Source organism: Pteropus medius, unplaced genomic scaffold (assembly GCF_902729225.1).
Source record: "Pteropus medius unplaced genomic scaffold, Ma_sr-lr_union100, whole genome shotgun sequence".
Classification (NCBI taxonomy): domain Eukaryota; kingdom Metazoa; phylum Chordata; class Mammalia; order Chiroptera; family Pteropodidae; genus Pteropus; species Pteropus medius.
The window spans coordinates 7301425-7373513 of record NW_024354499.1 but is presented as its reverse complement, the minus strand read 5'-3'; the positions used below and the strand labels follow the sequence as shown (position 1 = coordinate 7373513).

At 33.3% G+C, this 72089-nt stretch overlaps 1 pseudogene; it reads right to left on the bottom strand.

Annotated features, from left to right (window-relative positions):
- Window positions 1-51151: 51151 nt before the first annotated feature.
- On the bottom strand, window positions 51152-51270 carry LOC120594695 (uncharacterized; annotated as a pseudogene).
- Between the last annotated feature and the right edge of the window lie 20819 nt (window positions 51271-72089).

Genomic DNA, 72089 nt, shown 5'->3' with positions numbered 1-72089 from the left:
ACAGGATGAGTATAGACTGGCATAGAGTCAAAGATTCTTGAAGGTCAATATTTACCTTCATGATTCTCTCCAGATTGTAACAGGAAACAGCTAAAAAAGATTCTTTTCAGGCTTAGACAGGGATCGAGAAAAAGTTACCACTGAGAAATACTATGATACGAGGGATTTTTCACAACAATGCCTATGTTCTAAGGGAAAAGACTTTATGAGAGTTTTATCCTACCCCGGGGAGGAGTATTTGCCTTACTCAGACTTCCACTAGCTTTTCTGTTTTACCAAAGGAAAGAGAAAAGAAGCAAAGGAACACTTGTGAAATTCACAGCCTGAGAACAGTTCCACTGAAAGTGAAACTTACAGTGCAGAGAAACAGGCCCACTAAAAGACTGAGAATTAATCATAAGATTATAGAAATTCCCCTCCCACATATGCCAACAGGCTCCAGGATGATAACAGTGGATTACATCTGAAAGAGATACAGAAATAGACTCTATCTATAGAGTACTTAAGGAAGTCGGATACAGCAGAGAAGAGACAAGTAAGGACACGAGCGTAGTTTGAAGTCTCTGACACCCACAGCTACAGGCAAACAAACACAACCTAACTCCTAGCCAGATTAACATAAAAACACACTATCTTTTACCTCAGTTCCTATCACCCAATACATAATGTGCAGCTTTTAAAGAAAATTAAAAGGCAAGTGAAAAAACATAGTCTGAAAAGACAAAGCAAATATTGCAACCAGACTCACTCATATCAGATATTTAGGAATTATCAGGCAGAGAGTTTAAAATAAGTATTATTAATATGTTAAGGGTTCTAGCAGGAAATCATAGACAATATGCAAGAACGGGGTGGGTAACCCAAGCAGAGAGATGGAAACTAAGCAAAAATTAAAAGAAACACTAGAACTCAAAAACACTGTTGAGAAAATGAAGGATGCCTTTGATTGACACAATTGACTGGACAAAGCCAAAGAAAGAACCCCTGAGCTTAAAGTGATGGCAACAGAAACTTCCGAAATGGAATTGAAAAAGAAACAAATGAGAAAAAAGAGAAAAGTGTAATATAGGTGTAATGAGAATATCAAAAAGAAAAAGAAGATAAAATGGAGAAGATGAAATATTTGAAATAATATTTGCAGAGAATTTAACTACATGACAGCAAAAAAAAAAAAGAAAGAAAGAAAAAACAGATTTAGGGTGTTCAGAGAACACTAAGCAGACTAAATGTCAGAAGATCAAAAAGACAACTGACCTACACCTAGGCACATCATATTCAAACTGCAGAAAAATAAGGAAAAAGGGATAAAAAGGGAAATTTTTAAAAGAAGCTACAGGAGAAAAAGACTTTAGCTATATAGGAGGAAAAGAATGACAGACTTCTTGTCAAAAACATGCAGACAAGAAAAGAATGGAGTAAAATATTTAAAGTGTTGAAAGAATAAAATTTTCAACCTAGAATTCTATTTTCAGTGAAATGGAAGTAAATAATTCTCAGATAAAATGGGAACTAAGATACTAATTTTAAGTATATCTGCACTGCAAAAAAAAAATATGTTGTTTTATTCTCTAGCTTTATTGAGACTTAACTGACATAAACATTATGTAAACTTAGGGTATACAATGTGATTATTTGATACACTTATATATTGTTAACTGATTACCACAGTAGGGTTTGTTAACACTCACCACATCACATAATTACCATTTTTTTCTTGTGGTAAGAACATTTAAGACTTTAGCAACTTTCAGGTGTATAGTAGAGAATTATTAACTGTAGTCACCATGTTATTCAGTAGATGCCCAGAACTTATTCATCTTTTAACTGGAAGTTTGTACCCTTTGACTGATAGCTTCCTATTCCCTCCTTCCAATCCCTGGCATATAAATGATATCATTCAATATTTGTCTTTCTCTGTCTGGCATATTTCATTTAACATAATTCTCTCCAAACTCACTTATGTTGTTGCAAACCAAAGCATACCCTTCTTTCTAATGGTTAAATAATATTCATATATATATTAGACACACACATATACACACACACACATATATAGAGTATATTCTTTTTGTTAAATTATTTTTTTAATTTTTCAATTACAGTTGACATACTGTATTATATTAGTTTCAGGTGTACAACACAGTGATATCACATATTCTTTATCCATTTGTCTACCAATGAACACTTAGGTTGTTTCCATACCATGACTATTGTTAATAACGTTGCTTTGAACATGAAAGTATATATAATTCTTTAAGAAAAAGGTTTCATTACCTTTAGATATATACCCAGAAGTGAAATTCCTGGATCATACAGCATTTCTTTTTTTAATTAATTGAGAAACATTTCATACTGTTTTCCATAGTGATGGTATCAGTTTGCATTCCTACTAAAACAAAGAATATAAAATTTCTAAAATAAAATAGGAGAAAATCTAGGTGATCTTGAATTTGCTGATCAGTTTTTAAGATATAACATCAAAAGCACAATCTTTGAAATAAGAAAATGATAAATTAGACTTTATTAAAATTAAGAACATCTGTTCTGGGAATAATACTGTTAATAGGCTGGGAGAAATTATTTGTAAAACACATATCTGTCAAAAGATTTGTATCCAAAATATGCAAAGAACTCTTAAAGCTCAACAATGAGGAAACATATAATCCAATATAAAAATGGTCAAAAGATCTAAATGGATACCTCATCTAAAAAAGATACACAGATAGAAAATAGCATACAAAATGATGCTCAACAGCTTTTATCATTAGGATATTGTAAATTAAAACAGATATTAGATTGCTATAATCTAAAAAACTTACAATACTAGTTGTTGATGATATAGAGCATTCATTGCTGGTGGAAATGCAAAATGGCACTACCATTTTGGAAGATATTTGGCAGTTTTTTTATAAAAGTGAACATAATTTTATCATATAATCCATTGATGGTAATTTTAGATTTTTAACCAACGGATTTGAAAACTGTCTACACAAAATCTGCATGCAGGTATTTAGCAGTTATTCATAAGTACACCAAACTACAAGAAATTGAGATGTAATTCATTCAGTGACTGGGATAAATAAAGCGTGGTTCATCCATACAATGGCATATTGTTCAATGATAAAAAGAAGTGATTTATCAAGCTATGAAACTACATAGATGAAACTTAAATGCGTTTTGCTAAGTACAAGAAGCCAATCTGAAAATGTTATATGATATAGATAAAGATATATAAATATATAATACATCTGAGTATATTGTATATAGTGTATACTATAATGAGTATTGTATGTGTAATATGATATTATCATATGTCAAGTTATATGATATTCTTGAAAAGCATATCTACAGAGACAGTAGAAATAGTAATGATTGCCAGGAGTTTAAGAGGGAGGAGGTTCAGGGTTAAATAAGTGACACACAGAATTTTTAGGGTTGTGAAACTTCTCTGTGATACTATAATTGTAAATATATGATGCTATTCTTTGCCAACCCCCCGCCCCAGATGTATAGTACAAAAAATAAAACTTAATATACACTAATTTAATAAAAAGACATTTAGATGGTCATGGAATTCCCAGGATGGAATGCAGAATGTGACAAAGTAATATAGCTATATTACAAATATATGAAACAATCTCACCAGAAGGGGACCAGGAAAAAGGTGCTGACCTAAATAACTTTGTAAATGAGTCTATAAAATGAAAGACAAAACAAACTGATCATTAACACTGTGTTCTAGCTGATTAAGTTAATTCCCATGGAGATATAAGTTAACAATTATTAGGTTGCTATGCATATGTATCATAGTTGAACAATTAAGTAAATGGATGACAAATAGTGGGAGCTAAGGTTGGAGTAGAAACTTATAGATAAGGGAAGAGGGCAAGAATAGTACATGTGCTAACACATTGGAATTGGAGACATCAGTGTAAATTTACGTTTAGTTTAATATAGACAAATTGTTACATATTAGAAATATTTATAGATATGTGTGTATATATAAGAGTTGGAATACACTCATATATATCCTTGCTCTGCCAGCTGAGAGCCTAGAAACAATCACACCGCAGGAGCAATGAGCACACATAGTATCTAGATCTTGTTTTTAATATTATTCTCTGATTCAAAAGGAATCAGTTCTCTTTAGAGAAATGGCTGATTTCAGGACAGGGACATGAAACATTCAACATGAGCCTGGAGAAAGAAAAGTGCTTTAAAAAAAAACAACCCATGATGATGGTGAATGTCAAAGGGATACAAGAGTCAACTGAAAGAGTTCACAATGGCCACAGCTGGAACAATTTGAGCAAACAAAATTAAGTAGCATTGGATCACAATTGAAATTATAAGATAAATATCCATGAGGCCACACTGATATAAATAAATTGGGGAGTATGGACAAATCTCCCATACAGAACAATTCCAAATTATTTATATAGATCCTTTGTTCTCAAGGAGATGGAGCATAACAGCCTACTCCTAAATGTAGGTTGTGTACAGTGCCTTTTTTCCCCGAAGAACACAAGCCGGAAAGGAGAAATAAGAGTAACTTTATAATGGAGAAATTTGACAAGCACTGCTGTGGCTTGTTGATCAAGATTAATATCAACAGCTGATGTTATCCTATCAAAATAAGTCATGTTGATAGTATACCCTTGATACAATGTGATGAAAATGGCACTTTACCTCTGTGGTCATTTACCCCAATCCCATAATCTTTATCATGAGAAAAACATCAGATAAATCTCAATAGAGAAACATTCTACAAAGTATCTGATGAGTACTCCACAAAACTCTCAAGATCAATAAAAAATAAGAAAAGCCTAAGAAATTACCACAGTCAGGAGAAATCAATAATGGTTCATTAATTGTAACAAATAACCACACTAATGTAAGATGTAAGTAATAGAGGAAACTGGGTACAGGGTACATGGAAACTCTCTGTGCTATCTTTGTAATTTTTATGTAAATCTGAAACTGTTCTAAAATAAAATTTATTTTTAAAAATTTAAGCATAATTGCTCTATTCCAACAGAAGTAACAACTTCATTTAACTCCAGAATTTTTGGCAGCTCCTGAAAGTGAAAGGATATTATGGTATAGGTTTGCCTTAAAATGAAAGAAGGGCTCAACACTCTCTGAAGTATCTTATATTTGAGATGGGAACAGATATCTTATCCACTTCCTCTTCATTCCAATTTTTACCTCAGGTCTTTCTGATAGGGAAAGGTGGAAGAAGCGAGTCAAGATTAATAGTGATCATAGCAATAGCTGAGCAAGAGAGATTTAACATCATTACTCTCTTTTCATCCTTTTTTTGTCCTTCCATCTTAGAACTCTTTATATTGCCTCTTTGTATGGATACAAGAGAAAAAAAATCTATACATAAACTTATATAACTACCAGGTTTTTTACTTACAGACTCTACTAATAGGTATAAAACCCGGATCTGAAGAGCATCTAAATAAAGTAGTGGCATCTTGAAAGAGTATTTGAAGGCATGAAAATTGCATCTTTGAAGGAAACTGTTAGCTGCCACCCAATATCTAGTCTCTCTTCTTCCTTTGTATCCAATCTTAATTTTATTCTGGGTGGCCATGTGCCTAGTCTTAAGCAATTGTTCATTCAGCCTTCCTTTGCAGCTAATAGTTATCTTTTTAAATATTTTCCAATTTTTATTCCTTTTTAAAATTTATATTAGTTTTAGATATACAGTACAATGGATAGACATTTATATAATTTATGAAGTGATCTCCCCAATTACTCTAGCACCCATCTGGCACTACACACGGCTATTACAATAATATTGAATATATTCCCTGTGCTGTACTCTACATCCTCATGACTGTTTTGTAACTACTAATTTATACTTCTTCATCCCTTTGTCTTTTTCAACCAGCTCCTCAGCCCCAGCTAATGGTTGTCTTATGGCAAAGTCACAGTTCTATCCAATGAAATGTAAACAATACGGCAGTGTTTTAAAAGAGAATCAAACTGAGCTGGGATGGGCCATTTCCCTCACACCATTTCCCCTTTCTCTTTCCTGGATCTGGCCTTTAGAGCCAGCAGTGAGGAGAAGAACAGGAGTGGAGAAGAGGGGGTCCTTGTGATTAAAGCATGTGATTAGAGCACCTTTTCTAGTGACTTTTAGCAAAACCACATAGGTATACCAACAGTAGTTATATTTTGGAGTTGATGTTTTATTTTCTGTTAATCCATTTTCTTTCTGAATGGCTGGAAGAATCTGGGTAAATATCGATTACCTAAGACAGTGCTAATGACATTGTTTCTCCTCAAAATCATCCTTGGCAGATAAGTAATAAAGCCTTTTTTCTTAATGAGCTTTCCAAGCTGCATCAATTTTTTTCAATTTTTTTCTTCTCTCTCCAAAACTTCCCTTCTCTTTATTTTTATAACATAAAAAAGAAAATGTCAGTGACTAAAGGCTTATTGTAAGAGTATCATAAAGGCACATAAGTATTGACCTTCAAGGCTATGCAAGTTGGTTAATGACAACTATATAGAGAAAAAAGGTTTCTGTTTGCTTATTCACTATTCCACTCCCCAAATAGCTGACAGGTTGTTTTTTTTTTTTCCTTAATATAACTTGAGTATCATAATTAATGACAAAACGAATAAAAGCATTGAACACAGGTTTTCCACCCTGGCTCTGAGTTCCCCACTCTCTGGTATTAGGTAATTGATCAAATCAGTGTTATTTAAGAAGAAACGAATTATTGGCCAAAGTGGGAGAGTATAGGTATGGTTATTGCTTACATCATGGCTCAACAAAGAAGGATGAGAATTGCTATGAGGAATGAATGTTAATTCAGTCTGCTATGATTATATCAGTTCTGATAAAGATAATATAAACAATTCATTTATATGCTCCCTAAACTATTAGAAAGATAATCGACAGCTCCTTTATCATATATTAGGGCAAATATCTTAGCTGTATAGCTAAATTAAAGTCCAACAAAATCTAACAAGCTCTAAGCCTTTCTGATATTCACTCCACTTCTTTTTTCCCCAAGAAAATGTAGAATTTCATTTTAATGCTATTATCAAGAAATAGCTCACTGCATTTACAGAAGGCATAATTTGACCCATAGTGTTACAATATCAGAGGCATAATAAATTTTCCTCAATAATATTCATAATCCCTAGAATTTGCCTTTAGTGACTACTTTTTTATAGCTGTAAAAGTGTTTCAAATCCTTTATTCTGTTTCTCGAAACAGTTTTAAGGGTTGACCATTTCACTTTTATATTTAATTGACAGAGAATCAAAGGACAACTAGGCAAACAAGATGACAGACCAGAGGTCATCAAGGATATAAACAGGCATTTAGTTGTCTTTTTATCCTGTTCAAAGCATGAATCTCAGCAACTTTCTTTTTGCCTTCCTTTTTTCCTTTCATCATTAAGTATACTGACTGTTCAAAAGTTATAAGGCCTATGACTATATCTTCTGTTGATGACTTCTGAATCTAAATCCTTTGTCACCATCTTGCATTCAAATTAAAATCCAATATTTCCAGCATCTCATTAGACATTTTTTGGAGTTAATCTGTCACCTCAAAATCAAAATGTAAAAGATTGAGTTCCCCCAAACTGGTTCTCTCTCCATCACCCTCTGTCTGCCAAAAACACCACAATTTTCAAAGTTGTCTGGGTTTGAAAACCATAAATTTCCTTAAAGTATTTAAAGTGGAAGTATCTTACTTCCTTCAAACATTATAGCCTATAAATCTTAAAGCAGATTTTTGTTTGGGGGTCTTGGGGCAACTATTTCCTCACAATCCCTTTCATATTAATTGCTTTCCTTTCAACCCCACTGGTACCACTTTACAGTAAAACAGAGGCCAGCAAATTTTTTCTGTAAAGAATCTTAGAGCAAATATTTTAATCTTTGCAGCCTATTTGGTCTCTGTTACAAGACTCATCATAGCACAAAAACAGTCATAGAAAATATGTAACAAATGGGTATGGCCGTGTCCAATAAAACTTTATTTACAAAAATGAACGGCTGGTAGGTTTTTGCCCACGGGCTGTAGTTTGCCAGCTTCTGCACTATCCTTGCCAACACAATTGGATCACCAGACATCTTCTCACCGCCTTGCCTGAAAAATATTCTTTCTCATACATATCTGTCTACAAACAGCTGTTTGAGTGATGTTCTTTAAGGATTGTTCATCTCTATGATATTGTTCATTTACTAATTTTTTTCTAGTGGTCCTTGAACAGAGGCTGGCATAACCCTGGGGCATGGAGATGGAGTAGGCATAGTAAAGGACAAGAAAACATAGTGCATATTTCTGAAATATTTTTATTCAAAGGCTTGAGAGCAATAACTATTCTTACAACAAAACTAGAACAGATCATTTCTGAGGTAGAATGTAAATATCACATACAATTTTAAGATAAAACAGAAGACCATGGAAATTGGGGGGTTATCATTATCCCTCCAGGTTTTGTCCTGGGACTACAGAAGCTGGCTGCTTCCCTCTGTCAATAGAAATGCTTCACAGAAAACTTTGCAGAGGCACTCTCAACATGTCAAATATATAATCCTGGTTTTTTGGTCCTTTGATTTCTTGCAAACTTTTTACCTCATCAGACCTACTATTAATTCTTCTCAGATCTAGGAAACATTGTTTCATCATCTTGTGAAAGTATATCTTCTTTACCCTCTCACAGTCTTTCTCCTCAGTTTCAATCCATTTATTGCCCAGTTCAACATCCATTTTTCTCACGAACATTTCTGACTATAAAACTGGACCATTTTTGATTCAACAAGTAATTGATCTTTAATTTTATACTCAACACAGCACATAGTTGCAGAGAAAAAACAAAAACAAAAACAAAAATAGTTCTTGCCTTAAAGTTCAATGACTAACCCAAGTTGAAAAGTCTTCTTAGTGTCAAGTTAAGGTCAAGTTAAGGCTTCTTGTCTCTCATTTCAATTCTCTTTCAACTACAACACACTGCCTAATCCTTTAAGTCCTCAAAGTTTGTGCTCTATATGATGGAATACCACATATGAATGTACATGTTAATATACATGTAAATATTAAATATTCAAATGTATTTCCTATATATTCATAAACACATATGTTATTGCTTTGTGGCTTTGCTGTTATTTTATGTGAATTAGTAGTCTCCCTAACCCTTTCACCTTATCTGAGTATCATTGTGTTATATCCTGCCATCAAAAGAATCTTTAAATCTTATAAAACACCCCAATCAGATACTCTGTCAAGGAGGTGGTCTCCCTTACTACGATAGACTTAATATAACTTGACTTTGCTAATCAATAGTTTATTCCAATGGCTTTTTCAGGAGTTGCCAGCCAGCAACTCTGTCCTCTAAATAATGTTGTCCAAGCCTGAAGATTCCATTAATTGACTGATGGTAGATTGTATTTTCTCTCAGCTTCTTTATTCTTCTATTCTACACCTAAAAAGATGCAATTTTTTTCTCCCATACATTAGGCATATCCTGAATTTCTGAGCCACTTGATCCCTAATTTAACTAGACCATTAATTACAAACCTAGGTTTTTAGAAAATAGTGTTTTATTATGTTTAAGATACTGTTGAAATGTTTTATAAATTTAGAAATTTAAAAGATAAGCGCCAAAGCACTGAGAACATTTATTTGCCAATCTGTGGGTGAAAGGGAGAGGCAAAAAAAAAAAGAAAGAAAGAAAGAAAGAAAGAAAGAAAAGAAAAGAAAGAGAAAGAAAGAAAGAAAGAAAGAAAGAAAGAAAGAAAGAAAAAGAAACAAACAAAAAAAAGCTTTATTTAGTGCCTACAATGAACCGGACTGTGTGAGGCATTTTCATATACAGTCTATTGATCTAATCCTCACTACACCAGAGAATAGGGTCATTATACCCGATTTACAGTGAAGAGTTTGTGGCTTTTTATTCAACCTTTCTTATTAACATGCAAAATCCTTTCCTTTTATTGAGTACCTACTCTGTATCGGCACTGTGATCAACACTTTACACGAGAACAGTGCAAGATAGATATTTTTATCTCTTGTTTACAGTGGAGAAACTAACTTTCCAGGTAAGTAAAGTGATGGGTCTTATGAACAATCTAATGGATTCTAAAGCCTTTTCTTAATCTGCTCCCTTGCCATTCTTGGCATATTATTTAAAAGCTTCTTCCTTCAATTTCATTCTATCTGATTAAAAGAACCAAAACATCTCATATTGTTTGACCATCTTCAGTACAAGAGCTCAAAAAATTCTGCTTCTCCAGCATCTATTTTCCAGTTTACAGTAGTCCTCCCTTATCCAAAGGGGGATACGTCCCAGTGGATGTCAGACTCACAGTGGATGTCTGAAACCCCAGATAGTACTGAACCCTATGTTTCCATGTTTTTTCCTAGACTATCTAGCATGTTTTTTCCTGTACACATATACCTATGATAAATTTTAATTTATTAATTAGGCACCAGAAGGGATTAACAACAACTAATAGTAAAATAGAACAAATTATAACAATAGACTGTAATATAAGTTACGTGAATATGGTCTCTCTTTCTCTCTCTGTCTTTCTGATAACCAATCCGATAACTTAAAAAGCTACTAAGTGACTAAGGAACAGAGAGAGTTTATAGCTTGGACACTTCGGACAAAGGGATGATTCACACCCCAGACAAGACAGAGCATGATAAGATTTTATCATGCTACTCAGAACAGCCCACAATTTAAAAGTTGTCAATTATTTATTTCCGGAATTTTTTATTTAATATTTTCGGACCACAGTTGACCCACGGGTAACTGAAACCTTGGAAAGTGAAACCATGGATAAGGGAGGACTACCTCATAACTCAAGAGTTTTTTTGTTTTGTTTGCAACCCTTATTTTTTTCTTTTTTCCATTAAAGAGCTAAATCTATTTCTCTACCCTGAGATTTAACTTTAAACTCTGGCTCTGTTTGTCCCCCAAGTATGAAATAGGAAGTAATGACGATGTATAAACTTAGTCACTTAGAGAAATTATCTTATATTTTCAAAGCTTGGACTATTTTGAAATACATCTTACTTATTAGGAGCAACAAAAATAAGAGTGAAAAAGACACAAAAAGAAAGCAAATGACATCAGTTGCTTCAATGCCTTTAGTCACTGACCATCTAAAACTCACCTTCATCTGTGATCATAATATAAGAACATTGAATTGGCTGCACAGTCAGTAATTGAAATTCACCCATGTGTGATGATAATACTTTCAGAAGATTTGGGAGTTCTTGTACAAACGTTGACAATGTTCCCATTAAAATGTGACTAATACTTACAGAGGAATGAGGTCATTTTTCAGTACTAAGCAAGAAAACTTGTTCAGTCAAAGGGGCACATTTCTACACTTAGGGAACAATAAATACAAAAATACAAATCAATAAAACACATGGACGTCTTCACATTAAAGAAAAAATAACATTTTTGGAAACTCTCACTTGAGAAAACATCTCATTTTTTAAAAAAGCATTGCTAACAAGTGACCCCTGTCTATCACCATCACATTTTGCAAATTTTAAAGATTTATTCAACTCAATTCATTAAGATGAGACTGGAGATCGTTTAATATATTTTAAGTGAGGTTTATCAGAACAATTCAGACCACAATGAACTGTCTCTTCTCTAAACCCACAATTTTACTGTCTGCATGACTTAGTTGGCTATCAGCTACCATTGGGACATCTAGTGCATCATTATCTTGTCTTTTTTTTTTTAATGTTTTCAGGGTGTTTATTCTTCTCTCACCTACCAATATGAATTCTTTTATACCTTTGAGATAGTAATGTTAATGCCCAAGGAAAAGATATTTTTTATTTTTATAATTTTCAATATTAAAATTGAATTATATAAAGTTATAAATTTAAAAACAGAATTTTTCCTTAAGCTGTTAAAGTATCTTCTAAACATCTTATTCTTTTTATAAATTTACTAAATTTTGAAAATCACTTTTTAGAGGGCTTTAAACTTAGTTAAATAATTCCTTCAAATATTTTCAATTAAATTTATAAGTATAATCAACCTTTTTTGTTAGGTACTTCTCTTTCCTATCTAACAAACAAAACGTTCCCCAAATACTTAAATAATTTTTATAAATATCACTAATTAAACATAAATATAATGATTTCATTCCTCTTCACTCATCAACATTATTGACATTAGTAAAAGTGCCTATATATTTTAATTTAAAATTGACTAAGGTGGGTGGCTCCATAGTGTAGTGGTTAGCACATCTGCTTTACACGCAGAAGGTCCTGGGTTTGTGTCCCAGGTGGAGCTATGAACCAGGCCTGGGGTGTGCCGGGCCCGGGTGCATGCTGCGAGCGTATGGGAGAAGAAGCCCCACTTTCAGAGATCCAGTTCTTAAGGGGAAACGGCAACATCCATATGTCAAGGGTGGAAGTGGGGGAGGGGGAAATTAAAGAGGAGAAAAATAAATAAATAAAAATAAAATAAAATTGACTAAGTCAACCACTCAAGTATACATTTTAGATTGGTGTCAAAAGATAGTTTTGTAGGTAGTGTGGTATACAAAAATTTTCTCAATCATTAAATTTTAAGCACTGAATATATACCAATTATCCCTAAAGTTAAGAGAAAATATTAATATGAAGTGTTTTATTACCATCACTATTTCTATACTTAATTACAATGATCTCAAGGTTAAAAGCATTTATCCACTGATCCATCATACCTCGTAATCTGAGGTAACCTTCTCAATGCTCAAAGTCTGCAGATCTGAAGAATGTTTTTTTCTGAGTCCCCAAGAGGATGTTTCAGCACTTTATGTAGTTGCTTTGACCACAAAGACACCATGCAGTCCTTATGGGTTTACCTAATCTTCCATTTACTCACAGCATGAGTACAAAAATCAACAAAATACAAAGGAAGACAACAAGAGAGGAAAAGACAGACAAAAGAACTACAAAACTAACAGAAAACAACTTCCAAAATAACAATAGTAAAGTCTTCTCTTTCAATAATTACTTTAAATATAAATGAATTAAATGTAATATAATTAATTAAATGTAAATGAATTAAATTCCTCAATCAAAAGACATCACTAACCATCAGGGAAATGCAAATCAAACCACAAGATATCACTTCACACCATTAGGATGGTTATTTTCAAAAACACAAGAGATAAGTTGGCAAGATGTGGAGGAACTAGAACAATTTTATACTATATGTGGGAATAAAAATGGTACCACTCCTATGAAAACAGTATGAAGGTTACTCAAAATTAAAAACAGAACTACTAAATGATTCAGCAATTCCACTTCTGAGTATATATCCAAAGGAATTGAAATCAGGTTCCAAAGAGATATCACCACTACCACATTTATTGCAGCACTATTCAAATTAGCCAAGGTGTAGAAACAACATAAATATCTATCAATGAATGAACGGATTAAGAAAACGTGGCATATACATATAATGGAATACTATTTAGCAGTAAAAAAGAAGAAAATTCTACAACTAGCAACGACACAGATGAACCTTGAGGATATCATGCTAAATGAAATAATCTAGTCACAAAAAGGCCAAAGCTACATGATACTACTTACATGAGCCATTTAGAATATTCAGATTCATAGAATCAAAGAGTGGAATGGTGGTTGACAGGGGCTGGGAGGAGAAAGAAATGAGGAATTACTAAACAATAGGCATAAAATGTTAGTTAAGATAAATAAATTCCAGGACTCTGCTGTACAGATAATACTGTATTTTACACTTACAATTATGTAAGGAGAGTAGATCTCATGTTAAGTGAGATCATGTTAAGTGAGTTCTTCTCACAATAACATTTTAAAAAATTGGATGAAATGACAGATATATGGCTTCTTATGTCTTTTTAGTTACTTTTTGCCTATTTATCAAAATTTAGAAGTGGGGCTAGAAACAACCTTCCCCAGCTTTCAATGGTGACTTTGTCAAATTTCAGACATTATTTTTTTATTTATAGATTTTAAAAATCATCTAAAAGGAAATAACTTATATGAACCTTAGGTGATAGCATAATTTCAGAGCTTTTCAGTATTAATGTTTATTTTTCAGAATTTTATTTTCTAATTTGTTTTTAGCCAAAAGGGCCTGTTCTGCTTATTTAACCACATTATATGTATAAAGATTTCTCTGATGACACAATTTTTCTGAAGTTGAATTGGTCAAAAATAAATATTTAAACCATTAACTTCCTTATTGATAATCTTTTGGCATCATAGATTGATTTTACAACTTATTACTTGCATCTTAAAACAATTTTCTCTAATGAATTATTTTTCTTAGAAAAAATAAATGTATTTTAGTGATTTTTATTTTAACTTTACAAAGCTAGACATTAAAGTCTCAAAGTAAATGTAAAACATATCTTCACCCCCAAATTCTTCTAATGCTTCCTGGCTCAGCTTGGAAGGGATCCTCAGTAATTTACTTAGTGGTAATTTCCTTTTGAGTCTATCTTCTACCAGGAATACTACATTTTTGGAACCTTTGCTCTTAAAATATTTCAATACAAATTTCTTCTTTCACATTTCCAAAGTTTCTACAATGTCAACCTCAGCATAGCATATCTTTCCCACATCTTCATCAATTTTTCTAAAACATGTAAATGTCCCATTGCCATGTTAGAATGGCTGAATAAATGTATAATCTGCTCTAGCATTAGAAATGAATCCCAATCTTTGCCTCTACCAATTCCTAGTCACTTCACAAGAGATGTTTTCAACTAGACTTGCAGCCTCATTTGTAATTCAAAGTTCTGGGTACACCTGTCCTGGCTCTTATAATAAAACCAACCCCCCGCTAATACCAGATTTCTTCTCTCACAACCACAATTTGAGAGCTATGCCAACTTGTGAAATTTTGGAGCACGTAAGCCAGATGCTCCCACAGAAGTTGCTGAATAAGCTGGCTTTCTCTGTAGAAAGGAAATGTATCTGCATTAATATGATATCCTGCTGACAAAATAGGACCTAGTTAAGCGGTCCTACAGTTGCACTTGCAGTTAGAATATAACTACTAGAGGCTTACCCTGTAACCGGGGTCCTGCTCGCCCCATCCCTTTCCATTCGTGTGTGTGTGTGTGTGTATCTAAGTTTTGGTATGCCAAACATATCAAAATTTGACTCTTTCTCAAGTGAAAAGAGACTTAAAGATGGCTAAAATCCAAGATCTCTAAAATTCAGACTCCATTCTACCCCCACCCCCATCCTCTGCAAGTTTCCCAAGTTCCTACTAGAGACTTATGTGCAAGACCAATAAATACCTCGTATTTTCCCCAAATGCTAATGTAATATCTCAGTTAATGTGATCATACATTCCAAGTTACCTGGGACTGTCTCTATCTTGGGGAATTAGAAAACCTGTACTTTTGATGTTATATTACATGACTCCCCTTCTCTTCATAGGTGTGGTGGTCCACGTTGGGATGTAATGTCAACTTGGCCTGGTACAGAAACCTATGGGTCATATATACATACCCTAAGCTTCCCCATTGGCCACTTTCTCTCTTGGCCACACCCAAATCATTATGGAAGCTAATAAGGTGAACGCAAGGGGAAGTACTTCCACTTTGGTAGTTTAGTGATGGGTTGGGAAATAGAGATGCCTTTCCAGGATAAAAGAGTAGTAAGTAGTTCAATGGGTAGAAATAACGCTCTTACTTAATATTTACTCAGCAATCAGCCAGTTCATTAACCAGATTTGTCAGCATAATTGGCAAAAGAAAGAAAATGAACAAACAGTTCATATACAAATTTCTCTTCTAAATTTCTTCTTGGTCTATAATATATGTCTTTCCACTGAATTGATCGCAATATAACTCTATGAAATAATTAACATATGAACTAGAAATAAAGGTATATCGTTCTGCAGGCTTGTGTATATTCCATGGATACTTTCTTGGTATATATTTCACAGGATACTTTCATACTTTTCTAATAGCTAATGCCATAGCTTGCTTAGTTAGTGATAATGCTTTGCCATTGTCCTTTTCTGGCAACTAAGTTGCATGCTTAATAGATGAGCGGCTGGCCCTGGACTAAAAAAATCTATAGCCATTCTTCTCTTGACATCACATGGAATGGCATCCAAAGTTCTGTAAATAAAAATTCATATAAATTAGAACTAAATTCCAGACTAATTCTTTGGTAATATCGTATCACAGTTGCCAGCCCTCAATTAGCTAAAAAACTAAGCAGCCAATCCCCCAACATTTAGCAAATCATTTGTATTTTTCTGCAATATGACCTCAATGTGATTATTATATTTTACCTTGATTTAAGATGACAACTTTTGCATTCCCTAAACATTAATTATGGCAGGATTTTCCTCTTCTCTGCAGTAGCAAATAGGTAATTAGATGATCAGTTCCAGCATCCTGCCACTTATCTCATTGGAGGCATTTAAAACAATTAGCTCATCTATTTGTTCCCTTTAAAGAATACCAAGCATGGCTCCCTGTGTCTTTTTGGAGGAATTATCACTTTAAGTGCCAAATGTGGAAAATAAAGTGCAGTGTAGCACATAATGGGGTATAATTCACAGCCAACAAAATGTTAGATTTGAGGAAATCCCCAAACGAGTTCAAACATTTTGTCCAAAATCTCCCTCACAGGTGCAGGATTCAGGGAGACTGAAGAGATACAGAATGATACAGGTAAATTTCTTCAGTAACTTGCCATTGATCTTTGTTTAGCATTTAAGGCTACAATTTTTTTCTATAGAGTTTTGGCAAGATAATGAAATGAACATGTGTGTTGCAAAAAACTAAGAACTTTTATAATAAATCAAAATATAAAAATTAAATTTAAAAAATTACAAGATTTGAGTGGAGGGGTCCAAGATGGCATTACAAGAAGACTCTGAACTCACCTCCTCCCATGGGCACACCAATAACACACCTACATATACAGCAATTCCTTCTGAAGAAGAACTCAAAGCTGATTAAACAGCTTTTGCACTACAAACAACAGAGAGATCACATAGAGAAGGGTAGGAGAGATGAAGACACAGTAACATTGGGAACCCCATCTCAATGCCCCGACCTGGAGTAGTAAGAGATATCACTGAAGAACCCATGTAGATTTACCCACCCTGAGGCACTGCAATAAAACAGTGGTTTAAAGGGAATCTAGACTACATGTGAAGGAAATTTACTTAATAACCCTAGAGTGTCTGCCAAACAGGCAGAAAACTGCTGTAACTCTGAGCTTAAACACACTGGCAAGTGCCATTTTTCTGATTCTCTATTCCATCTTCATAGCGTGGGCAAGAGCATGGTCCAGGCATACCAGCCAGCCTGCCAAAGCAGCCCAGCACAATAACCTAGGCCCCTGGCCCACACCAGCTCCAGCCACTTTCCAAAGGCAGCCACCACCCATACCTGCCCCCACTTCATCCACTTCACAAAGTGGCCCCAGCACAACACAACCAGTTCAGCTCCAGGTGTCCCACCAAGGTGGCACTGGAGCAGAAAACCCCAGGACCCACAGCCTGTACCTGCTTCAGCTGTACCACCAGGATGACCCTGGAAAACCTAGCCCACACTCACTTTATCTCTAGCCAGCCTGCCAAAGCCACTCAGCGCACTTAGTATACACAGGGGTTGCTCCTACACAAGGCCAATCCATGTCTTCAGGAAGCATAGACAGTTCCAAACAAGAGGAACCCAAAGAGATCCACACCTAGACATATTGCAATTAAAATGGCAAAAGTTAAAGAGAGACTCTTGAAGGTAGCAAGAAAAATACAACTAATTACATACAAGGGAAACTCTCATAAGGCTATTGGCTGATTTCTCAATAGAAATCTTATAGTCCAGAGGAAGGGACAAGATATATTTAAAGCGCTGAAAGGAAGGAACTGACCATTCAGAATACTCTACCAGCAAGATTGTCATTTAAATTGAAGGAGAGACAGATAATTGAAGGAGTTTCCCAAATAAGCAAAAACTGAAGATCATCGCCATTAAATCAGCTTTACAAAAAATGTTAAAGTTTCTTTTTCAATTAAATAAATAAATAAATAAATAAATAAATAAATAAATAAAAGGCCATAACCAGAAATTATAAAATCTATGAGAGAAAAGATCTCATAGGTAAAAGCAAATGTATAGTTGACCCTTGAACAATGCAGGGGTTAGGAGCATCAATCTCCCATTCAGCCAAAAATCTACTTATAACTCAAGTTGGCCCTCCACATACTTGGATTTCCAACTGCCAGTTGACCCTTCTGCAATGTGGATTGTAACTGTATGGGTCAATGTGGATTGTAACTGTATGGGTCAATTAAACTGTGTGGATGCATTGAAAAAATTTACATATAAATGGACTGACACAGTTCAATCTCTCATTGTTCAAGGGTCAACTGTATAGTAAAGGCAGTGGATCAGCCAGTTAAAAAGCTAGTACAAAATTAAAAGACAAAAGTAAGAAAATCATATATAAATACAATAAGTAGCTAGATATTTAACAAAATCTAAATTACAACATCAAAAACATAGAGTGTTGGAGAGGGGAGTAAAAGTGCAATATTTTTAGAATGTATTCGAATTTAAATTCATGTCATCTTAAAATAAAATACTATACATGTAGGTTTATATACATGAAACTCATGGTAACCACGAACAAAACGTCTACAAAAGACACACAAAAAAATTAAAGAGAAAGGAGCCCTAAAATAACACAAAAGAAAACTAGCAAACCACGAAGAAAGTAGTCAAAAAAAAAAAAAAGAAAAGAAAAAGAAAAAAACCAAAGGAACTATAAAACCAACTAAAAACAATTAACAAAATAACAATAAGTACATATCTGTCAATAATTATTTTGAATGTAAATAGACTAAATGTTCCAATCAAAAAACAGGTAGCTGCATGAATAAAAAAATAAGACCCATCTATATGCTGCCACCAAGAGACTCATTTAGGTTGAGAGACACATGCAGAATAAATGTGACAGGGTGGAGAAAGATATTCCATGCAAATATAAATGAAAAGAAATTTCAGTTAACAATACTCATATCAGACAAACTAGACTTTAAAACAAAGTCTGTAAAAAGAGACTAAGAATTACATTATGTAATGATGAAGGAGTCAATCCAAGAAGATGATATAATATTCATAAACATAAGCGCATATAAATAACCACCTTGAGAAAAATAAAAATGTTTTAAAATCTATAAGATGCAGCAAAATCAGTGCTAAGAGGGAAGTTCACAGTGATAATGGTTTATATCAAGAAATGAAAAAAACACCAAGTAAACAATTTATCTTTACACCTAAAGGAACTAGAAAAAGAAAAACAAGCTCAGTTAGTAGAAAAAAGGACATAATAAAGATTGGAGCAAAAATAAATAAAATAAAGACTAAAAATCAATAGAAAAGATCAATTAAACTAAAAGCTGGTTCTTTGAAAAGATACACGACATTGATAGAAATTTATCCTGACTAATCAAAGACAGAGAGAGAGACAAAGAAAGAGACAGAAAGACAGAGAGACAGAGAGATAGAGAGACAAAATAAATAAAACCAGAAATGAAAAAGACATTACAACTGCCACAGAAATTCAAAAGATTATTAGAGGATACTACAAATGATTATATTCCAACAAATTGGAGAGTCTAGAAGAAATGTATAGATTTCTAGAAACGCACAATCTTTCAAGACACACATTTCAAGACACACATCCTTCTAAGAACCATGAAGAGATAGAAAACCTGAATAGACAGGTTAAAAGCAATGAAATTAAATTAATAAATTTTAAAACTCCCAAGAAAGAAAAGCCCAGAACTAGAGGAAAATTCTAATAAATATTTAATGAAAAGTTAATACCTACCTTTCTCAATTTATTTTAAAAAATTGAAAAGAAAGGAATACTTTCAAACTCGTTCTACAAGGTCAGCATTACCCTGATATCAAAACCAGAAATACCACAAAGACAATTACAGACTAATCTCTGATAAATATGAATTTAAAAATCCTCAACAAAATACAAGCAAACAATTCAACAATATATTAAAAGGGTAATGCACAATGATCAAATGAAATTTATTTTGAGAATGGAAAAATGGTTCAAATTCCACAAAAAAATCAGCATAATACACCATGTTAAGAAAATGAAGGACTAAAATTATATAATCATCTCAATAGATGTGAAAAACACATTTGACAAAATTCAACATCCTTTTATGATAAAAATTCTCAACAAAGTGGGTGTAACAGTAATGTTTCTCAACATAATAAAGGCAATATATGACAAACCCACAGCTAACTCACTCAATGGTGAAAAACTGGAAGATTTTCCCTTAAAATCATAAATAAGACAAGGAAGCCCTTTCTCACCATTTCAGTTAATCATAGTATTAAAAGTCCTAGCCACTGCAATTAGGCAAGAAAAAGAAATAAAAGGCATCCACATTGAAAAAGAAGTAAAATTGTCACAGATGGTCTGATACAATATATAGACAACTTTAAAAACTCCAGCAAAAAACTATTAAAACTAATAAATGAATTCAATAAAGTCACCGCATAACAAATTAAAATACAGAAATCAATAGACTAAGAATAGACTTCAATAGACTAACAATGAGCTATCAGAAAGAGAACTTAAGAAACCAATCCCATTTACAACTGCATCAAAAGAATAAAATACCTAAGAATAAACTTAACCAAGACTTGTACTCTGAAAACCATAAGACACAAATGAAAGAAATTAAAGATGATACTAATAAAGGAAAGATATACTGTACTCATGGATTGGAAGGATTAATATTGTTAAAATGTCTGACTACCCAAAGCAATATACAGATTCAACATAATCCCAATTGAAATACCAATGGCATTTTTCACAGAACTACAGGAAATGAACTTAAAGTTTATATGGAACACCAAAGACCCCAACTAGCCAAAGCAATCTTGAGAAAGAAGAACAAAGCTGGAGATATCATGCTCCCCACTTTCAAACTATACTACAAAGCTATAGTAATCAAATCAGTATGACACTAGAACAAAACAGGCACAAAGATTAGTGGAATAAAACAGAGATAAGTTCAAACATATATGGTAAATCAATCTATGATAAAGAAGCTAAGAATATGCAATGGGGAAAAGACAGTCTTTTCAATAAATGGTATTGAGAAAACTTGAGAGCTAAATGCAAAAGAATGAAACTGGACCACTATCTCTTGCCATATACGAAAATAAACTCAAACTAGATTAAATACTTAAATGTGAGACCTGAAATCATAAAACTCCTAGAACAAACATAGGCAGTAAGTTCTTTGACACTGGACTTAGCAACATTTTTTTTAGGACCAGTCTCCTCAGGCAAGGGCAACAAAAGCAAAAATAAATAAATGGATAATATCAAACTGAAATGCTTTTGCCCAACAAAGGAAGCCATCAACAAAAGACAACTTGTTGAATGGGAGAAGATATTTGCAAATCACACATTCAATAAAGGATTAATATCTAAAATATATAAAGAATTTATGCGACAATATTTAAAAAAAGAAAGAAAATAAACAATCCATTTTAAAAATGTGCAGAGGACTTGAATACTTTTTTCCACTGAAGAAATACAGATAGCCAAACAAGCACATGAAAAGATGTTCAACATCACTAATCATTAGAGAATGCAAATCAAAACCACAATAAGATATCATCTCAGATCCGTCAGATTAGCTATATCAAAAACGCAAAAAAATAACAAGTGTTAGCAAGGATGTGGAGAAAAAGATAACCTTTGCACACTATTGGGGGAAATGTACAATCTCGCAGCCACTATGGTAAACACAGTATGGAAATTTCTCAAAAAATTAAAAACAGAACACATCATCCAGCAATTCCATTCTGGGTATTTACCCAAAGAACATAAAAACACTAATTTGAAGAAATGTATGTATTCCTATGTTCACTGCAACATTATTTACAATAGCTAAGATATGGAAATAACCTAAGTAAGAGTCCATTAATAGATAAATGGAAAAGAAGAAGTAGAATATTACTCAGGCATAGAAAGAGGATATAATCTTGCCAATTGGGACAACATGGATGAACCTAGAAGATATTATGCTAAGGGATGTAAGTCAGACAGAGAAATAAATACTGTATGATTTCACTTATGTATAGAATCTAAAAAATAAAACAAACAAAGGACAAAATGAAACAGACTCATAGATACAGGAAACGAACTGGTGATTACTGGAGGAGAGAGAGTTGGGGGCAGACAAAATAGGTGAGGGGAAAAAAAGGTACAGACTTCCATTTATAAAATAGATATGTCATTGGGATGTAATGTATAGCATAGGGATTATAGTCAATAATATTGTAATAGCTTTATATAGTAACAAATGATAATTAAACTTATTGTGGTGATTATTTCATAATGTATATAAATATCAAATCACTATGGTATACACCTGAAACTAACAGAATATTATATGCCAACCATATGTCAATAAAAAAATATAGAATCTGTCTCTATCCCATTCATATTTATTCCAAACAAAGATTATAAATAAATAATCTAGTCATTCAGAAAGAAGAAACCACTGACAATGGGGGACAAATATTCTGGGTGAAGGCTTCAGTATTTTGAAATTTTGCTTTTGTTGCTGCCTCTTTATGAAGCTGGACTATCTGCAAGGGTTTTTATGGTGTGGAATTTCATGAGATATAGGTGGAGAGAAAGTAACTTCTTTTTTAAAAGTGGCTTTCTTTGGCTATCCTTTAATTACTAAGGGACTTATATAGAAACTGTCTTGCTTGAAAAACCTTTCATTTTTCTAGTTTCAGTGATGTAGAAGTTAAAAGCTCTACTTCTTCTCCTGGGTCAGCACATCAGCTGAAAATGCATTGAAAGAGAACATAGACACAACAATTCATATTTTAAAGTTGTAGAGAGAATGTGCTTTGGGAAAACACACACTCACAAGGTTTAAAAGATGTTCAAGGATGGAAAAGAGATACCTTGTATACAGTCTAAGAACTGAGTCAATGTTGTATTTATCCAGCTGATGTTATGTTACTTAAGGAATTCTGGAAATACTTCTCTGCCTCAAAACATTTCTTCCTCGTAAGCCAGGACCTCTCTACCTTGGGCTTCCTCCTTTGGAGTCTTGAACGATTTAAGAGTTGCTATATTTTGTAAAGTAAAACATATTGTGTTATTAACGTAACAGCTAAACTCTTGGTTACTTTTTAGCTTAGCAATTACTGGAGAGAGCAAGTTCTTGAGAGTAATCAAGACACAGGATTGGAGGGAGGAAATAAAACCTTTAGCAGAAAAGTAAGGACCTAAACCAATTTGGGGTTACTTTACTGTTTTATTTTAGGTCTCTTCAAGGATCAGATTGTTAAAACTTTTAAAAGGAGAAATTTGGTTTGTTTCTGCTTTTCCCCACGCATTAGTATTCTTAATGAACCCTAATTAGAAGATGAGAAGTTTCCCACATCTGCAGTTAATCCTTTACATAACTTGGGTATGGCAATAGAACAAAGTGAGGCGAGCAGAACAGTTGCTTCAGCATCCAGCTGACTGAGTTTGAATCTCTACTTTGAATTTTCTATCTATGTGACTCAGAGAAGTCATTTAACCCCTCTAGTGTTTAATTATTTAATTTGTAAATAATTGGTGTAGATTTGACAGTTGTATGCAGCTCTTAGCACAAAGTATTCAGGAATGGTAATTAATAGTCAGGAGTAGCAAATAGGAGTTGGTTGGTAGGAAGAGATTTTAGAAATGTGTCCCTCCTTTAAATCTTTGGGAGTAAAACTATAATAAAATTTTTTCTATCAGTTGAAGGTAGTTATCTGAGTCTCAGGCTCAGAGTTAGTGCTGAAACAGCTAATAGTTGGATTAATTATTAGAAATAATATGACGAGAGAAGCACTTTATCCAAAAGTTTTACCGGAAACTACCAGTGTAACAGAGAATGGAAAAAAAATGTTTTGGAATCATTAAGTGAATAGGATAATTGGAGATTTAGAAGCATTCCCCTACTAAATTTAGGATGTTTCCTCATAACCATGTTCTTCAAACTCTCCATCTTATTGATTTCGATTTATAGAATCTACTGGACTATTCTAGAATCAAGTATTAATTCATCGCTCGATCTTTTATGATTTTCCCATGTAGTCATTATCTTCTATCTTCTCATTGTGAATTGTCTCGCGATAGATCTCACTAGCTTTTCCTTCTAATCTTTAAAAAATAATTTGAGGAAAATTCTTAATACTGCTCTGTTATCAGCACCTAGTCTACTCCTTTCTGGAAATATCTGTCACTTTTCTGCTAGAAATGTTTTCTAGCAAGGATCTTCCTCTCCTGTGATCTGCAAACCTCACTTTCATCTCTTGCTAACATCAACAGCACCTTCTAGGGGATGCTTTTCATTTCGTGACTATCCCCCATCCAATCCAACTTATACATCAATGACATTCTTTATTATATTAAAGTATATAATAAAAACAGAATTTCCTTTCCTACTGTGTCACTGAGTCTGCTTTCTCTGACCTTTAGTGAACTCTATTTGTATAAGCCCAATGATGCCATTTCTACTATTTTTAATACCAATAAAAACACAATTTTAATGATTTTTCCAAAGATTATTTTATTTTATTATTTTATTTTATTTGTTTCTACATTTTCTCACCTTGTTTCATACAAGCATTTATGAAATAGTATTAATTTATTAATCGCTAATATTTAAACAAGATGAATTAAATATTTTAACTACTCTATATTTTGTTGTTTTTGTTTACCAACCTATGCAGTTATTTTAAGCAAGTCAGTCAATTTTCCAGTAACAAATAAATCTTTATAGTCATAAAGTAGCAGTCTTGACATTCATTAGCCTCATAGACTACTACAAGTTTAAAAGATCATCTAAAAATAGTTTCCAAGAATGGTCTGGAAACCATTGGTTTTCAACTCAACTCCTCTAAAAAAGCCCATTAGTTTCCAGTATTGTTTTATTCTAATGTTACTGTACTTACACTTTTGATTTGGGGTTAAATGAAGAATTAAGTTAGCCTTTAAATAAATTCCAGATAATCCTCACCAATAGCAATGTCAAATTAGCCATTTGGAGGTAGTCAGATTTTTGTCAGGAAAAATCAGGAGTGATTTGTGTAAAACTGAATCATTCATCAGAGTTTGGGACTTGAGACCCATACAGGTCTTTAACCATGACTAAACACAATGTGTGACTGAAAGAATGGTATTTTTTTTTTTAATTACACTATAAACAAGAGACTCTCTAATCTAACCTCTTCAACTCACTCTTATCTAATCAGATCGAATATTAAATTTGCAGAATGCCCTCAAAAAACAGGTTTAGAGATATCATATCATTAAAACTTCATCTTCTGTGGGACAAGCTCATTCTAGGCAATTTCGATTTGAAGTAACTAATTCTAAAATGTATGCTTATTACAGAATAGTAATATTGAGAAAATTCTCAAATTTCATCTATTTACCTCCATTTAAAACAAAATAAGAGAACACTGAGTTTCATAGAGCATAAGTGATATTTTTTCAAGGTCACAAGCTTCATTAGTGACAGATTTGTGACAAGAATCCAGGCTTTCTGACAACACAGTCTCAATACTCATTCTCCGTTCAAAATGGAAATATCTGCCTTTCTTCTGTTGTTCCTATACGGCTAAAGGACCCAGCAGGTCTCTGTCAACACTGACTGGACCAGCCGCTATAGTTATCTAAAAAGAATATTTCCAGAAGTTGTAGATTTCTATTCTCACATACAGTTTTATTTGAAATTCTGACAATGAATTTTCTTATTTTTTTTTCTATGTGTAGAGACGAGGTTCTGACCTCTCTCCAGATATCAGAAGTGTTTTCGTTTTTGTTTTTGTTTTCCTACAGTATTATGTGTATTTTTGCCACCGATTTCCAACCAGTGATTGGAACATGTGGATCAGGAAACCATCCTATTCCTTTTATTTAGCCAATTACAACTCCGCTCTCCCTTTGCTTATCATCATCATACACATAATGAGGAACCACTTACACTAGTTTCAATGTAATATACTGACTCCAGTCAAGCTGCTCGGAAGCATGCTGGGCTGCTGTTCCCTCATCCCCCATTAGACTTCATCTTTCTAGAGCTCCTCTGAAGCTCAACTATTTTCATAGCCATAAAAAAAAAATGGTTTTAATAACAGTGAAACATTTCAACAAGTGCCTATCCACCAAGTCCCAATGCATAGATTAAATTGTTTACACATCTTCCATTTTACCAACTTATTTTTAGAATTGTACTTTTTCAATGTGTTATTGGCCACAAATCTGAGAACAGCAGGGTTAATACAGCACATGGTAGAGTTAGCCCATCTGTTCAGGTTTCCATCCAACCATGTCATTTTATGAGCTCTCTCTAGGAGATTTTTGGTTATCCAATTTGTAGTACTCTCTAATATAAACAGGCTGGTATCACTTGAGAAGCTCAGTGAGCCAAACCAAATGATATGAAATTGCTAGCAGCAAGTACAGTTAAATTAGAAATGCTTTAAAATGTATGCATTATATATAATTTTCTCTTCCTTTCACATTTGGGACACAGGTAATACATGTTTATATAGACAAAATTTTAAAATACAAAATAATAAACAGAAAAAAGGCATAAAAATCACCCATAATACCACCTCCCAGAGAAAAGTATTGTTAACTTGATGGTATATAGTCTCTAAGATTTTATGAATTCTTATATTTTGGACTGTATAAACATGAATTTACAGATATCTTCTACTTAATTTTTTAAAATAATTTTGTTTTCTTGTTTTAGTTACAAGGTGAATATTTCCTCCTGTAAATAAATATTTCTCCCTAAATGTCGATTATATATGTGTTATTTATATCAAGATGATATATTTTTTAGATAATTAAACAACTTTAGATTACTGAGTATTTTTGATTAATATGTGCAGGCAACCACTACCCATTTCAGATGAATATTTTTCTAAAAAAATTTGAGTATAAATGGCTTTTAAAAACTTAAATATAAATAGCTCCCGGATAGTCTCTAACACTGAAGTAGTTTAGGATTTGTGTTTCTAGCTGATTTTAAAGATGCATGAATGGATTAAGATGTGGATGTCTTAGCATGATTGGTTAGATAAGAGATTCTATACCCTTTTTAACTTCATCTGTCTTGGCACACGATGGGGAGTGTAAACATACCTAACCACAGGAGTAGTGGGTTTTGAGTGTGGGAATGCTAAAGGAAGCCCATATTAGATAAAACAGATTGTGTGCGGGAAGTAAAAACAGAAAAGACATATTGGGTTATAAATACATAAGGCATATTCTGTCCTTTAAATTAAGGCTTATTAAAGGTCTCCTTACTTATCGTCACAAGATACCAACTAAAAATGCAGCAAGACACAAGACCCTGCAGGACCATTTTTTCCATCTCATCTTCAGCAAACCTCTTATGTCCAGACCACATGGTCATGAAATTAGTCCTAAAAAAGTAATAAAAGCTTTTTCTTCTGACAAGAAACATTTAATTAGAGCAGCACAGATATAATGCCTCCAGCAGTTCTAGCCCTAATCTCAATAGTGGTCCACTTTTGATAGAAATTCTGTGCTGATTTCATGGTGACTTCCTGGAAAAATTGACATAGTTCATGTTCATTTCATGAACTGGAAAAAATGCACACAACAGTGATTTAATTATCATTTCATAATAAAATCTCAGTTTCCAAAAGCTATCTCTATGTGTCAAGATTGAGGTGGTCTCATCTGTTACATCACTCTAATTTTCATTTCCAGTAAACAGTTTCCAATACAAATGCTTAGGACTGCTATCATTCACCCTTCAGAGACACAGCATACTCAATTCAAAAGAATTAAAGAAATACTTCCAAGGACAGTGTAGAAGGGAACTGATATACACTGCCTTTTACTACTTATATGTGGAATCTAACAAACAAACAAACAAGCTTATAGGTACAGAGAACGTATTAGTGGCTGCCAGAGGTGAAGGGTGGGGTGAAAGGTATAAAGAAAAATATATAATAAAAAATAAAAAAATTATAATAAAAAATATATAAATATATGTATAAGTATATATACATATATACTCATATATATTATATGTATATCATTTTCATATCGTATTTGTCTTTTAATTATTTTACTTAGCTTAATGCCCTCAAGGTCTATCTATATTTCAAAAAAGACAAGATTTCACTCTTTTACATATATGTTTTTGTATATATATATGTATTTGTTATATATGTATATATTATATGTATGTGTATATATTTTAACTCAGCCCTTGTTTAGCTGATGAGTCAAAGAAAACTAAATAAGTAATAAAATTAGGTCATTATTAAATGCAAAAAAAACCCAAATTACACAAGAAAAGAAGCATGATCATAATAATATACTACTTGGCTCAGCTATAAATATTTACCTACTTATACTAAATTACATGTTAATATAGATTTAACCAAAAATGTAGGGTAATGAAATTGGGAGAGGGGAGTAAGATAGATAAAACTATACCTTCAAAGTAAAAAGTAAATAGATAATGTCTAAAGTAGAAAAATTAAGAAATAAGAATACAAACAAAAAAAAAGAAATATGGAATTAAATACAAAGAGAAAGAGCTGATAAGTTGAAAATGGTTATGCGTGCGGTGATAAACTCAGAAGGAATTTCTAGGTAGGCAAATGCTGTTTGTTGCTCTGATTTGTTCTTTTTGATTTTTATAATAGATTTATATATTATCATAGTAAGAAATAAAAAATAAATGGCAAGCATGATGTGATGTTTTGGGTGTAACTTTAACCTCTTCCCTTTATACCAGTACAGTTCCCATGCGAGTGGGGAATTAGTCTTGAGACAATCAGAATTGAATGCTCAGAGAAAGGAGCTCAGTTAAATGTCTCATCCTAAGGCAGCAAAGGCAGACCCATGGAGTCAACCAGCAAATATACCAAAACTAATGAGGGCCAGACTTACCATGTTTTGCTCTGCACTCTCTTTCACGTCTTCTATCTCACGTGTATGTATCTCATCTTTCTGTGCCACTAGGACCGAGCCTGGTTCTAAGTACTTGAGCCACAGTATCTTTGCTGTAGACATCTTTGCTGGAAGCATTTTTGCCACAAACTAATTGGCCTCAAGGCAATTTTGCAGTAAAAAAAGATAAAGTAACCAGTTGACCTCTTCCTTCTCTTTTGTAGTTCATGTCTGTGCCACTACAATTGAGCCCATCACCCTCATGACACTCTCACCCTTTTCTCTAGAATGCACCATATCTTTTTGTCTGCTTTCTTTGGAAACGATCCTTATTCTAGACTCACATCCAGTGCTATTTCTGTTGGTATCTCCATGTTCTTCTTTGATCTCTTTGTCCTACACTAGTTGATTTAACATATTATCATGCTCCCCGCACCTCGTTTTTATAATCAAAAGGCCCTCTCTATTATCAAACTCCCTATCCTTTCATATTCCTTTTCTATAGCTTCCTACATCTATCTACCTGTTATAGTCGTATTATTCTTGAGTTGTAGGATACCCTACCACCTGAGAAAGATCAATCTTGAGATCTGCTTAGAATTCACTATTTGGAGTGAAGAGTTTCATCCTCAGAAACATGTCTGTAATCTCTGCTTCAAACAATGGAAACAGTACTTAAAGAGAAAGTAAATTTGAACCACTTGCTGAATCACTGTGAGATAAGCCTGAGCAAGCACGATAAAAAACAACATGGTGAAACGATTGCTACCACATAATTTAAACTAATATATGTGAGTTGGTATTAACAAAGCAGCTTATTTTTATTTTGCGCATGAATGCCTTAAATTTTTTAACATTCGAAAAACTACAAAATGGGAAGTATTATATAACCGGGGCTGATATTCAGCTGGTATTGCCATCTTGTTTTCTTTTGCTTTTCTGAACAACAAACATCCATTTTCATTAGTCACTGTCTCTGCTATACTGGTTGTTAAATAATTTATCACCCCTGGATACTTCTATAACTGTCTTAATGCTAAGAAGCATACGGATTGAGTTAGCATAACTAAGGACTTTACCAAAAGAGATCATTTTACTGTTCTGGTGAACTCTATCTTTCAAAGAGAGTTCACTTACAGCAGGCTTTCTTCAACCTTGGCTTTCCAGTACATTAGAAGATTTTTAAAGCATTTTTAATTAAATTTATTGAGGTGACATTGGTTAATAAAATTATATAGGTTTCAAGTATACAATTCAACAATACATCATCTGTATATTGCACATCCTGGCCTGTATCCACTAGATGCCAGCAGCATCTCCTAGCTGTGACAACCAAACATGTTAAAATTGCCAAAAATTCCCTTAAGTGCAAACTCGCTCCTAGTTGGGAATCACCAATCACCAGGTACACGTTGGTCTCAAAACTTTCAATTACATAATATCACTCTGGTGGTTCTTTGCTTTAGAAGCAGATCTTCTGAAGTCTTGCATTCAATCACTTCACATATGTTTACTGAGCATCTATTATGTTACAGTCCCTTCTGAGGCCCTGAGATATAATAATAAACAAACAGAAACTGTTCTCCCTTCTCATAGAGCTTATGGTCTTACAGCAGAGATAGAGAGTTGTGAACATGAACATATAAGTTCAAACTGCAGTAATTTCTATAAGAAAATGACAGTATTTTGAAAGGACATACTCAAAGCATCTGATAGTCTGAGGATCAAGGAAACTTTAAATGTCATTTGGATGGTAGCTAAAAAATGTGAGGAATCAACTATGAGACAGAGTGAAGGAAGAAATGATGAATCAGGAAAAGAAAACTGCATTGAAAATATACCGAGATAGAAGTAAATATGACAGAATGGGAAATCTAAATCCTGTGTGTCTGAAATGCAAGAAATGATAATGGACAAGGAGCAAGATGAAGTTGCAGAGGAACACAGGAATCAGATTGCATGCAGTTTTAAAGGCAATATTAAAAATCTTTTTCTTTAAGAGCAACAAGATTTCATTGAAAGGTTTCGTAAAACAGATGGTTGACACAATCGGATTTACATTTTTAAAATATCACTCTAGCTTCAGGATTGAAAACAGATTTGAGAGGGCAAAAGTGCATTCAGAATGAGTTACAAGGCATACCTCAGTGCTATAAGTGAGAGAAGGCGGTAGCCTAAATGCGTATAGACTAAATGCATGCTAAAGGGAGGTAGAGAGAGAAATCCTAAGAATATTTAGGCAGTAAAACTGACAGAACTGTTAATAATGACACCTAATCCTTTGTTTTGCTGAGTTATGCACATTCAGTCCAATGCGATGTGCTCAGTGAAGCAGGCCCCGTACTCTATTATCCCAGCCACAACTATATCCAAGAGGAGACTCTACATTGGCTCAAGTTTTTGTTGAGAGTGTCACTGATACTGTTTTTGATTTAACTAGAACTTATAGTAGTGAAAACCAGGATAATTTAAATTTGTGTCAGTTGGTTGTTATGGCTTGTCGCATTTTTTGGGTGACTACCGACCTACCCGTGGATGTTTAAAATGCATGCTCTCATGAGAGAAATCCTTCAGAGTGCCTGCAAAAATGTTATTAGGAACACTAGTGGTGTGTGAGAAAAATTTACACACACTTTGTAGATGGCAATTTGACTATATTTATCAAAACATTAACATTTTCATATCTTTGACCCATTAAGCTGCCTTGTAGATATTTAATTTAAAGAAGTGGGTACACATTCAAAGAAGTGTCAGGATGTTCTTAAGAAGATTATAATTAATAGCAAAGTTATAACAAAAATTCACTTAGTAAGCAGTGGTTCCAAGCTGTATCAACAATCTTCTGATCTTGGAAAACTGAGGCCTTTCTTCCTTGAACCTGGAGTAACTTTAATCTACTCTGTGGAGTATCAGTTTATCCTTCAGATCTCCATTTTTAATCTAAATGGATTTTAAGATGCTACCTGGGAGAGACGACCAAAACCTACCAAAACTTTTAATCCATAAGCAAGTATATAGCAAAGTTAGGTTTTCCAAAATCTCAAATAGTATTCCAGTTTTTTAAATTTTATTTTTGTGAAGGAAACTCCAACTGGCTTTTCCAATTTTTCACTCCATTGGCAATCTTTCCAATCTTGGGCAAAATTTCACAGCCTTTCAAATTTTTATACAGTGGCTGCCAGAAGCTTATAACTATAGTTGTTCAAAAATAAAAGAGAGTAGATAGAATTTATCTTTGATTTCCACTATCCTTATTTTTTTAACTCTTTTCTCTTCAATAGGGGCCAATGCTTCACGATCTTTCTTCCCAACGTTATTAATGGAAATCAGTAAAATATCTGAAACTTCTTTTCTCACACCACATCACATGAATCTTCTCAAGGAAAATGTATATTTTAACAAAGGTCAAAGTCATAAATTTAAGTGCTTAATAAAAAATTTTGAACATCAGTGAACTTAACAGGAAAAATGTCCAGCTACTAGAAAGATCAACACATTTGTTTTCTAATGAATATTTCAGAGACCCTGATGCATCATTTCTTTATTCTCAATGGCTTTTCACTTGCTTTGGAGATAAAATTTTAAGTTAACTTTGGGTGAAATTAACATTTTATAGTGTGTCTCACAATATTTAAAATTAAAGTTGCACCAAATCGAATGAAACAGTCTATAGAAGCATTGTCCTATTCATTTTCTCAGAGAACTTTCTCTTTTGCCTATTTATATCCAAAGCACGTCAACATTTATTTATTTATTTTATATTCACATTGGTTAGCTTCACAAAAGTTGAGATTTAGAGGATAATTTTAAACATATTATGAATATATGTCACTACTTTAGCCCTTTCCGGGGGAATTATTAATCATGGCAATAACAAAGAATGATTAGAAAATGTTATTTTTAGATAACTATCTAGATAATAGTATTGATAAGTCATAAGATGATCATAAGATGTTTGACTATTGATGGATATTAATATGAAATTCCAAAGACAGTCTTGGTATACGAAATTAAATTATGGAAAGAAATATTATACATATTTTAGCAACATAGCCCTCACAGAACAGTCAGTTTTCCAAAATTAAGCAGTGGATAAGATAAAGAAAAAGTGAACTTTTTAAAGCAGCTAAAGCAGATGTCAGAAATTTCATTCATTTTACCCTGTAATATATGTTAGAAACCTTTTGATATGAAGTGGCAGAAAATCTAATTCAAACTAAATTCCTTAATAATCAAGGCAACAAGTAAACATATACAACCAGGGCAGATCTCAGCTCTGGTTCTATTTCCTGGCAGTTTTCCAGGATCTGCCATACTCAGCCATACTTCACCAAGGTTCTGTACTTACTGGCTACCAAGTGACATTGTGGGGTGGGGAGAAGAGTCTTTCTTCCTTTGGATTTCTCTTAATAAAGAAGAAACTTCTTTCCCAAAACTCTCCACAACCCTTGCCTTGTATATCGCTGACCTCAAATGAATCAAATAGAAGAATAACAAAAGAAGAAAAGTATGTATTTAGTGAATAAATAATGAGTACTTACTGCCTTCTGAAGTAAACATAAGGGGTTTACATCGTTAAGATATTTTATTTTTATAACAAAGAACAACAGCTATGGAGAAAATATTAAATCCTATAAAATGTACTCTGTTTAAGAGGACAGGGTAGTAATAATTAAGCTTTAGAAATATTTTCCTAAAAATATCTAAAAAATAACTTGAAACAAAGAGAAAGCTTTTAGAGTGCTTGGCAATGTATGCTTATAGAGTGTATGGAATATTTCACTTTCTGATCATGGCAGATAAATAACGTAATGGAGAATTAAATAAATATAAATTTTATATGCATCTTCCAAAATCAATTGCCATAGATAATCTTAAATTAGTGTTAGTTTTAATTACATTAGCAAAGTGGGTAATTAAGAAAATTCACAAATGGGATCAAGATAGAGGCTTTTTAAATTAAGAAATGGCAAACAGAGCACTAAGAAAAGTACAAGTTAAAAAAGGTCTCTTGTATTTAAAAAAAAAAAGAAAGAAAGAAAACCAAGTGAAAATCAAGGAAACTTTGGCAGTGGTATAGAGATAGTGGTATTGCTCCAGGCTGAGAGAAAACATTGATATATTACTGTTGTTTCTGCTTTACTTTTGTATTGGGAAAAACCTGGTTCTTCCTTCTTTGTTTCTCCTTTACTCTTGTACTGCTACCATACTCACAACACTTCTGACATCAGATATGTTGGGGTTTTTCCCCACGTAAAGCAATTTTCTGCAACATCAGCTGGGTGTCCTATGACTTAATTCAATTCTGACCCTGTCTACCTGGAGAGAGCTTCAGATATCACAGGTTAAATGCTCAGTCCCACGAGACTTCCCCCTACTTCAGAAACCAATTTCAAGTAGTAGATCTCTAACTTACTGATAACTTCCGTCCTACTTGGCTACATATATCTAAGGCTCCCACCACTCTCACCCTGGATTTGATAATTTGCTAGAATAGCTCACAGAACTCAGTGAAACACTTACTTATGTTCATCAGTTTAATAAAGGATGTGATAAAGAACACAGATAAACAGCCAGATGCACAAATACATAAGGTAAGGTCTGGGATGTTCCTGAGCACAGGAACTTCTGTCCCTAAGGAGTTGGGGTACATCACTCTCCTGGTATATAGATGTATTTACCCTCCTGAAAGCTCTCTAAACCCTGTAATATTGAGATTTTTATGGAGGCTTCATCGCATAAGCATGATCAATCATTAACTCCATTTCTATCCCCTTTACCCTCCCTAGAGAATGGGGGATGAGACTGAAAATTCCAACCTTCTAATTATGACTTGGTCTTTCTGATACCCAACCCCCCATCCAGGAGGCACCCAGAAGCCTACCCAGAGATGCCTCATTTGAACAAAAGGTGCTCCTACTGCTCTTATTGTTTAGGAATTTACAAGGGTTTTAGGAGCTCTGTGCCAGGAAGTGGGGGGATATATATATATAATTTAATATATATTATATAATTATTTACTGTATAATATAAAATATATATTTATTATTTAATATATTATATAATAATTTAATATATAATATATATTATTTCATAGATTTCTTTCATTTTGTACTTCCCCATCACTGGCAAAAATAATATTTGTCTAAAATAGAGAGTATGTGAGAGAGAACTAAACCTGGCTAAATTAGATATTTGCAGGAAAGGGTCTATTTATGAATTGAAGGGGGAAAGAGACTCTACCTGAGAAGGACCTACATGGAGGCCAGGGCGGGGGTTGTTGAAACATTTATTAACTGCTTCCTTTGCATAAATAATATGGTTGTCGTTTACTGAGTCCTAAAAATGTGCTGAGACCTGTGCTAAATGATTTAAATTCATTTTTTAGCTCTCAAACAAGCCAACGGTTATTCCCATTTTATAGCTAAGTCTAAAGCTCGGAGAAGTTAAATAACTTTATCAGTTTTGAAAAACTAGCAAGAGGTGAAACTGGGTTGCAGCCAAATTCTACCTGATTCCAAGGCCTGCACTCATCTATCTCATTACACTGCAAACGCGTTGGTAAGAAGTAGTCTTATGATGAATACTACTTTCTTAGTATTATCTATGAAGGCTAAAATGAATCACCTGAAACACAGAAACATTTCAAATGTTATCATCAGGAGCACTCTTGGAGTCACAATTTTATAGAAAATTGAATTATGATGCAGAAGTGCCATAGGTAGAAAACTTGAACAATATTAATCTTCGGGAAGAATTCCTCCCTGGGAAAACCTAAAGAATCTACCATACAAAGGCCTCTTAGATCTCTAGGAAGAAGTCTCTTGAGATCTTTTTTTTCCTGCCTAGACACTCAGCCTATAGCCTATACACAGGCTTCTCATAGCCCTACCTTGTAGAAACTATGCCTGGAGTTCTAAGCTGAATTCTGTTTTAGCTGGCTTGTGCTACCATTACAAAATACCATAAACTGGGTGACTTAAACAACATAAATTTATGGAGACTGAGAACTCCAAGATCAAGGCACCAGCAAGCTAGGTTTCATTCTGAAGCCTTTTCTGCAGGCTCATATGACCTCTTCTTTGCACACATACACAGAGAAATCTCTCACTTCTCCTTCACAAGGCCACCAATTCTATCTGATTAGGGCTTCACCCTTACGGACTCATTTAACTTTACTTACCTCCTACTGGTTCTATCTACAAATTCAGGCATATTTGTGGTTAAGGTTTCAACATATGAATGGGGAGCACAATTTAGTCCATAGCAGTTCCAAAATTTATTTATATGGGCATACTTATTTCTATTAATATTAGTTTATGAGAAGCAGAACTGCCATGCAGGTATACAGAAATCTTATAGAAAAATTGATATTATTAATTAAAAGTTTATATTCTGTAATGAAAGAGGATTCTAATGGTTACTTAAGCAGAGATGCCTAAAGTCCTCACTTGATTATTACAACTGATAGGATCAAAGAGAAGAAATAACTAGAGCCGTTTCCTTCCTCAAAACATAGAGGAGTTTTAACATAGAGCAAGTGGAGACAGAATGAAGAAAAGCATATAAGACAAATTCTTAATTCCACTTGAAAAATAATGTGTAAGAGAAACACAGAGAAGAGATATTAGTAAAAGTCATTATCACCTTCTACCAGAGGGTAAGCTGAAGAATGAGGCTTGCCAATAGGACAAATGAGATCACAGCAATAGAACATGTACATTTTCTTTCTTTGCCATGTTATAGTACTATTCAGAAGAAACTGTGCTGGGAGATCAGGTTATCGTTGCAATCGTGTCAAGTCAAATGGCAAGATGACTTTTTACCTTACTGAGGAAGGATTTCTCTCCCATGTACCAGCAGTAGCACCGCAAAGGAGTCTGAACAGAGCCACAAAGTATATCTCGAGTAAAAACCAGTCCAAAATAAAAAGAGAATCAAGATTATTGGTCCCAGGCTTAGGGTCGTATTAGTTTCTTATTGCTGCTATAAAACGACTGCCTCAAATTTAGTGTCTTAAATCAACACATATTTATCATCTTATAGTTCTGTATATTAAAAGTCTGACATAGATCTCATTGAACTAAAATCAAGGTGTTGGCAAATCTACATTCCCTTGTGGAGGCTCTAGGGGAGAATCTATTTCCTTGACTTTCTTGGATTCTAAAAACCACCACACTTCTTAGCTAATGAGCTCATAATCCCTTTCTGTATTTTTTTTCAATTTATTTTATTCACTTATTTTAAGTATAAATTGTTATACAATATATTAGTTACAGTAGTTTCAGGTGTGCAATATAGTGATTCCACATTTTTATGCCTTACAAAGTGATCACCCCACTAATTCTAGTACTCATCAGTCACAGTGTAAACTTATCAAAATATTATTAACTATAATCTTCTTCACCTTTTTCATCCATCTCCCCACCCCCTCCCTTCTGGTAGCCATCCCTAAGGTCTCTGTTTCTATAAATCTTTTTTTGTTTTGTTTCGTTTGTTTGGTTTGGTTTCGGATTCCACATATAAGTGAGACTGAACAGTATTTGTCTTTCTCTGTCTGACTTATTTCACTTATTTCACTCATAATACTGTCTAGGTCTATTTATGTTGTCACAAATGGCAAGATTGCATTCTTTTTTATTACCACCTAATATTTCATTATATGTATGTACCACATCTTTGTTGTCCATTCATTGATCAATGGACACCTAGGTTGCTTCCATATCTTGGTTATTGTAAATAATGCTGCAATAAATACAAGGGTGCATATATCTTTTTAATGAGTGTTTTCCTTTTCTTCAGATAAAAATACCAAAGTGGAATTGCTGGGTCATATGGTATGTCTATTTTGTTTTTTTAAGGAATCTCCATACTGCTTTCCATAGTGGCTGCACCAATTTGTAGTCACACCAACAGTGAGCAAAGGTTACCTATTCTCCATGTCCTTACCAACACATATTATTTGTTGACTTTTTGGTAATAGACATTCTGACTGTTGTGAGGTGGTATCTCATTGTGGTTTGATTTGCATTTCCCTGATATTAGTGATATTGAGCACCCTTTTCTATGTCTGTTGGCCATTTGTATGTCTTCTTTGGAGAAATATCTTTTCATATCCTCTGCCCAATTTTCAATTGTTTGTTCATTTTTTTTGTTATTGAGTTATATGAGTTTCTTATCTGTTATCTAATATATCATTTGAAAACACATTATCTCATTCAGCAGGTCATCTTTTACATTTTGTTGATGGTTTCCTTCACTGTGCAGAAGCTTTTTAGTTTTATGAAGTCCCATTTATTTATTTTGCTTTTGTTTCCCTTGCTCGTGGGGATATATCCAAAAAGATATGACTTAGACTGATGTCAAATAGTTTACTACCTATTTTTCTTGTAAGAGTTTTAAGGTTTCAGGCCTTACATTTAAGTCTTTATCCCATTTTAAGTCCAGTTGTCCCAACACCACATGTTGAAGAGACAGTCATTACTCCATTGTATATTTTTACCTGCTGTTACAGATTAGTTGACCACATAAATGAAGGGTTTTTTTCTGGGATCTCTATTCTGTTCCATTGATCTATGTGTCTGTTTCTGTGCCATATTGTTTTTATTATTATAACTATGTAGTATAGTTTGAAATCAGAGAGTGTGATACCTCCAACTTTGCTCTTTCTCAGGATTGCTTTGGCTATTCATGGTCTTTGGTGGTTCCATATATATTTTAAAATTATTCGTTCTGGTTCTGAGAAGAATTTCTTTAGTATTTCGATAAAATTATATTAAATCTATAGATTGCTTTGGCAAGTATGGTAATTTTGATAATATTAATCCATCTAATCCATGAGCACAGTATATCCTTCCACTTAATTATGTCCTCTTTAATCTCTTTCTTCAATATCTTATAGTTTTCAGAATATAGGTCTTTCACCTTTTTGGTTAAATTCATTCCTAGATATTTTTTATGTAATTGTAAATGAGATTGTTTTCTTAATTTCTCCTGATTATTTGTTATTAATGTGTAGAGATGCAATGGATATCTGCATATAACTTTTGTATCCTGCTACTTGCTGAATTATTTTATTAATTCTATTAATTGTTGTGGATTCTTTAAGGTTTTCTATGTATAGTGTTATGCTGTCTACAAGTAGTAACAGTTTTATTTCTTCCTTTCCACTTTGGATGTCTTTTATTTCTTTTTCTTGTCTGATTGCTGTGATTATAACTTCTAAAACTATATCAAATAATAGTGATGAAAGTCAGTATCCTTGTCTTGTTTCTGACCTTAGTGGAAAAGCTTTTAGCTTTTCATCATTGCGTATGATGTTAGCTATGAGCTTGTTCTATTAATTTGGAAGTGTTTCTTTCTCTTCAATATTTTGGAATAGTTTAAGAAAAATAGGTACACATTCTTCCTGAAATATATGATATAACACATGAAAGTTGTCTTTGCTTTTGTTTTTTGAGCTCCTTCCTCTACCTTCAGAGCCAACAATGAGCTTAAATAAATAATCCAGGTTAATCTCCCCATTTTAAAGTCAGTTGTTTAGCAATCTTAATTCCATCTGCAATCTTAATTCCCTTTTTCAGGTAACCTAACATATCCACAGGTTTTAAGAATTAGGATGTAAACATCTTTGGGAGGTATTATTCTGCCTACTATAGGGGCTAAATTCAACAGAGAATTAACAAAAATTTAAGCACTCATATTGTGATGGCCCTCAGCCGTAGACTCATACCTATTCCTCTGAATGAATAATGGAAGTTAAACAAGATAAAACCCTGCTTACACTGAAGAGAAGGAATTTAACTGCACTCAGGTGAAAAATAAAGGAGTTCCAGGAAAATGACACACATTATATTAAACAAAAATCAAACCCAGACAGATAAGAAGCAAATAAAAATCAACGTGAAGTCTCTAGAAATAATCAGAAAAAGAAATAAAAACATTATTAACATGGTGCTCAGAAGGATGAAGAAGAGTAAGAGAGAAGAGATTTACTACAAAAACCATTTTAAGCAGGATCTACTTTTGTCTTTGTGCTCAATAAAATTTTAAATATAAAATAAAAGATGACAGATTTGAAAGCAAACTGAGATGAAAGGGAGCTTGATGTAACAGGCAAGAATAAGAAGAGTAAGGTGGTTGAAATATAAAATGTTACAAATAAGTTAAAAATGCTACCACAAAGTTATAAAAAGTACTAGTAACAATACTAAAAAATGTTTCTGCTCTTTGAAAGAAGAATCAGAACTTTTCTCATAATGCAGATAAATAGGACAAAGTAACCATTTTAGAATATAATGAAAAGCATAAATCTCTTCTCAGGAAAGACTACAGCACTTACAATTTTGAAACTTTGAATAAAATTTCAAAGTTTATGGATTATCAAAAATTAATTTATGGACCTCAAGTAAAGAATCTCTGTCCTTGTGGGGAAAAAAAAATGAGCTACAATTCAGGCTCAGAATTAAACAAGGTCTTTTTATACTAAAAATAACAAAAGAAAAATAAACAATAGAAATACCTAGATATATCTACATAAAAATTTTTAACTTTCCTGTTAAATAAAAAAATCTTATACGCATCCAGAAAAACACAATTCCAAAAGAGCCAAAACTGCAAAGCTACAGTGCTAATCTCAAACCGAGGACTGAAGTGAGTACCCAGAGATGCCTGTATTTGTGTGTAAGGCTCTGTTCATTGCGTAGGTTTAAAACTGAGATAAAGTAGAAGAGTTTTTCTTGGTTTTAGGGAAGATAGTGACTGTCTTATTTTAAAGCTACTCTATTTATTTATGAGTTAAACATCATCTCTCCTTTGTGTGTCCTCTAACTATCCTGAAGTCATGTGAAGCAATAATGAAGTTGTCTTTATCTCTTTGCCCCTCTAAACTTTAGAATTATCTTCTGGTAGATTCTAGCTCTGATAACAGGGGTGAGATAGCAAAGAAGAGGGGGTGATACACATCTCAGTAATCAACATCTCTGGAGCTAAAGAGAATCTGATTCTAGATGAAGCAGAAGGTGAAGCTTAGAGTAGTAAATAACTGTTGACTTTGTCATCTAGCAACTCTAATTTTTTTGAAAACCTGCCTCTCTCCCCCTTATTCTATGTTGTTACCATATAAATGTCAATTATAGTGGTTTTTCTCCACCCTTGCTTGGGGAATTGACATGGAGCCTCTGCTGGCCAATCATAGTACTCCGGCAAACTAGGAAAATGATTGGTTCAAGGGTGATCGTATGACCCAGGAAGGTTAATCTGAGTCCTGTGTGACTTGGATAGATTAGAGACAGAATTTTGTTTTCCTCTGCCAGTGCTAAAGTATAATAATATGAATCTTGCTCAGAGATCAAACACCTATTATTTTGGAAAGTGTGTGTAAATATATCCAGTGAAGCACAAGAGAAGCCAGTCTAGTTACGCTATTCATGTGAGCCATTTACGCTATTATGCTATTCATGTGAGCCGTTTTTAAATTTTCTTATGTTATTCTAAGTCTGGTTCCTATCACTTAATGATAATTAAGTCTTGTCTTATAACTATATGTAGATTTTTCTCAATTATGTTTAATTAACTGTAAAATTAATAAAAATTCCTCTCAGATTCTGACATTAATTTGGTTATTGGTTTGAGTTTTCCTTTTGCTATAATTATTGATTGTATTTATTCTCTTCTTTATCTTTATAGTTATTCTAGCAGGCGACTAGGAAAAGTTGAAAGGGGGAATGCTCGCCTAATGACATTTTGATCTGAAAGTTCTCCATTTCCTGTAGCATTTTATGTATCCTAATGGCATCTGGTGATCTTTGTCATGGGGAGAATAGAAGAGGCTGTTGATTCAGGCAGGTATCATCAATTGATGCTCCTGCCTTTATTAAAAGGTTATTCAGGAACGAGCCACCTGCATGCTGCCAACATTTTGTCACACAAATTACTTACTAATTACAAAGTGGGTAATGTTCTTATGTGATAGGGATATCCAGTGTCCACTCCTCTAACTAAATGATAACACTTGGCATCATTAATAGTGGGACACCTGATATTATATGCCTCCTGGCATAATTCAATATGAAGTGTACATCATCTATAAAATATTTTTGGCTGAAATATTTAACTTGAATATAAGTTAGCTGCTGGATTTAAGAGAAAAAAAATAATCAGACAAATCCAGAATGCAGGACGTCCTACAAGAAAACTGGCTTGACTTCATAAAAAGTCAACATCAAGAGACAAGTCAGCCTACCGAATGAGAATATTTGCAAATGTTATTACTGATATGAGGTTAATATCTAAAGCATATAAGGAACTCACACGACTCAATAACAATGAAAAAACTAATAATCTGATTTAAAAATGGGCAAAGGACCTGAATATACATTCCTCCAACAAAGACATACAGATGCTCAATAGACACATGAAAAGATGCTCAGCATCAGTAATATCAGAAATATGAAAATCAGAATCACATTTAGTTATTATCTCACACATGTCAGAATGGCTTCATCAAAAAGTCAACAAATAAACAAATGTTGGTAAGGATGTGGAGGAAAGGGAACCCTCATAATCCGTTGGTAAAATTATGATTAGTGCAGCCACTATGGAAACAGTATGGATATTCCTCAAAGAAGTGAAAATAGAATTACTATACAATCCTATATTGCTAGGATTGTAGCAATACTATAGCAATTCTATTTCTGAATATTTATCTAAAGGAAACAAAAATATTGATTTGATAATCTATATGCACTCCTATGTTCATTACAGCATTATTTATAATAACCAAGATGTGGAAAGAACCTAGGTGTCCAACAATGAATAAAAGGATTAAGAACATGTGAGATATAGAGAGATATATAATATTCCTTTATATGTAAATGGAATATTACCCAGAAGTAAAAAAAAAAAATGAAATCCTGCCATTTACAGTATGAATGGACTTAGAGGGTATTATGCCAAGAGAAATAAGTCAAACAAAGACAGATAAATATCATATGATTTCATTTATATGTAGAATCTAATAAAAGAAAACAAACAAATGAAAAAACTAAACTAAACAGAAACAGATTCATAGATACAAAGAACAACTGATGGTTACCAGAGGAGGGGGGCTAGTGGATGAGTGAAAAGGTGAAGAGGAACAAGAGGTACAAACTTTGTTATAAAATAAATAAGCCACGGGGATGTAATGTACAGCACACAGAATAGAGTAAATAATATTGTAATAACTTTGCATGGTGACAGATGGTTACTAGACTTACAGTGATCACATCTTAAGGAATATAAATGTCAAATCACCATGTTATACACCTGAAACTAATACAATATTGTATGCTAACTGCACTTTGGCATGCAAAAGAAGTAAACATCATAATTTTAAAGGTGATAAAATCTAAGGAGATGTAAAAATCAAATGGAAATCTTAAATTTTAATTAACAGTGGTTTTAAAAAAAGCTATGAAAATATTTTAGCAACAAATGTGGTGTTTGAATGAAACTAGAAAATAAGTGATAGAACTTCTTAAAAATCAACAATTTAATTTGAGTATCTCAAGGAAGAGGTCATTTACAGCTAAAACAAGAAAACCTAATTGCAAAAGATAAAATTTGACCTTAATATTCAATATTGGGTAGGATTTTGATAAATATTTTTTTAAATAAAAGAATTATTTTATATTGAGGAGAAAACTAAGCAAAAGATTGATCACCTGCAGCATAGCCCTGATTACTTGGCTGAGCAGTTTAGACGATCTGGTGGGAAATATGATGCCATCTGATATTTTTAAGCAAATGAAAGACATTTTATGTTTGAATTTATATGACCTTGTCTTACTATAGTTAGCCATTGAACAGCGTAGGGGTCGAGGTGCCAACCCCTCTCTAACTACTCAACAGGTAGAAAATCTGTTTATAACTTAAGTCGGCCATCTGTTAGCATACGTGGTTTCTCAACTGTGGATCAAAAATAATGTTGTTGATCCACAGTTGGTTAAATCCACTGATGTGAAACTCAGAGATACGGAGGCCAACTGTATATTTATTTTAAAAATCTGCATATAAATGGACCGGAGCAGTTCAAATGCATGTTGTTCAAGGGTCAGCTATATTTACCTACATATATCTGTCCCATAAGCAATATATGCTACTTTGTTTCTGATATTTTAACCTATAAATATATATTATATAGGTATTTAGTATAATATAATATATTTATATGAAATGTACACATGCTATGTGTATATAATATATAATGTGTATACTATATAATATACTATGACATATTTTATATAGTATGTAATATGTAATATATATGTTAAAGTAGGATACTAAACATATATAATATCTACTGTACTATTCTGCAACATGATTTTTAGAAATTTAACATTATGCTTTTAAAATTTATTCTTATTGTTAAATGTGCTATAATTCATTTATTTTTATTACTGCTTACTATTCCATTATATAATATACTACAGGGGGCTTCCATTATAATGCTAAGGCTTTACTTGTCAAACTGTGTGGGTGTACATGGATATTGCCTGTGTTATTCATTATACCCATTTGTAAATCATTAGTGTTTCCTAATAAAGCCAAAAGAAAAAAAATTGATTATCCAATGTCTGATTTCATTCAGGCTTTCATACAGAAAAAATCACGTACTGTGGAACCTCGTAGAGTCACCTCAGACTTCTCTGATTTATTTTGGGAGATATTCCTTTAAAACACTGCTATACGCTCCTGACATCCTGGGAGCTGAGATGGTGTGGAGCTGTTCAGATAGTGGAAGCAGGAAAGAGTTAAGGAAGCAAGATAAGCAAAACTGAAGATAAACCAGATATCACCAAAGGCCTACAGTGAATCCTACATAAAAATGAATGTTTTTTTAACTGGTTAGCTTCTACATTTTCTTCTTTTCCTAAAGTTCAGTTTCATATATGTTTGTCCATCAGAAAAACATTTAATTTTGTTAAACTGACATTTATTTGGCGATTTCTTAAAAGATATATAAAGAAAAAACAATGCAGTAGTATAGTACTGAAATTTAAATGTTTATAAGATTACAAAAGACCACTTGTGTATAGAAAAGCTTTTTATAAGATTAAATTCACCAGATTCAGTGAATGTATGTATGTATTCAATGAATGTATAATAACAGAGGAGAGGGAAAGAAATAGACTAGGAGTGATAAAGATGAGTAAGAGAGAATTTAACAATGCTCCCACTGGATTTGGATCTGTCAAGCTGATATATTTATCTGTTTAGCTCTTGTTGAGGATGTAATACGGTGCAAGTGATTTCAGTCATTATTTGTCTGATTATTGTTTTGCTTTGCTTTGTTTCCTTAATTTGCTCTCAAATTAAACATTTGTTATCTTAATTTAATTTACATGATGCTGTGTATCTTTCTGAATGTTTCCTGATACTAACATTTGCTTTCACCTATATTCCCTACTGGTGGCATACCAAAAATATCCGCCCACCAAGAGGGATAGTTTTCCCTTTTGCAATGGATGCTTAGCCAAAAATAATTTCAAAGAACAAAATAACATAATTCTCTTCAGATTTTATCTTAATAAATTTCATATCAGAGTCACATCTTGGTGTGATGAAATTTTCAAAATGCTCCTCAGAATGTTTTATGGGTAATAAATGGCACCTACACATTTAATGATTCTCTGTGTGTGTCTGCATGTGAATCTGTGTGTGTGTGCAAAAGTTAAATGTTTATGTTTATGCTTTTAAAATGAATCCCAGTATATCATAGAATGAACTTCTAACATTTACAAGAAATTTATTTCAGTGTTTATAAGAAACGATCTCTTTCTTTCCTACAGTGGTGATTGAGTGTGTTCCATGGAGCAGTAACAATTCTCCAGCTTATCTGCACCCTTGTTTATGTTCCAAGCTAATGTACATGGCAAAGCAGATGTCTTTGCTTTGTAGGATTTAATAATTTACTCCTAATGTTTAATCAAAACTAGACACTACCTCAGTGGGATTTCATCATAACCTGTGCTGGTCTTCCCATTAACTTTGACAAGAATTTTTTTAATGGCAAGTGGAAATAGATGTAGTAGACAAAATTTGAGAAACACCATCCTAAATCATGAGGTTTTGTGCAAAATTACAAGTCAAGAAATGATAAACGCACAAAGATCAAAAGCCTGATTTGGGGCAATTCTCATCAAAAAAGTCTTAAAATGATGCATATCCTTTCATCCAGCAATTCCACTCCTAGAAATTTATTCTAAAGGCATAATCCTAGATATACAAAAATACAAGTATGGGAATTTTTATCACAGCCTTTTTCATAGAAGTGAAGGATTTGAAACAACTAATGCCCAACACAAGGGATTTGGTTAAATGATAGTGTCCATCTAACTGGATAATATACAGCCAAAATATATGATTTATAGAAAGATATTTAATAGTAAATAGAAACAGCAGAGTGTTAATTGCTAGTATCTATGATTCCTTGCTCTCCTGTAATAAAATGATGATTTTATTTGGGTTGGCAAAAGGTCAGCTAAAATCTAAAAAGGATGACCAATGACATGTAGGTAAATGTTGTTTGATGAGCTTCCAGGAGAGCTTTTTAGATAACACTGATATAGCTTCTATCTGAAGCTCCTTTTGCCTCCTTGTTTTTCCTTTAATTCTAGCCCATAAAGCTGATTCCATGGCTGAATTTCAGTTGTGGCCTAGAGAATGGATTGCCACTTGTAAAAGATAGTGAAACAAAAACGTAGAAGATAGCTGGAATTCTCAGAGTCTATGAAGCTATCAATCATTCCAGACATGAACTATGCATTTCTGAGTCTTTATGTGGAAGAAAACATCTCCTAATTTGGTAAAGCAACTATTATTATGTCTATAGTAATATCAGTCAAATGAAATGCTGAATTGTCATAACAGGCTACCAAAAAATATATAATTCAATTTTATTTTAAAATGTAAATATGTACATAGATGCATATGTGTTTAGTGTGTGTGTATATATATATATATATATATACACTAAAAACTGATGGGATCTGTATCAAAATGTTGATAGTGTTTAAAAAGAATATAGGTAATATTTTATGATATTTCATTTATTGAGAAAAATACTAAAATTGAAATTATGTGTGTATATATATTTATATACACAAAAATATGTATGTGATTATAATTTTAAATCCTAGAAATCCTAGAAACTCCACCCTCAAATACAGGTAAATCCCCAGATCTGTGCCTTCTCTCTGTCTTTGGCCTTGCTGTATAGCCCTGGGCATGCCATGCATACTCTAAAACCTGTGAGCGATAAATCTTGTTTTTTCAAAGTTCTCTGACAGTCGTTGTTGAGGTGTCTCTTGCAATCATAATGAGAACCACAAGGCCTGGTTCAGCTGTGACATTGAAGAAATGTCTTTGGAAGCTAGCCATAAGTGGTATGGTCCCAGGTGAGTGCTCCAGGCATTCCAAGCCAACGGTATCACTATTGATAGGCTAGATCAACACAAAACAATTATGAAATAGCCAGAAATCAATAAACAGTATGGAGGTTCCTCAAAAAATTAAAAGTAAAATTACCTCATAACTCATTAATTCCACTTCTGAATATTTACCTGAAGAAATCAAAAACACTCATTCAAAAAGATATATGCACCCATATGTTCATTGCAACATTTCAATAGCCAAGATATGGAAGCAACCTAAGTGTCTTCAATAGACAATTGGATAAAGAAGAAGTGGTACATATATACAATGGAATATTACTTAGCCATTAAAAATGAAATATTATTTGCAATGACATGGATATAGCTAGAAGGTATTATGCTAAGTGAAATAAGTCAGACAGAGAAAGACAAATACCATATGATCTCACTTATATGTGAAATCTAAAGAACAAAATAAATGAACAAACAAGACAGAAACAGACTCATAGATACAGAGAACAAACTGGTGATTGCCAGATGGGAGTAGAGTTTGGGAGCTATGTGAAAAAAATGAAGAGATTAAGAAGTAAAAATTAGTAGTCACAAAATAGTCATGGGGATGTAAAGTACAGCAGAGGGAATATAGTCAATAATATTGTAATAACTATATATAGTGCCAGGTAGATACTAGACTAATTGAAGGGATCACTTCGTAATTTTTATAAATGACTAACCACTATGTTGTATACCTAAAACTAATGTAAAATAATATTGAATGTCAATTTTAATTGAAAAATAAAAATAAAAAAAGCATGAGGCTAACAGAAATAATGCATTGTTCCAAGTTCAATTAAATATTGTAAGGTGTGCATTTCGGATCATTAAAAAAATACTTTGAATTATAATTACAAGAACTAATACCAGAAATGGACCAATAGGGGAAAAAAAACAGAAGAATAGAAAGGACTCAGGATAGAAATTGATGTAAAAGCTCATCACTAATATCAAAAGTGAAGATTAAAGAAAAAATTACCAAGAGAAAACAGAATCGAATAAAATTTAATGAGGACCATTGTATAAAATAAGTAAAATTACCAGAAGAATAAAAGTTATATTTAAAAAAAAAAATTAAAAGGTCCAGTGAGAAAGTTTTTGAATTGGAAGACAATAAAAGGAAGTCCATGTATAATTGTATTCCGTAAAAAAATAAATAAATAAAAGTAATATCTAATATTTACAACTATAGTCAAGAAAATACTCCTAAACTACAGGAATACCTGACTCTACTTATTGAAATGGCACACCATTTCAATTGACCCAGAACAAGAAACTCTGGCACCATTTAGAAAAGCAATTAAAATTTAAAGGCAAAGTCTTCAAGACCTTCAGGCAAAGAGATGGAAATGCAAAAGAATTAGAATGTCACCAGACTTCTCAAAAAGAAATACACAGCAAGGCACAAGCAGAATGACATTTTCAAGAAAGTTAAAGAACAAAATTGTGAGCCAAAGCTATATTAGGTCAAACCCCTTTTCAAGCATCCAGGTTTTAGAAAAACAGATTTAAATGTGCATGGACTTGGGGACTATCACACACATGTACTCTTCCTGAGGCATCTACTAGAGGAGGAACTTATTCCAACCAAGACAGAACTGGAAAATCTCTGTAAAGGGGCTGATAGTGAGCACCCCATATGTTCACTTTTAGAATTAAGATTCAAATGAGAGTGGACACATAGGTAGAAAATAATATGCATGAAATAAAATTTGTGACAAAATATTGAAGAGTCTGGCCACTGCCTTAAATTCTGTGTGTGATCTTTCAGGCCTGATCTTAGGCAAATACAAAGGTTTTTCTTGGCAGGCCTCAAGGGGGATGCTGTCAGCCCCACACCAGACTCAGTGCATGCCAGTGCACTGCAATCTCTAAAGGGAATTGTCATCAAGGACCCAGGCTCTACTAGTCAGCATGCTCTTAGAAGAGAATAATATAATATAAATTTTTTTAGAAAGAGATACAGAGCATATGGTAAAGGAAATGGAGTAAAATGGTTATAAAGGATAAATTTGGTTAAAAGATATAAGGGTATTCTTTGTAATATTTTTATTTTTGCAACTTTTCTGTAAGTTTGAAAATATTTTTTTAAAAATTAAAATATATATGAAAGATGAATATATTTTTGCATGAAAATTATATGTGATATGCACTGTTTATAAACATAATTAAAATGCAGATAATAGGGGGAAAGACTGGAACATGTATGAAGATTTAAAAGTTTAAAAACTTAATACATTGTTAAAAATTAAAAATGGGAGTAACATTAGTAAGATGACAGAATAAGAAGCCCCAGACATCTTCTCTCATGGAGACACCAATTCAACAATACACACACCAATCCCTTTCTGAGAAATCCAGAAACAAGGCTCTTGAACCCCATGTGAACATGAAAATAGCCACATTAGAGCTGGTAGGAAAATGCTGTGGACTCTTACATCTCAATAACAACAAAACAAACAATCTAACTAAAAAAAATGGACAAAGGTGGATAGACATTTTCCCAAAGAAATATAAATGGCAAAGAGGTACATGAAAAGGTGCTGAACATCATGAATCATCAGGAAAATGTAAATCGAAACCACAATGAGATATCACCTCACATTAAGGAAAAAAAAAAAAAACAGAAAATAACAAATGTTAGCAAGGATGTGATGTGGAGAATTTGGAACACTCGTGGAGAATTTGGAATACGAAATGGAATAGCTGCTGTGAAAAACAATATGGAGGTTCCTCAAAAATATATAAATATAACTACCATATGATCTGGTAACCTCGATTCCGGATATTTATACAAAATAATTAAAAACAGAATCTTGAAGATATTTTTACATGTCATGTTCATTGCACCATTATTCACAGTAGCCAAGAAATGTAACTTAAATATCTATTGATAGATAAATGAATAAATAAAATGTGGTATATACATATAACGAAATATCATTCAGCCTTAAAAACGAAGGAAATTCTGTCATATGAGATAGCATGGATGAATCTTGGAGACGTTACGCTAACTGAAATAAGCCAGACACAGAAAGATAAGCACTGCATGATTCCACTAATATGAGATATCGAAAGTAGTCAAACTCACAGAAGCAGAAAGCCAATCAAATGGAGGTCGCCTGGGTCTGGAGGAGAGGGAAATGGGGAGTCACTGTGCAATGATGTTTTAGTGATGCTAGGTGAAAAAGTTCTGAAGATCTGTTGTACAACATTGTACATGTAATTAATAATACTGAACTGCATACTTAAAATTTTATTTAGGTAGGTGTCATGTAAAGCTTTTTTCCATAATTAAAAAAAATTACATTTTATTAGAAAATGGGTAAAAGTCATGAATAAATAAAAAATAACTAGCGAGCAGAAATTAATGTCAGGAAAGTGTTCAGTCAGAAAACCTTTAGCCTCAGTATCAATCAGAGATATTTATATTAAATAATAAAAACATATCTCACATTTTAAATAATGAAAATTAAGAATAATAGATAAAGTTAATGGTGGAGTGGAAGAAGGGACTAGGTATTCTTTAACCCTGGGGATAGGAGATTAAATTTGCACAGACTTCTAGGGGCCAATTTTGTATGATGTAACAAAAAACATAATAGCATACAAATAATTTTTTTTCATAGACTTTATTTTAATTTTTATTATTTTATTTTTATGCCTACAGCACTCAGTCTTCTTAAGTGGTCTCCCATCCAGGTACTAACCAGGCCCGACCCTGCTTAGCTTTCGAGATCAGACGGGATTGGGCATGTTCAAGGTGTTATGGTCATAGACAACATAAAAATCTTTTAACAGAGAAACTCAAAATTTATTTCTTATACTATCTTAAAAAAATTCTTTAGCTTAACTTCCAGCATTTTTCTATATGGTAAAATATTTAAATTTAAATTTTAAAATAATTTGATTATAACAAAATTGGAAGCTGCCTAAAATACAAGTATGTACTTAACTGTGATGCATCCACACAATGGAATAAAATGTGATGGTTTTAAATGGTTATATAAAAATTATTTTTAAAAAAATAGACGAACATTGAGTTATAAAGCAGTATATAGCATTGCAATTCTATTTGGAATTTAATAACAATTCCAAAATTAAGCCTGGTTACTCTGAATGATGAGATTACAAAAGATTTTAATTCTCTTTTGGCTTATCTGGTCTTCAAAATTTTATCATTAAAGCACATTACCTTGACCATAATTTTAAAATAAAATAACATAGCAAGAAAAACACCCGAGTGGAAAGTAAATCTTGTGTCTCATTTCTCCACTTTTAACATTCAATTTAGTTTATGGGAGTTAATATTGTAATTTCTCAAGTTGACATTAATAAATTTACACTAAAATTATTGATTATTTTTCTTCAATTTTGATGAATGTCACCTCTTTATCCCCAGTAATAAAAACAATAAGCAATCAACAGTTATATTTCCAAGCTACTTTTATAATATCCAGAAGGATACGTATCCATTTTACTTTGAAAAATGTTGGCTTGCTCCTTTCAATCCTCACGTATAAATCAGTGCTTTCTCAAGCGGAACGCAAAAGAAAAGAGAGCACCTTGATGGATGCTATTTTACCCAGCAACGTATTTGATTTTAGTCCTCCTCTTTGCATCATTCCATGGCCAACTGTGCGCATTTTTTTTTCATGTCTTTCATTACAGAGACATATAAGTTACTTTCATCTTCCATAATTTTGCTCGCATTTTAATTATCCATTGCCATATGCCTACAAGTTTAGAACTGGTTTAAGTCTAGACTGTAATAAAAGAGGAACTAAGTGTAATGCCTACCTCCTCAACACCTTTCTTCTCACTTTTGACAAATCTATGGAGTTCTTCAGATATTATAGTTTGCTTACTTTTGACGGATTTACACACATGAAACCATGTGTATTGTTTCTCATTCTCTAAAGAAATCTTACATTCTGCTGCAAACTTCCTTTTGAAGTGATGCAAAATTGAGTGACCCAGGCTGCATTTCAATGCCTTGAAGATAATGAATTCTCATTTTATTCATCAGTTCAAATGATATAATATAACATCTTTGCAAGGTGCGGTTTTTCTAATACCACCAAGATATTGTCATCAAATGATGTAGAAAAACATATTGCAGACAGCCTGGCACAATTGCAGGGAGTTGTGAGATGGGTAGGTATCAGCATAAAGATAAAGGATCTAAGCAACATTTTCCAAATACAGACCACATATCCACACCTTTAAATCTCATTCATTTATCTTCCTTGCTCCCATTCCTCCAAGTAAAGCATATTAAGGTCCTCTAACCCATATCTCTCTTAATAACTTGCCCAGGGAAATGTTGATCTTTCTGGGTAGTTGCCAAATTAGAGCTCATTCACAATAACTAGTTCCCTCCCTACACTTTAGAGGGAAGGAATGGAAGAATGAAGGGGATCTCTTTTTATTTGTTCTGATCTAAACCAGAGGTTTGTGTCTCAGGAATACATTTCATGTGTTTGCTTGGCCTACACTGTGACTTATGTAATATTTAAGTAGTTCCTAATATACAAAAATTACAGGATTCACATAGGTATCACAATGTCTAGCTGTTCCTAAATATGTAAGAGCCAGACACATTGGAAATAGCAATAGAGGGAAGGATCCAATTAGCAGCTTTCACCTTCAGAAAGGCATTTATCTCAGTCTCCATCAGGTTTCTGTCAAAAACCTCTGTTGCTTCTCTGGCCACATAATGTATTGGACTTTGCGATCTCTGATGCAAGCCTCAGGCACTCTCTTTCAGTGGTTTCCTGATTATGCTTATTCTTTATAATGATGTTATTGGACTGGCTATTTTTTTGAGGAAATGTTACTTGGCTAGTTCAAAAAATTTTAGCACTAGTTGGAAAAGTAAGAACAGAGAAGGCATAGGGGAGCACATTGTCCAAATTCTAGCAGGTAAAATACTTTTATAACTTTTGAAATCTCAAGAAAACTACCATGAAATAATTAATGCAATTATGATGTAAAATTTCTGTAAAAATTACAAAAATTTTACCAAAGTAATAAAAATATGCATGCTGAATGTATAAGCTGAATTGATAACACTTTATTCAAGCTGTTTCTTATCAGCTGACTTTATTCTTGTCTACCACAAAAAAAGAAAAGCTTTTCCTCTCCATGAGTATACAGGAATAGTTTTGCATATTTGCTGTACACATTTCTCTTGTGTTTTCTTTCTCATTAACTAGAATCACTTAAAAAATAAATAGATCAAAACTCTAATTTCCTTCAGTCAATAGTTCAAAGTCAGCCCCCCATCCCCTTCCCTCTCTCTCATCCTCTTATTTAATTCAGAATACCCAGATACCTGAGATAGATGGAAGAAGCATCAATGCCCATAGGAAACTGGGTTCCTAACACTAGGTATCAGGCAACCTTTTCAGCATCATCTGTTAAAATACACATATCTAGGCTCCACCCCAAATCTATTGAATCAGAATTTCTGAGTGCAAGATTGGGCATCTGCCTGCAGTGATTCTCATGCTTATCAGATTTACACCAGAGACCTAGATTGCAAGGAAAAGTCAGCACCAAGGTCAGAGGCACATGCCCTCAAATATTATAGTCACTATTTTAATGAGAGGGTGTGTTTCTGGCAACCATACATTGCAAAAGTCAGAACATCTGGAAACTATATATGGTAGAAGTCAGAACACAGAAAAAGTATTCAGATAAAAGCACTTGACTTAAGTTCTGAAATCACATATTTATCCTCTCAGATGCTTTCTCCACAGAAGCAGATAACCACTCAGTACAGCAAATTACATAACTTCTGTGAATTTTTTAAGCTGGCCTCTGGCAGATACATGATCTCAGGTCTACTTATTTTTCTCTTTGATATAAAATTCAATTCAGATTATTTAAAAAGGCAAGCTAGTAAAAAATTTGAAAACTCAGAAAAACATAGAGAGGTAATTAAAAACCATCCTTAATCTTGATTTTTGAGATATATTTCTTCCTAGTCTATTTAAAAGTCCATAGAAAGGCTAATTTTGTTTGTTCTTTAGTTTTTGGTATTGTTGCTGCTTTTCAGTGAACAGAATGGGATAATTGTATAGGCAAGTTCATAATATGCTTTTCTCAATATTTCATTGATACATTTTCTGTCAATAAAAGTAAATATATAATATCAATTCATGAATGTTTCCAAATCTATAAAATAAATCTTGTTTTATACTTATGTTTTCCCATATTTTCTTATTATAAATATTATTGTAATGAACATATTTAGAAATACATTTTATAAATTGGTCTATTTCCTGAGATTAAAATTCAAAATATGAAGTTGCCATGATCATGTTAAATTTTTACATGTCACTAATTTTGCTTTTTAGATAATTTTCAACAACATATTCCTATTCCTTTCATCTTTACCAACACTTAACATATTAATATTTTAACCTTTGCTTATATGTGAAAAGTACCCTGTTGTTTAAATTTACATCTTTTTAATTCTATTGTTGAACATTTTCCTATATTAATTTTTTTATTTGTTTTTTTTTCTTTAATTTCATTTTGAATTGAATATGCATGTCGTTTGTCTCTTTTTCCCTATGGTGGTATCTGATTTGTTCTTACTAGTTTTTAAAATTCTTTAGAAATTAAACCTTCCCTGTGCATATCTATTGTATATTTAACATAATTTTTATAGCGATATTTGAGATATAGAAGTTTTAATTTTTATATTAGTCTAATAAATCAATCTTGTTTCTGTATGTTTTCTATTTTGGCATCAGGGTATCTCTTTTCAACTTCATTATGGATATTTCAATATTTCCATCACTTTGGGAGTCATTTTTGGTAACATTTTTTCCCAATAAATAATTTATTTCAATCAGTGGTACAGTTTTAGAGAGACATGACTATCCTTTCTCAATTGGGAAACATTTGATATCTAACTATCAAAACTGTTTTGGGTAAAAAACTTGATTAGTCATGTGTGTGCTTTGAGGACATAATGAACTTTCTAATAATTCACATGACTTAAAATTCTTTCAGTGCTTAGAAAAGGAGAATCCATGAAAATTGAAAGTAGATGACTATCTGTCTAGGGCTGAGAAAACAGAAGGATATAGCTAAAGAGCACCAGGTTTCTTTAGGAGGGGTGATAAAAATATTCTGAAACAAGAGAATTTACTAAAATCTACTGAATTGCACAATACAAAATGTTGAATTTTGTGGTATGTGAATTAGATCTCAGTAAACATGTTTTTTTGTTTTTGTTTTTTATTATCTTTGAGGTAATAAAAACAGGCATAGCTCAAAGAGTTCAGGCCTCCCATTCCAGGTAGAACATTCACTGCTTCCCATGAAAACTGACCAGAAAGCACCGTCTCTGCAACCAGACAGAAGACAAAAACATGTGGGACAGACTAAACACAGCATGTTCAAGTCTGTCTCCTAAACTCCCAATTCAAGAACGTTCAGAAGAATTGAGTAAGAGAACCAAGGGACAATGGAATGTACCTCTACCTGCAACCCAGTGGTTCTGCTCTGTACAAACATGAGAATTTCCATCTAAATTCCCAATTTACAAATTATATAGTGGAATACAACTGATCTCTTATTCTGATGTTTCTTAAATCATAATGGGTATCAAAATCACTTCAAGAGCTTTTAATGAGTGCCAGCATCTAGTCCCCAGCCTCAAAGAGTCTGATTCATCCCAACCTCGGGCAGGCCTGGTGTTAGGTTTCTGTGAAAGCTCCCCCAATTTTATGGACAGTCAAGGTTAAAAACCACTGAATCGATGTCTCCATTTCCTCTGTTTGTGTGGTTATTTACCTAATCTGATTTTTTTTATTTCTGTGTGTGTCTGTGTGTCTGTGTGTGTGTGTGTATGTGTGCTGCAGTGTGTGTGTGTGTGCTTTCTCTTCATTTATATTAGCTAGTGGTTTCTCTGTCTCAGAACTTCTTTAAGTGTACTCTTTGGCGCAGCTATATTAACTTCATCTGGGCAATGATTAGAAATGCATTACTCAGCCCAACCCCAGACCTGCTAAATCAAAAACTCTGAGGATTGGTCCCAACCATCCATGTATTTATAAGACCTGCAGATGATCCTAATTAGAGTGCTCGATTTGTTGATTTTCATTCCTTAGTAATTTAAATGTTTAAAGTTTTGAATTTTTGTCTGATCTTTGCTTTAACTATATAAATATATACTGGTACATGTTGCATTTTCTATTCTGAAAATATAGCTTTGCTTAATATAGAGTTATTGCCCATCCAGGTGGTTGTTATTTTGATTCTTTATTTTAGTTTTGTTGAATTGTGTTTATAAAATATGATCCTCTTTATTTATACTTTTGCAATTTGTTTAAGCTTTCTTTATAGCTTAACATATAACCAATTTGAACTTTTGCAAATGTTTTATCAATAGTTAAGAAAAAGGTATAAACTGTTTTAATGATATATTTGCATATATATACTCCACTGTATAAATTTAATGCTATGTAGTTTGGTTCATAAAGATTCATAGTACAACCTTGTAATGAAACTCTAGGCTTTGCTATTATATAAAGACCTTCTTTAGCCTTAAAAATAATTCTGCCTGAATTCAGCTCTCTTTGATATTAATATTTTGACCTGTTTCTTTTTCTGTGTACCAGCAGGTATGTCATTGCCCATCCTTTTACTTGTAATATGTCTGAAGCACTTTGTTTTACATGAACTTGGGGAATATACCATCTAGTTGTATATTCTTTTCCAATTCCATCTGTCTTTATCCATCAGTCCTATCCCACACACCACTTCAAATTCTCTCATTGCAGCCCCAAGTGCTGCAGTAGCCAGTTCCAGTCAGGCTTACATCACTTTCCTACAACTACATCATGACAGTACCTTGAACTATTTCTCTCACTTCCAGCCTCAAGTCTTCTCTGATGCCAGAGACACTCCTGCAATTCTAACAATTATGTGACCTGGAAGAGCTAGGAAATTAAAACCCAATGAGGCAATCCTTGATCAGTTAGGACTGGAACTCATGGATAATATATCCCCTTTCTTCCTGGCACTGATGGTTTTGAGATGTATTTCATAATAAGCAGGCCTAGCAGTGGCCAATCTCATAAAGCACCCTTGCATTGGCTTTTCTTTCCTTTCCTGTTTCATTCCCCATCGCTCACACCTAGTCCCTGAATCATATTTCTAGATAAGCCACACACAGGTAAGCAGTCTCAGGCTTCATTTTTGTTAGAACTCAGGCTAAAACATTCTAAGCTAATCTACTGTCACCAAAAGTCCAGGCACTCCGGCCTCCTGTTGCTCTTAACACACAACACTCGTCCTGGGTTTTCGTACGTTGCATTTGCTCTTCTCTCTATCTCACACACTCTCTGCAGACTCTTGCAGTACCGTAATTGTTTAAGCATAAGTTTAAATGCCACCTCTCCATAGACACCTTCCCTAAGCAGTATAACTAAAGTAGCCATCTCCCCATCTTTGGATACCCTCTAGCCCACTTTCCTTTTAAATTTTGTAAAATTACATGTAGTTTGCCTCTTTCTATTAGGATATATGCACAATGAAGCAGGGGGCTCTGTCTAATCTAATGCTTTATCCAAAGCAGTTGGAAATGTTTGCACAGAAATATTTGTTGAGTGAATAAATTAATACTCTAAGAAAAAATTTCCTTTGAATAAAAGTTTGTCACTTTCATAGGTATTTGTATGATGTTAGGTCATTGTTTATGTTACGCTTTGTTTTACAGCTCCCTTTGTTTTCTATATCTTGATATTTGGTTTCTATTTTCTTTATTTTATGTATAGTTCAGGTGTTTCTTCCTGATAACTTAGAAAGCTTATTACCCATGTTGTGTTCTTCTGATGGTTACTTTGATAACTTTTAGTAATATATCTAAGCCACTATTTCTTGGTTTCTTATCTTTATGAATTACCTATTGACTTTTAGAACAAAATATGAAAAAATTAACAACCATACTTCCTTCAGACACTTCTGATTTTAATTTGTTATATTTTCATTTTTTCTTTATTGATGTTAGGTTCAAAAAGGTCTTTCTACTATTTGAAATTCATGGCTCATTTTTCCTAAAGGATAATAGATTTGTGAAAATGTTCCATGTGGTCTGGAAAAAAAAGGTGTCATTTCTTTAGTATATAAAGTTTGAAATATATTGAATTAATGAGCCTTTAAATTGTGTTACTGACATCTTCCCATGTTCACTTCTGTTGATTTTTCAAAGATTGAAAGACATGCTTTAAAATCCCCTATTATTTTTCTCTGTTTCTTCTTTATCTAAATATATAAAGTACTTTAAAATATTTTTGTTTGTGTTATAATTGCCTTTTAGTGAGCGAGAGAGAGAGAGAGAGAGAGAGAGAGAGAGAGAGAGAGAGAAAGAGAAAGAAAAAGACTCAATGGTTTGTAATGCTTTTTGTGCCTTGATTTCATTTTGTCTGCTAAGAATTTGGTATTCTTTCTATTAGGTTCATTTCCTTGATATTTTTTCCCAAATTTTTAACTTCTCTGGTTTTCCAGCTTTAGCTTTTATGAAGTAGTTGGATTAGGGTTTTGCTTCTGGTTTTACTTAATGCTGTATGTTAACCTTAATATTTTAATAGTTGAGCATTTATTCACATTTTATTTATTATTGTATCAATTCTCAAGTTTTCTCTTACTCCTCCCACTTCACTAAGCAAATCTTTGATAATATATTGGCAAAGTCCATTTTAACAAAGGTTTTTGCGAGAGCAGTTTCTTTTGGGGATTCTACTTCTCTTCTCTCTCCTGTTATGTCTGCATTAACATAAGCCTAGAGTTGCCTCCCACTTAGGAAGAGGCTTCTTATAAGCCCACAGGACAGGAAATTTGGAATGAGCAGTTTCAACAAATTGTGCTCTACCTTGAAGGACAACATTCTTTTCCGCTCGATGTGTTTTATCTATAGGTTATATTTTCATTAAGTTGAAAAAGTGTGGTTAAAGCAAATGAATTAATATACTAGGAATATAATAGTGAAGGAGTGAGTTGGGCAAGCTAGGAAATATAGTTTCTGCTTTCGATCTCAAATCCATTTGCCAGTTTGAGAATGTGTCTTTTCTCTCCATGTGGTCCAGTTCAGCTCAGCATAAGACTACATTGGAATTTGGAGCCCAAATTTCCTTTAGAAGAAGAATCATTTTTTCCTTTGCATCTCTTTTATAGGTCTGGCATGGTGCTAGTTGATTGATCAAGAATTATTTGAATTATCCTTTGCTTTTTTTCCTTCTGTGGCTAGCACCCTTGGAAACTTCATATTTAGGAAGGGTAATTGGACTGGATTAAAGATTTCCTGAGTTCTCTAGCAATTGCTATCAAAATTCATCAAAAGTTTACTCTAATCAACCCTTCTAATATTGTATCAAACTGAAAACTTTTAGTTTTATGCCTGTTCTTCAAATATAGTGGGTTTTTGTGTTTCAGAATGCTGTGTTCTGGATTCTCTTTTTCAGCATTATACGAGTGAAAATAGCATCCTGAAAGCTTTTTCTTACCAGCTTTATTGAGATATAATTGATGTATAACTGTGTAAGTTTAAGGTTTACAACTGTGTTGATCTGATACAGTAATATACTGCAAAATGATTACCAGGTAAGGCAGCTAATACCTCTATCATGTCACATAATTACCATTTCTTTTTTGTAGCAACAACATTTAAAATCTTCTCTCTTAGCAACTTTCAAGTACATAACATAATATTGTAGTTGAAACTATAACTATTAGATCCTCAGAACTGACTCACTTTCCAGCTGAAAGTTTCTTCCCTTCAACCAATCTCCCAATTTGTCCCACCACCAAGACCCTGTTAACCATAATTCTACTCTGTTTTCATATATTTGGCTGTTTTAGATTCCATAGATAAGGGATATCATAGAATATCTGTCTCTCTGACTAATTTCTCTTAGCATAATGTCCTCAAGGTTTATTTATGTTGTTGCAAAAGACAGGATTTCCTTCTTTGTCTTGGCTGATTAATAGACATGTATACACACACACACACACACACACACACACATATAGTCTATTAATTTGTTTAGTTCGTATAGTCTATTTATATAGTCTATTATTTTATTTCTTTTCTATTGAGTTGTATATGTTCTTTATATATAGTACATCTTTATACATTCTTCCATTGTAGGACATTTATGAATAGTCATTATGGCCATTATGAATAATGCTTCAATGAACATGTGGATGCAGACATCTCTCCAAAATAGTGATATTATTTCCTTCAGATAAGCACCAAGATACGTAATAGCTGGATCATATTTTTGTTGAAAGCCTCTCTTTTGCTTTCTCAAGGTGGTGCTACAGCTCAAATTCGTAGTACTTCTTGGCCTACAGACACTGGCCTGCTTTCTGCATGTGCTCCTTAACCTTCTAACACTCTTGCTGCTGCCCTCAGGACCACTCACAGCAGCAGGCTCCAGAGTGGGGGACTTGTGAGAGAAACACTGGGGCACTTTCAGTGCCTACAGGACAGTCAGGGGAATAGCTGAGGTAAGGCTTTTCCAGGGCCTCATGGATGGGCCTCCTGATGGAGTCAACAACACAGTCAGTAGGAACCAAGTCCTTTTTAATGCCCTCTGAGAATCTTACATGTCACTTTGCCAGTCTCCTCACTCTCCCTAGACAGGGAACGTACTCTAGATGATGCAAGAGAGAAATAAGAGAGAGAAACAAGTCTCTTCAGCACTGCCTTGGGGAAGTCAGGCACTCACTCATTCACTCTTCCTTTCCCTGGGGAAGAAATCACTGGCAGAGAAGATCGCTCTTGGTGCTAAACTGTACTGCCTTGGGGGAGGAGTGATGAGGACAAAGTAAAGCTATTTCTCTTACCCACTCCAGTGCATCCAAACTTGCATTATTTTCTTCCAATGGAGTGCTGAAATTTCTCCTCTGGGAACCTGGACGTTCACAAAGGCTATCTCATCCATGGATTATTGCCCATCTCAGTGTTCTCTCAGACCATGGTTGAGAGGGGCTGGAATCACTTCATGGGCTACTATAGGGTACACAGCTGGGACCAAGGTTTGTATGCCCATTACTGGATGCACAGGTAGTCAAGACTTCTCCCAGGTCTCCTGATGTATGAGTACTGGATCCCACAGCTCCCATCAAGGCACTTTTTCGTTCATGGATGTATACTAAATTTTTATTATTGGGTGAGGGGACCGAAATGAGAGATGTCTTATGATACTATGATGGTGATATTGTCGCCAAGCGTAATCATAGAAGAAAGAGAAATATAGTTCCAGAATATTTAACAAATAAAAATCAGATTTTTATAATAAAGAGACACTAAGTAACTGTTTAAAATCTGCGAGATTCTTAAATGTCATCCATAATACTCGGGTGGCAGTTCTGTGTGTTCTCTACTTTGATGTCATTTATTTGAATGATACCAAAAAGCTCCAGTGCCCTGATATTATTATTCAAGTAAAACTTTATATAATTTAACATTTGATACATTACATTAACTTACATTATTTGTAAACAGAAGCTGGTTTGCCTTGCCCTGGCATACATACATAATATACATACTAAAGTTAACAGCCCATCGCACAAGAAGCATGAGCTGTCTCAATACCCAACAAGTCCTCCACAGGCTGACAGTATGAGATATTTCATAAAATATTTATTCTCCTTCAAAAAACAACAGAGCTAAACTCATACGGTGACCTAGCTTTGTTTTATAGTACTTTTTCAATCCAAATATTTAGATTTCCCTTTTCTCCGCTACCCTTTACTCAACTTTTTTACAGCTCTTCTGTGTGCATGTGTATGTTTGTGTGTAAGCATACATGTACTAGTGCATGAGGTCTTAATCCATTCTTCCTTCTGTCTTCATTAGACCTATTCTGTATTTTTTAAAAAGAAAAAAAAAGAGTACTGTATCTGTCTAGCAAATTCTAGAAGCAAATATTCTCTTGTGTGTTTAGTGAGAATACATTTTTACAACCATGTTAATTGAGTACTAAAAAATTGTAGTTCATAGTGAGGTGGGGACCAAAGTATCTACAGCAACTCTTAATAGATTCTGATAGAAAAAGTAAATTCACTGTGGAGAGAAAGCTATGGTTTTTAAAGAAGGAGTAGATAGTGAAGAAAGAATGTGTCTTTGCTTTTTTATTTAAAAGAAATGTGTCCAAAAAATATAATTGATTATAGTACACACTGGATAAAGTTAGTCAATTATTGTAGGATTTTTCTTCATTTTTCTATTTTCCAGTAAAATCCCTTTACCATTCTGAAATATATTTAAAATGATGTAAGAAATTAAATATAATTTACCAGAATTATCAATTGATAAAAAATGGCAAGATTCTGGCCATGAGCTCCCATCAAACATTTTACACTTATTGGCTTCTATCAGGAGGGTGTAGGTAAATTCCATGTTTGCCTCCTCTCACAACTACATTTAAAAAAAAAATCTAAGCTAAAGAAAAACCATCATTGAGAATTGCCTGAAGTCTAGCTGAACAGAAGTCCTATAACTTAAAATATATAGAACAAGCCATGTCAAGATTGGTAGGAGAGGTGGAAACACAGAATGGGCTGCTCATACCCATATATGATGGCTAAATATCAGGAGGGATATCTTGGTTATGGAGATCTCTCCTGAAGAACGAGAGGTTCCAGCCCCACACCAAGCTCTGGGGTGGTTCCTAGGGTTCCAATTCCAGGGAGAGAATTCCCCAAAACTTCTGGCTGTGAAAAAGCAGAGACTGTGGTTGAGTGAGATGGAGGGCTGCTGGAGTCCCAGGCACTCCTCTTAAAAGTCCAATGCACTAACTTACTTAGTAATGTACTCACTCTGAACTCATGTTGAGACGGCTGCTCAGATGGCACCAGGGACATACAGAGTGGAACTGAATTGTCTGACTTAAGGGTGAGGGCTGAAGGGACAACTTTCTCCCAGACAGAAATGCTGGAAGAAGCCACTGTTCCTTTGTTGAGCCCTCCCAAACCCAGCATGCAGACATAGGCCAGAGTCATATCCAAGTCTCCTTCAACCTGGCCCTGGTGATTTCCTGAGACTCTTCCCTACCCAACTTTTAGGCCCACCCAAGCTGCTTCCAGTGGATTTTTCTACCCAGCCTGTCTTGGGTCATGCTGAGGGCTTTCCTAAAATCTCTCAAAAGTTCAAAAACGCCAAACAAGTAGCATCTTGTCTTGATGTGCCCCAAACCTCTTTCTAAGCAACCCTAAACTAGGCACTAGGGGCAGCAAACCTCAGTTTACAACGTAGCCTCCCCCAGACACCTTCAAGCCCATCACAAGTGGCAACAATCTTCAAATCACTTTGTAGCTCATAGCAGGTGACCCTGAGTGAGGCACAGGTAGTGACTGACCTTGGCCTACAAAAGAATACCTCCCAAGAGGCCCTAGAACCAACAGACCAGTGGCCAACTTCAGATTACAGCAAAGCATTACTCAACCACTTCCACAAACAACACACCCAAAGAACAGTCTTCATAAGCACCAGAGTCACACTAAAGCAAATCCTGCTCTGCAAGGTTAGTCCCTGCATTACAGCTTCTCCACTATAGTCATAGCCATTCCACACAACCAATCATCTCAGGGGTTAATACCTCTCACTGACATGTCAATAGCAAACAAAGCTCCACTAAAACAGGAGAACATACACAATACATACAAGGGACACACCTGGAGCACCCAGTTCAAGTGATCAGGTAGACTTCACCACTGGGGTCCATAGGACATCCACTACTTAAGTTCACTCTACTCAGCCAAGAGACATAGCAGCCTTACTTAATACTTAAAAACAAAGGAGACAGAGAGACAGCCAAAATGAAGAGATAAAGAAAAATGTCCCAAATGAAATAACAGAACAAAACTCTGGGAAAAAAAAACAAAACAAAATGGAGACAACAATCTACCAGATGCAGAGTTCAAAACACTGGTTATAAGGTTTCTCAGTGAACTTAGGGGAAGAGTAGATGAACTCAGTGAGAATTTTAATAAAGAGATAGAAAACACAAACATGGAAATAAAAAAAAAAAACATAAAAAAGAACCAGTCATAAATGAAGAATACACTCATTGAAATGAAAAATACGTTAGAGGGAATCAACAGTAGATTACATGAAGCAGAGCATCGAATCAGCGATTTCTAAAACAAGATAGCAGAAAGCACCCAGTAGGAACAGCAGCAAGAAAAAAATTCAAAAAATGAGGATAGTTTAAAGTGCCTCTGTGATGATATCAAGCATACCAACATTCACACCATAGAGGCACCAGAAGGAGAAGAGAGTGCAAGAAATTGAAAACCTATTTGAAGAAATAATGACGGAAAACTTCCCTCACCGAGTGGAGGAAATAGACATACATGCCCAGGAAGTGCAGAGTCCCAAACAAGATGAAGCCAAAGAGGCCCACATCAAGACACATCATATTTTAAATGCCAAAGGCTAAAGAGAAGGAGAGAATCTTAAAAGCAGCAAGAGAAAAACAGCTACCTACAAGAGAGTTTTCATAAGAATGTCAGCTAATTTCTCAAACTTTGCAGGCCAGTAGGGATTGACACAAAATATTCAAAGTGATGAAAAGTAAGGACTTACAGTCAAGATTATTCTACCCAGCAAATCTATCACAATCAAAGGACAGATAAATTGCTTCTCAGGTAAGAAGCTAAAGGAGTTTATCACCACCAAGCCAGTATTACAAGAAATGTTAAACAAACTTCTTTAAGAAGAAAAACTTTAAAAGATCAAAACTATCAATAATAAAATGGCAATAACTATACATCTATTAAAAAATTCTTTAAATATAGATTAAATGCTCAAATCAAAAGATAAGGTTGCTGAATGAATAAGAAAACAAGACCCTTATATATGCTGTCTACAAGAGACTCACTTTAGATCAAAAGACACATACACAGACTAAAAGTTAAGGAATGGAAAAACATATTTCATAAAAATGGAAACAAAAACGGCTGGGTTAGCAATACTTATACTAGACAAAATAGACTTTAAAACAAAGCCTATAACAAGAGACAAAGAAGGACCCAGCAATTCCACTTCTGGGTATTTATTCAAAGAAATTCAAAATACTACTTTGAAGAGTCATGTAAATCCATATGTTCATTGCAGCATTATTTACAATAGCCAAAATATTAAGGCAATCTGGGTGTTCATCAATGGATGAATGGATAAAGAAGAAGTGGTACATACAATGACATATTACTGACCCATATAAAAACAATGAAATCTTGCCATCTGCGACAACATGGATGAATCTAAGGGTATTGCGCTAAGTGGAGTATGTTAGACAAAGAAAGACAATGGCCATATGATTTTACTTATATATGGTATCTAAAATACAAAATAAAGAAGCAAACAAAAGAGAAACAAACTCATTAATACAGAGAACATTTTGATAGTTGTCTGATAGGAGAAGGGTTGGGGGAGCTGGGTGGAAAAGGTGAAAGAATTAAGAAGTACAAATTGGTAGTTACAAAACAGTAATGTTGATGTAAAGTATAACATAAGAATATAGTCGATAATATTGTAATAACTATGTATAATGTTAGATGGGTACTAGATTTATCAGGGTAATCATTTTGTAAGTTATGTAGTGTCTAATCACTATGTTGTACACCTGAAACTAATATAATATTGTGTATCAACTGTAATTGAGAAATAAAAAAATTTTGTAAAGAAAAAAATTATTCAATCATTTAAGAAAATCTCACAAGGGTTTTTAATAGTACATTAATAATTTGTAATGATTTGACCTCCGTTATGTAAAATTTGTTAAACTGTCAAGATGACTGCTCATCTGATTGTTAATTGCTCTCTTTATATGAAACATTCAATAAATGTAGTTTTTCAGTGATTTGCTCTTGAAATTATGATAAATGAATTTAGATTTATTTTATATTGCTAAGAAATTTCCTTTAAATATTTAAAGCTTGTTCAATATATATTCTCTAAAAATTAGAAGACATTATTAAAATATTGAAAATAGAATAAATCAAAATTATCTTATATGTTTTTTTAGTTCTACGAAAAGTACATAAAAGTGATTTCCCAATTATCTTACTCTTATGGGTTTTTCTCCCCAGAATTAACTGATGTTAATAGCTTTCAAAAAAAATTCTGTCAATTCTAGAACTATTCTCTTCTGTTTGTATGTATTAGTTAAATAAATAAGATGAATCTCAATCTTAATGCTTATTCTGTGACTATTTTGCTAAGCAATATATTTTAGAAACTTTGGGGATACTTTTGATTGCTATATAGTGTATTATAATATGGATTAACTTATATTCATTTAATCATTCTCTCACTGTTAACCTGAAAGTTACTTTTAGTTTTTCACTATTAAAAATGATGTCACAATTAACATGTTCGTGCATATTTTTTTTTCACCTGTGAATGTTTCTGTAGCATAAAATTGAAAATGTGGACTAGCAAGGACAACAAGTATGTAAATTATATATTGTGTAAGTTTTTTTCAAATTTCCCTTCAATAAAATTTAGATGATTTCTTTGTGGCCTACTACCTAATCATGATACTATGGTGTCTCAGGTTCTATGGGTATTTAAAATTATTCTTTTTTTTTTTTATTGACCAAAGAGTCTATCTATTCACAACCATAAGTATGTTACTTATTATTCAAATCCTCCTTATCTTTAATTGGGCCTATTTTATAGATAAATTTTACTAAGTGTGTTAAACTCTTTTACTGTAATTATTGGCTCTAGTTTCTACAAATTCTTCTATATTTCATTTATACTTTTTGTTAAATTGATTATTTTTGTTCCTTTTTTTCTCTCCTTTTTTGATAATTATATATTTTATATATATTCTTTTATCATTATCTCTATAAGTTTTTTTTTATTTAACAAATATTCATTGGGCTTTAACTATTGCCAGTTTTCTTGCTTCTAGTAAACAAAAATGACAAAATTCTTATCCTCATACATTTATATTCTACTAGAAATTTATATTTCTATATCTAAAAAGGCTGTAGATATATGTGAATTACATAGTATGTTAGAAAGTGATACATGCTATGAATTAAAGCAAGGGGGAAGTATAGAGAGCAAGTGTTAGTAGCATTTTCAAAGAAGGCCCAATGCAGCTACCTGGGGGAAGAACCTTCTAAGGAGAAGAAACCAGTGCCAAATTCCTGAGGTTGGAGCAGACCTAGCATGTGCAAGGAGTAGCACTGAGACCAGGAAGAACAGAGAAAAGTAACCAGTAGTTAGTGATAAGAGCTGAGTTATACTCATGTCAAAATGCTAAGGACTTCATGTTTTAATGAACTTGGATACATATTTAAGAACTGAAAGAGTGTAAGATATTTTTAATTAAACACAAACTTTTTTTAAAAAACTACATTTCACTGTAATCATCGCATTGTGTAAGATGGTTGTTGTAGTGTACATCACAAACACACCATGAATCTAGTCAGTGTCAACAAATTATCCAGTTTCGATGATTTTTTTTCTACATACTGATGTAAGATTGAATGTATTTGTTTAAATAATTTTGGCAGGCTGCATGATTACAGTGATACCTATAGAAAGTGTAACTGTCAAATAAATTAAAATGTTTCCACAGGACAAGAATAACAAGTGTTGGAGAGGTCGTGGGCAAAAAGGAACCCCCATACACTGCTGGTAGGAATGCAAATTGGAACAACTGCTATGGAAAACAGTATGGAAGTTTCTTCAAAAAACTAAGAATTGAATTACCCTACAATCCAACAATCCCTCTCCAGGATATTTACCCCAAAAAACCTGAAAACATTTATCTGCAAAGATATATGCATCCCATTGTTCATAGCAGTGTTATTCACAGTGGCCAGAACATAGAAGCAACTGAAGTGTCCTATAGTAGAGGATTGAATAAGGATATGGTACATATATACTATAGAATATTACTCAGCCATAAGAAAAGATGAAATACTACCATTTGCAACAACACGGATGGATCTTGAGATAATCATGCTAAGTGAAATAAGTCAAATAGAAAAAGTTGAAAACCACATGATATCGCTCATATGTGTGATATAAAACTGAAAGCAACAAATAAACATTAGAGATTCATAAACATAGACAGTGGATTAGTGGTTATCAGAGGGAAGGAGATGAGGAGGGAGATAGGGATAGAAGGGATCGAATATTTGGTGATGGGAGGAAATCTAACTCTGGATGGTAAACACACAATGCAATATATATACAACTTACTGTTGAATGTTACACTTGAAACTTATTTGATTTTGTTAGTCAATGTCGCCCCCAATAATTTTTAATAAAAATTAAATAAGTGAAAAAAAATAAAATAAAATACCTATTTCTGAAATTATGGTATAATTAAATTATGTTTCTAGTTTTAAAAATAAATAAAAAATTATGTTTTGCTATATTTTTAGCAGAATATTGGTACAGAATCAAAGGGAGATGCAAAAGCTAGTACGATAAGAAGGTAAAGAAAAAAAAGGATTGTAAAAAGTACATCATAAAAGTCACAATAACTGGTAGTTGCAATTTGCTACAACAAAGAAAAATATAAAAAGCTGTTTAGAAAAAATTATGTTTGGAACCCCTTTGTTATCTGAATCTACTTTTTCAACTATGAATTTTATAAAATATAAATGCATACCAAATCATTCCAATGAAAATTTAGTATTCAAATTGAGATGTGGGCTTTAACTGTAAAATACTGAATTTTAAAAATTTAGTAAAAATAAAAATATATAAAATAGTTTATGGATAATTTTCGTATTTATTATCTGCTCAAATGATAGTATTTTAGAAATATTTGCTTATATAAAATATAAAATAATTTCACTTGTTTAAAATGTAGCTAGAAAAATTTAAATTATACGTGTGGCTTGCATTGTATTTTTATTGGTGAGTACTGGTCTAGATCATAGATCATACCGCTTTGTGCAGGGGTGTCTTGTGTAGAGCAGGATATTTAGCATTTTGAGAACTTGTTTATTAAATGACGGAAGAAACTCCACCTCATTTCAACAACCAAAAAGCCTTCTACCTCCAACTGAGAACCACTGTTCACGTTGTTCTCAAATATAATGTTCTCATTGTTAACAACCATATGAGAATTCCCACATCTAGAGCCCAGAGGCAGAGCATTCATTTAGTTTAGAATAAGGTCTTATAGGTCTTAGGAGGTTTAACTTAGATGATAATCACACTCTGAGAATGTCATAGTAGAGGAAACGCTCTGATTGACCAGTTCCTTAATCAATTGCACCAAGAATTTTCCAGTGGTCCCTGCCTGTGAATATTGACTTCAAGCTTAAATTTTTCTAGTATTTTGTGGCTTAAGATATGAGTTTTTCTTTTCCTACTGCTTTCTTTTATATGCTGCATGAAACTACTGCTGCTGGATTTTTTTCTCCATCAATCAAATTCTATTTTTTATCACCAAAAAATTTCTTAAAAAAATTTCTGAAAACTCTTCTAGTAGGTTGTACTATTACTCTCATGGCATTACTCTTTTACTGGCTTCTTTATAAAGAGAAAGTCATTGAATGTGCTCAGTGTAATATATAAATTACTTTCTAACTACTAATTTTTGGCATATAGTGAAGTTGTAAAATTTTGGATATTGTTTAGTTGTGGCCACCCTGCTAATTCTTACTTATGCTACATTTGTCACCTGATTACTCTGGGTTTTCTTGAGAAATAATCATACCAACTGCAAACAAAAATAATTTTCCCTATTTCTAATAGAGCACTTTGCCCCCTAATATTATAGTACTAGATAGAACTTCCCACGTCGTAGCTGATAACAATGATGACAGAAGGCAACCTTGCCTTCATCCTGGCTTTCAACAGAAGTTGCCTTCTGGATATCTGAAGGTCAGATTCAACTCATGAATGTCTTATTAAGCCTTCTCAACTTTTAAAATTTTAAAACTAAGTCATCTATATGGGCTTTACTCTCCAGTTTGCCACAGTGCTGACCACTCTCTATTGCTTTATGCCAGATCAATTTCTCTTATTTATGTTATCTATCACCTGAATGAAGATACTGAAAATTTTTTCTTGACTCTGTTAATCACGAAGAATGATGCTGCCTTGAGATCTATTTTATTTTCAAATTAGTTTTATCATCTTATTACAAAAATAAAAGATATAAAAGAATTTTTAAAATACAGACAAGTAAATTCATGATAATTCAAATTAGCAAACTCTCTCTCCTTCTTCCTCCCCTCTCTCATCCTTGCACTCTCACTCTCTCCCTCAAACTCTAAAATATTTTTATAAACATAGGTACATCCTCTCTTTCTTTATCCCTTCCTCTATTCTTAGAGTCATTTGTTCATTTACTTATATGGTCAATGAGCATATCTTAAGTCCTAGAAACCATTGTATGTATAAAGGTAAATGATGATGGTCAGGGTGGATAAAAAAGGTGGAGCTTAAAGTCAGGAGATGTATATATAGAAGTAATCAGGCAATTATAACAGATTGTGATAAGTGCCATGACAGAAGAACTACAGAGCATTACGTAAATTTAAAAAAAAAATGGCAGACAACGTACTTTAGTTTTGGAAAATTAGGAAATGCTATCTATAATATATAATATCTAAATGAAACCTTAGGTATACAGAAGAAAGTGATGACAGCATCAAATATATATATAATTTTAACACATTAATGCATATTGCCAGAATGTACCTTTTAAATCACTAGAGAATGTGCAAGATGATTTAGCCACAGCATCAATAGTATTGAGTAACACGTGCCAGTTTCGAGATAAAATGTTTTCTCTCTTGCTTTGATTTGAATTTTTTGACTACTAAGTAAGATTGGATTTATTTATGTTTCTTCATTAACTTTATATTGCTCTTCCCAAATCCTCTGTCTCCTCAAAATAAAATTTTTATGGTAAGTAAAATTCTCTAAATATTTAATCTATTCATAAGATATTTTCTCTATATCTTGGCTCTATCAACCTTAAATATATTGGAGTTCAAAGCTGGTGTATACTTTCTCTTTGATTTCTAAATGTGTTTTCCAGCCTCCCTTATTCCTACCACAAACTCCTCTGTTCTTTGAAGCTCATTCCATTCAGAGTCATGAACTCATCACTGCTCTAACTGAATAACCATGTCACTTTCTTTATTACTTTGTTTCCATCTCATCTTCTTTCCCTTCTCACCAGGTCTTACTATTATCGTATTTGGTAACTTGAATGCTCTTTGGATGGTCCAAATGACATAATAGCTTCTTAGAATTTAACCCCAATATCAACTCCTTTCTTCTCTTCTCTCTTTTTTGGCTCATTTTGCCTCCAACTCTTATGTCCACTTTTTGGATCTTGTTATTTCCTATAGGTGTCTTTCTCAAAAGTAAATGTCTCAAATGTCAATATAATATTTTTCTCTGAGCAAAACTTCCTTTTTAATCAAGTGTTCTTGAGTTAAACTCTGGATTCTCAAGTCCTCTATATAATTTTATTTCATCAAGGAACTCAATCACTGAATCTCCATTTCTCTTAATTATTTCATTCTCTCCCTTAATACTTTTACATGATACATTCTATTCTTTAGCCACTAGG